Genomic DNA, 71257 nt, shown 5'->3' on the forward strand with positions numbered 1-71257 from the left:
CCATATCCATAATAGAGACTTCGTTGTACTGTCCGTCTTTTTTTTTTTTTTTTCTGCGTCTCAGGGTTATTATGGATGACACAAGAGGACGAAACAAACGACAGTCGTCTGTTTCGTCCTCTTGTGTGTTTTTTTTCGTTGGCTGTGTCTACAGTGCCGTCCGACGGCACTCCACTCGCGCCTACAAGTGCCGTCCAAAAGAGAGTCGGACAGCGCCTGTATCACTGGGGAGCAGTGTTGCGGAGTTGCCACTCCGGAGTCGGAATGATTCCGGAATCATTCCGCATTTTCGCGACCCCGGAATGGAATGGGAATGGAATGCGCGGCAACGGTGAGGGGAATGGAATGGGAATGGAATTAGATGCCTTTTGCCCGGAATGGAATGGGAATGGAATGGGCCAGGTTTTTTATATTTTATTTATTTATTTATTTATTTTTTACGTTCAGCTATACCGATCCAGTCAGGGAGTCGGTTGTTCAGAAATAAAATGAGCAAGAAACTGCGAACCCGCGTAAGGCCCTACCAGACTTATGCGCAAAAGAAAAAAATGCAATACAAAAAACAAGTGTCAAAGCAAAGAACAGAGGGGGGAGGGGAGGAGGGGGAGACGGCGGTGGCACCTTTCACCAGTGAAGTTCAACACATATCCGAATGTGTCTGCGCCTGTAATATTGCACGGCTGGTACGTCATCAGCCGACATGAACGTGACCTGCTGCTCTGGTGATCCGATACCGAGGAAGGAGGCCAGACGTGGCCTCGCTGAGCGGACCCAGACTTCGTGCACTTTCGACTCCTCCCGAGCGCGCTGTTTCTCGAAGAGCTCGCACCTGTGCCGGCAATATCAGGTCACAATCCACGAGGTCTCTGTTTGAATGATGCTAGGCGAAACTTGAAGAATGCCATTCATGCGTTGGAGGCGGAGAGTCGGCAGAAAGGACCGTCACAACAGGGATGCCACCGTATCGATTTTTGAACCGTAACAGAAGATAATACATGTGCTTCAGGATGCTTCAGGTGGTCCACTTTTCTCGAAAATTCCAAATGCAACTGCCTGCATGGTCTTCACGGAGGTCAGCTACAACGAAAGTATGTATTGTCCTTTCATACAGCAGCGTGGGTAAAGTTCCATGTTCAAGGCAACACCTACAGATTCAAGAATACTAGTTCATCCCACCGTGACGTCATGTGGTCAGTGCTGACAGGGGCGCCCTTATTGGACGGGTAGGTGGTGATGTTTTGATGGAATTTATTTTAGAGGTCGAAGTCTTTTCGCACCACTGGTCAGTCAGACAGGATGCCAGGGAAGGGACCGCGGTCAATCCTTGGTGAAACGTTTTATAAACCCATTTAGGACTCTTCGTCCGGAACCACTACCTTCAAGGCGAAATGCCAAGCCTGCGGAAAAGTAATTTCAAGACAAAAAAAAAAAAGAAACTTCCACTTTCAACTTTAAGCGAGTCTCAAAGAAATTTGAAAAATGTATTGTATTATCAGTATTTATATTTCTGCCTTCCCTAAAATATATTCTTGTATTTGTATTTCCAAATACTTTTTGCCTCTTTTTAAAATGTATTTCCGATAGGTATCACGATACATCTTTATAGATATATTTGAGACTTGAGTATCAGTACCTTAGCAACTATTTTCATCTATCCCAGTATTTGTATTTCCAAATACATTTCTGAGTATTTCTGCCCAACCCAGCAACATAATGCAGCTGTCAAGTGACACTTTTAACGTTTAGGAATTGGAGGAATGGAATGGAGCGACTCAGCCATTCCAGGAGTGGGAATGGGCTCAGTGTCCCCATTCCTAGGAGTTGAAAGGAATGGAATTATCAAAAACTCTAATTCCCCGGAATGGAATTCGAATGGAATGGGGGTGCCCATTCCGCAACACTGCTGGGGAGCTCGTTAACACAGGCCCCCGCCTGCGTTTACGCCGCTTCGCGGCGACAGTATGCGGCTGCTAATTACAAAGGTATTAACCCATTGGCCCCGTCGTACACGCCACTTCGCGGCGAACAGCCGGCAAACCAAGCCCCGCTGTACCCCGTGCACCTTCGGAAACCAAGTCACATACCATTTCGTTCAGCAAAATTTCGGCGACGACATTCGTTTTTCCTGTATTAATCGTAAAAAAATATACGTAAACATCGCCAAATGTGTCGGCAAAATAAAAAAAACGAAAAAGTAAGCCGCACTGGGGATCGAACCCGGGATCGCTTGCTTATGAAACACACATCTTACCACTAGGCTACACTCTTTTTTTTCTTCTTTATTACCTGATTATTTAAACCGAAAACACACACACACATATTTACATGACACACACATGGTTACATGTTAATTATATACAAATGAAAAGGAAGTATGAAACAATCATCCCTTCGATGGTTGACGTCACATCAAAAGTCTCTCAACGTTTCTTACGGTTCGATTCTGGATACCCAATCTGGTGCATCAGCTTCTGTAGATACATCCTGGCCGGTCTAGCATCGGAATCGTTATGGAGCCTCGCGGTGCGGGAGAGCCGTAGACTGTGGAGGCCCAGAGGCATTAGCAAATCAAATGGCACCCCTTCTTCATTATCTATTGCCAAAAATCGAATACCGCGTTGGTCTAAAGAAAAATATTCGTGTAGGGTTCTTTGGAGCACATCCCAGAAGAATACCCCCTCCCAACAATGTAAAAAAACATGTTCAATAGTCTCGGAGACTTTACAAGTGTAACAGTTTGTTCCCCAAGAAACAAAACTGTCCATTCTTTCTAAATATGTCCTAACTGATAACGTTCCGGTATGAAGTTTAAAAAACAAAGTCTTAACCCCCAGCAATTAACTCGCATCCTCTTCACTCTTTTCAAAACATCCTGCCCTGGGCCTTCACAGTATATGGATCAGTACCTCGGTACAGAAAATACGCTGCTTCTTAAATCTTCATATAGCTTTTTATGTGTAACGGTACTTAAATAATCCATAAAAAAATGTGTCTGCAAGAACCGAAAAGAGCTTAAAATTTCCCTGAAATAACCACGAACATGACCGGGTATACACTCTGTGGACGACACTATCAGCTGAGGCAGCGCTCGCGCCAACCTCAGCTGACACACAGTTCTTAGAAAAGGGTCGGAAGTGTCCCGAAAAAACAAAAATCTATTTACTACCGGACAGAGAAACAGGTGGGACAATCCGAGTCCCCCGTCCCGGACTTGCCTAAACAAATTGTCCCTCGCTCACCTTTCCCAGGATGACCCCCAAATAAGAAGAGCAAACACACTATGAAGTTTTTAAATGTTAAGTCGTGTGCAATACAGCACCTGCATCACATACCATATTGTTTATAGTAAAAATAAATTACACACCATCGCTCTGGCAAATATCGAGAGATGCTGTCCTTTCCATTGTTCCAGTTGAGATTTCATTTCTTGCGCTTGCGCATCCCAATGGAGTACCACTTGGTAGTACCGCTAGAATGCCCTTATAGCATTCTAGCGGTACTCCTAAGTACTTGACGGGGGTTGTTTACCATCTAACATTTGCAAAAAAACACGGTCTCGAAGTCCATTCCCCGTGCCAAAACCCAATACTTTTGTCCCAGTTTACATTACTACCCGTGGTTGCAGAATACTCCTTAATTCCCCTCACTACTCGTTCGACCCTTTCTTTGTAGGTGCAAAACACAGCAATGTCGTCGGCGGGAGGCACTCACTTGATCGAATGACGTTTTAGCGAACGCCCACGTTTCATCGAATGACACTTTAGCGAATAGTCGGACGCCGCGAAGCGGCGTTTTCGGGTGGGCCAAATGAGTTCATATTTTTGTAATGAGTTGCCGCAGACTGTCGCCGCGAAGCGGCGTAAAGCGCAGCGCGACGGATGGGTTAACGCGCGCCCCCGTTATTCGCTAAAACGATCATTCGCTCAAATGTCGCCGTTCGCTAAAATGTCATTCGCTCTTGTGATATGGACCCGTCGTCGGCATAGGCCAAAAGCTTAACTTCTGAGCAACCCAGTTGAAAATCCGTAATCCCCCCACAATACTGTATCCTTAAACATAACGTTTCGATATAAATACTGCACAAAAGAGGACTGAGGGGGCAGCCCTGGCGCACCGAACGTTGTACTTTAATGGGGGCCCCCAGACACTTGTTTATAATCAGCCTTGTAGTGCAATTTCGGTACGCCAGAGCCACGCCCCCGCGAATTACTTGCCCCACATTCACATGGTCCAAAATCGCAAAGAGAATTTCGTGCGCTACACAGTCGAATGTCTTCTTGAGGTCGAGCTGGAGGACCGCTACTCGAGCACCCAAGGACTAGGCTACACTCCGCTTCGAAAAACTCGTTTTGAGAACTCGTTTTATAAGAGACTTTCGGAAAGCACTTGAATGAGTGAGTGGAGTACCGTCGGACGGCACTTGAACGCTCTGCGAGAGTGCCGTCGGACGGGACTCTAGACAGTAAGCAGTGAGAGAGTGCAGGCGAGCTGGTAATCAATCAACATCTTGTAAACCCAGAGATGGGGATCGTCCGTTTTTTTATCGTTCCCCGTTTCAGGGTTTACAAGATGTCTCTAGACAGCTACGTTTTTCGTTTTAAGTCAACTGTCAGAACAGTTTTGAAAATGTGGCGCGTCAGTCTCACCTGGCCGCACGGTCGTACCAGCGACGGAACTGCGCCAGCTCTTCTTTACGAACCGTCATTACACAATACTTAGGACAACTGACGACCACCAGATGCCCAAATATACGCCGCAGAAACAATCACTACCGGGGCTGATGTATGCAGATGATATAGTGCTAATGGCCGACAACAAAGAAGATTTGCAGAAATTAATGGATATCTGTGGTACAGAGGGAGATAAACTAGGTCTTAAATTTAGTCAAGAAAAATCGGCAGTGTTCATTTTTAATGATAAAGATGGTGGCGAGCATAGGATACAAGAGGTCATGTTGGAGGTAGTGGATATCCCAGGCGAAAATTTCTAACTGGGACCAGTTGGCACCTCAACTGGTTTCAACTGGGACTAACTGGTCCCAACTGGGAAGCAACTGGGACTAACTGGTCCCAACTGGGAATCAACTGGGACCAATGGGAGTCCAACTGGGGCCAGCTGAGGGGTCAACTGGTTTGAACCATTCCCAGTTGGGAGTCAACTGGTTTGACTCCCAGTTGGGAATGGAGTGCACTGGAACCAGTTAGGAAAGTAACTGGTTGGAGCGATTCCCAGTCGAGCTTCAAATGCCTTTCCCGTTCCCAGTTAACATTGGGCAACAATTTGGACAAGTTGGGGGTGTATTGACCTTTGCTAATGAAGAAAACGAAAAAAACTAACATTTTTAGATTTATACAAATAGGGAATTTTTAATTACTGGGGTACATTTATATATTTATAAAAATAATATAAAAATTTTAATTAACTAAATATTTTTTTAATTTGAAAATATAATTAGTGACAAAATGTGTTCACCTAAATGAACATTTAGTGCATTATTAAAATATTTATTTAAATACCAACAGTATTTTTTTTTTCTTTTAATAAATAAATTTATCTTTTGACTAATCAGAGCTAGCCGGCCGCCGTGGCACGCGGGTGCGGATTAGTGGTACGCGCTGTCGACAGATGGCGCTGCCTATGCTGACGCCGGAGTCGGACGGACGCGGTAGGGAAGGGTCGCCATCGCCCAAGTTGGCGTCGTTATGAAAATGTCAAAACTACAGCTGCGCTTCTTTGGACCTAACCGTACACACGCCATGGTGGCGGCGGTGAACTTCGAGGATGGAACGATGCAGTTCAGCGATCGGAGGGCACCCAGGAAAGACCGGACGGAAGAGAACACGCCGCGGAGAGCACAATGGCGAAAATGGCGGGAGGTCTACCTCGAAAATGTTCGACTGTTGTGACAGAGATTGCAAGGTGGGAGCGCTACCGCATCTTATCAGGACTTCACCTGCGCAACGCAGGATCACGGGTGAGCACCTTTCTTCACGCGATGGGAAGAGAAGCTAAGGACGTCTTCACTAACAGACGCCAGCGGCCGATCTTCCTTCATCTCATGAATACCACCTCTGAAAAAGCGATTCAACCGTCGCAAGCAAGTGGCTAAACCCGGAGCGTGTACGTCACCGAACCTATTTAGTTTCATTCTCCAAGTTTTTGACAATAAAGTCTTGTCAACCTTCCATTTTGTGCCGTGTTTCATTGTTGCTGGAGTTGGTACCAACTCCAACTGGGACCAGTTGGACGACTCCAACTGGGACCAGTTGCAACTGGGAATTGTTCCATAAACCAGTTGCAACTGGGACCAACTGGTCCCAGTTGGACAACTCCAACTGGGACCAGTTGCAACTGGGAATTGTTCCATAAACCAGTTGCAACTGGGACCAACTGGTCCCAGTTGAAAATTTTCGCCTGGGATAAGTACAGGTATCTTGGGGTATGGATAAATAATGGTGTTGAGTATCTAACGGAGCATGAAAAACATGTAGCGATGAAAGGTAGCAGGAATGCAGCCGTCATGAAACATAGGGCTCTGTGGAATTACAGTAGGTATGAAGTGGTGAGGGGGATTTGGAAAGGGGTCATGGTTCCCGGCCTGACCTTCGGCAATGCGGTCCTGTGCATGAGACCAGATATTAAAGCAAAGTTAGAAATTAAACAGCGGGGCGTAGGTAGGCTTGCTTTGGGAGCTCATGGAAATACGCCGAATCAGGGGGTACAAGGCGACATGGGATGGACGTCATTCGAGGGCAGGGAAGCTAGCAGCAAGATAGAATTTGAGGAGCGTTTGAGGGAAATGGAGGAAGAGCAGTGGGCTAGGAAAGTTTTCAGTTATTTGTACATGAGGAATGTAGATACCAAATGGAGAAAGCGAACTAGAAAATTATCAAGCAAATATCTGGGCGGCAGTGGGGGCGCCAACCAGGAATTACGGGTTAAGAAAAGGATAAAAGAAACAGAGAAGGGTCTGTGGGAAACGGGTATGCAGACAAAACCAGCACTGGAGACGTACAGAATGTTCAAACAGGAAATTTGCAAAGAAAATATCTACGATAATTCTAGGGGAAGCTCTTTGTTGTTTGAGGCCAGGACAGGAGTATTGCGGACTAAGACGTACCGGGTTAAGTACCAGCGGTACCAGGAGATGGACACTTTATGTAGTGTGTGTGGGGAGCAGGAGGAAACGGCTGAACACTTAATACTTTTCTGTAAAGGGCTTCACCCAACAGTTAACAGTGACCGGGCGGATTTAATCAAAGCATTGGGTTTTAAAGACAGTGAAGGAAAAATAGACTTTACACGGGTAGAAATAACCAAGCGGTGCGGAGGTTATCAGACTGGTGGCTAAAATCGAGGCAGGGGTGAGAATTAATCTTGGAATTCAAAACATATAATTAGATTTATAATGTTGGCTAGGTGGCGCAAGCCACCGCCCGATTCACAGGGTTTAGCCAGATCCATCCATCCATCCATCCAGGCGGGCGATCGGGCGAAAGTCAAGCAAAGGCGCCGGTATCAACCCATAATAACTCTATGCATCAACCATCAACGCGACAGACGCGAAAAAGAGAGAAAGGAAAGGTACCAAACGGATTGGATTGATTTGATGAATGTGCATCAGCCAACGTTGGCATCAGCGTTGCGTTTCCGCTTTAGTAACGTTGGTTTCCGCAAGTCTTGTTCATCATCACACTTATTATACTTTCCTAAAGTAAAGAAAAGTTTTTAGCCTCCACCTGAAACTTTGAACATTATTTTTTTTTATTAAAACAAGTGTTCGGTAAATATTTACAACTGCAACTCACAACTTCTGCTACAAGTTTCGTGAAGAGCGTTTGCAGTTTAATGACGAACGCCTCAAGTGCGCATGCATTGCATTTTTGCTTGGCGAGGAGAGAAGCAAGTGGAGAGGCAAAGGCGTTTTGCAGACAATTAACACCTCTATCAAGTATTTGCTTTTGTCAGCTCGCAGCTCGGACAACTCGTATCTCAAACGTCTCAAACGCGTCCCATAACCCACGTGACACCATCAAGCGCTTAGAACTACTCTGAAATCTAGGCACACTAATTCGCTTCAAATGTCACTAACGGACCAATCCAATCCAAAATCCAGGTGTCTGGACTCTGGCGGGATTTTCGCCGATTGTGGCAGACGTAGTTGACGTAGCTACTGTCGTAGTCACGTTGTGACGCCGTGTCGCGCAGTGATGGCTTCACGCCGATACCAACCGGGGGACCGGCTGCTAGGCAGGGAACTGGGGGACGCCCGGAAGCGATGGGAGTCGGACGGGTATGAATACGACATCTTTCCCCAACTCCCTCCGCCAGAGGCCCACCCTCCGAAGCGATGGCGGTACCACGAGCAAGACAGTCCGTCGTTGTTGTCTGAGGCAGGCTGGGAAGCAGAAGACGCTTCGCGACGGCCTTCACAAGCCAAACAAGCATCTTTCTGGTAAGCCCCCCTCGTGGCGGACCTTTACGCAGCTTGCATATTCTACAGAAGTGGGTGCGGACATAAAACATAGGCAGTGTCTATTCTGCCGGGACCCGGGAGAATTACGAGTTTTCGTAGGTGAGTTTAACCCTCTCTCAACGCTCTGCGCAACCTGCTGCGATACGTACAAAATGATTTTTCTTGCTCTCGGAACATCGTCTATAATTGGTTCAGGGTACTTCTGTTCTTTTAATACTTCTCGTAGTTGGTTGGCGTTAAGCCGTCGTCGTTTGAACCGTGGTTTGAACGCACGCTTTTGAACCTGTGTGCCTGACGATAAGGTATGCATGGCCGGTAACACGACAACACAGATAGCTTCAATGGCAGAGCTAGTTCCCTGTCAATAACGTCGTACTCGAATAAAGGCTTCGAAAACGTTAGTATTAATCTAGCGGCGAAAATGACGTCACATGACTTTGTGTCAAGTGACCCATTAACAAATTTAGCGGGAGGAGGAGCAAAGGCACACCCTCCCCTCCTCTTCCTCAAGAGCTGCACTCTAAGATTTCTAAACGTTTTAAACGATTTGTGAACATGAACAAACAACTAATTTTTTTGTGTTCATGTTCCATCCACTGAAAAGCACAGCAAAAGAGCCGAAGTATGCGTCAAATCTAGCCACCCTGCTATCTCCTTCCACACAATAAAGTCCTACTCTGTCACCGTGGCAATGCAGTGTCTTCATTATGGAAGAATGCAGCGTCTGAAGCCAGCAATGGGAGACGCCATCTTCCACATGTTGTCTTCTAACGTGAATGCCGAAACGCTGGCCAAAGTCTTGACGCGCTGGTGCGGAGATCGATGCCGACTGCGTAAAGCGGTTGCCTCGCAAACTCTCGGCGGTTTCGACGAGGCTTGATGCCGGATCGGACCCTGCACACCACACGGTATATTTGTCCGCCTAGCTTGAAACCCAAGCTAGCATTGCCGCATTGGTAGCAGGCGGCATTCGGAAAATGGCGCAGCTGTAGCCAACTTCAGACGCTGCGTTCAAGCGCCCGTCTATTGACGTCCGGTGACTACAGCAGACGGATTTCATTATGTAGACGGTGGTGTGGCGATATATGGTGCATGCCTGGGCCCTCTAGCCATGCTTTTCAATGGACTGAACGTGAATGAAGAGAGTAAAACCAGGTCTTGCGGCAGATGGCCGATTTCCTCCAGCGCCTAACATTTCGACGAGCCCTATACTCTGTCTCACTAAAACCGTGCAATTCAGCCAAGGCTAAAAGGAAGAGAGTGTATGCCAACCTGTTCAAGAGGAGGGAAAGGAGGAACAGTACAGAAGGGCTGGGATTCCCCCTTTCCTCCTTTCCCTCTTCTCTGTAGCCTTGGCTGTACTGCACGGTTTTAGTCAGATGGAGTGTAGATGAAAAGCTTGTTGTGTTGGCCATCCGACAGCTCGCTTCATTCCCTGCACCTTAAAATATCAAACTGACGAAAAAAAAAAATTTTTGGATAACTGCAAAGTTTGTTACAAGTTACAAAGAATGCCACGGGAATGTGTTCTGTGTAAACCAACTTTGCCCTAAGATTCCCCGAACCGGAGCGATGACCATTTGTGTTCGACGCGCCGCGTGAAGTCCCAACCATCGTCTTCGATCCCCGTTTCCGCAGGAGCACGCCGAGCAGCCGCAAGCCCGCAACTCCGAGGGGCTCTGCTGCAAGGTCGTCCGCGGTGCATTCTGTCCACACAGAGCGCGAGCCCTCAGAATCTTCAAAGAGGGCAGACGTTCCCGAGGCGTCGACTTCGGGCGTCGGTCGCCGTCCCTCGACCCCGAGGAGTTTGATGGCTTCACGCCGATACCAACCGGGGGACCGGCTGCTAGGCAGGGAACCGGGGGACGCCCGGAAGCGATGGGAGTCGGACGGGTATGAATACGACATCTTTCCCCAACTCCCTCCGCGAGAGGCCCACCCTCCGAAGCGATGGCGGTACCAGGAGCAAGACAGTCCGTCGTCGTTGTCTGAGGCAGGCGGGGAAGCAGAAGACGCTTCGCGATGGCCTTCACAACCCAAACAAGCATCTTTCTGGTAAGCCCCCCTCATGGCGCACCTTTACGCAGCTTGCATATTCTACAGAAGTGGGTGCGGACATAAAACATAGGCAGTGTCTATTCTGCCGGGACCCGGGAGAATTCGGAGTTTTCGCAGGCGAGTTTAGCCGTCTCTCAACACTGTCCGCAATCCGCTGCGATACTTACAAAATGATTTTTCTTGCTCTCGGAACATCGTCTATAATATGTTCAGGGTACTTCTGTTCTCTTAATACTTCTCGTAGTTGGTTAGCGTTGGAGCCGTCGTTGTTTGAACCGTGGTTTGAACGCACGCTTTTGAACCTGTGTGCCTGACTATAGGTTATGCATGGCTTGCACTGACGTCACATCGCATACTTTTGACCACCATGTAAGGGGAGGAGAGGGAAGCTGCTTTTGTAAGAACTTTGAGTAACTGGTTAATTTTGGGAGGAAAATAGCGACGTCGGTGCAAATCCGGGAGGCACAAAAGAGGATCCTGCTAAGAGGGGAGCTCCTTCTTCCCCTCTTCTCTGGTGATCATCGAACCGCTTTTTGAATGATGTCACATGCAAGCCATGCATACTGGTTTTGCAAGGACATGGTTGGCCACTGTCGGAGTGCAAGTATTTTTGACGGTCAGTCGGCTTTTGATAGAGTCGAGCGACTAGCTTTGTGCCCTCAACTATTACCCTGACGTCTAGAAAACTAACTTCAGTTTTGGAATAATTGAGAAAAACTAATTAGAAGGGTCCACAAAATTAAAAACTTCGATGGAGCTAAGCAGCGTGTCCTCTTTGTGTGGCCAGATTATAAATATATCATTTATGTATCTCTTATAAAACATTGGTTGGAGGAGGCAGCTTGAAAGAAAATTAGATTCTAGATTGCCCATGAAGATATTCGCGAATGGCCCCAAACTACGCGAATATCTTAACTCCCAACAGTTGGGCAACTTGTTGCTCTCTCTCCGTGTTGTGTGACAAACCTGTCACATTTGGGCAACAGCAGGACAACATGGGCGGCAGAGAAAATGTTGCCTCGGTATCATAGCCACCCTGCTATCTCCTTCCGCACAATAAAGTCCTACTCTGTCACCGTGGCAACGCAGTGTCTTCATTACGGAAGAATCCTCGAATGCAGCGTCTGAAGCCAGCAATGGGAGACGCCATCTTCCACATGTTGTCTTCTAACGTGAATGCCGAAACGCTGGCCAAAGTCGGACGCGTTGGTGCGGAGATCGATGCCGACTGCGTAAAGCGGTTGCCTAGCGAACTCTGGGCGGTTTCGCCGAGGCTTGATGCAGGATCGGACCCTGCACACCACGCGGTATGTTTTTCCGCCTAGCTTGAAGCCCAAGCTAACATTGCTGCATTGGTAGCAGGCGGCATTCGGAAAATGGCGCAGCTGTAGCCAACTTCAGACGCTGCGTTCAAGCGCCCGTCTATTGACGTCCGGTGACTACAGCAGACGGACTTCATTGTCTAGACGGTGGTGTGGCGATACACGGTGCATACCTGGGCCCTCTAGCCATGCTTTTCAATGGACTGAACGTGAATGAAGAGAGTAAAGCCAGGACTTGCGGCAGATAGACGATTTTCTCCAGCGCCTAACATTTTGACGAGCCCTATACTCTGTCTCACTAAAGCCGTGCAGTACAGCCAAGGCTAAAAGGAAGAGAGTGTATGCCAACCTGTTCAAGAGGAGGGAAAGGAGGAACGGTAGAGAAGGGCTGGGATTCCCCCTTTCCTCCTTTCCCTCCTCTTCAACAGGTAGGGACATTCTCTTCTCTGTAGCCTTGGCTGTACTGCACGGTTTTAGTCAGATGGAGTATAGATAAAAAGCTTGTTGTGTTGGCCATCCGACAGCTGGCTTCATTCCCTGAAACTTAAAATATCGAACTGCCGAAAAAAAAATGTTTTTGAATAACTGCAAAGTTTGTTACAAGTTACAAAGAATGCCACAGGAATGTGTTCTGTGTAAACCAACTTTACCCTAAGATTCCCCGAACCGGAGCGATAACCATTTGTGTTCGACGCACCGCGTGCAAGTCCCAACCATCGTCTCCGATCCCCGTTTCCACAGGAGCACGCCGAGCAGCCGCAAGCTCGCAACTCCGAGGGGCTCTGCCGCAAGGTCGTCCGCGGGGCGTTCCGTCCACGCAGAGAACGAGCCCTCGGAATCTTCAAAGAGGGCAGACGTTCCCGAGGCGTCGACCTCGGGCGTCGGTCGCCGTCCCTCGGCCTCGAGGAGTTTCGGCACGAGGTCGTCCGCAGAACGACTTCGGCAGGCAGGACGGGAACCGTCTCCACAGTCTTCTGGGGACGACGAGGGGCCCGCGGTGTCTACATCCGGCGTCCAGCGCCGTTCCACAGGTGGGTCGTCGTGGGTTAGGACGGGTCAGCTTGCAGCCCGAAAGGCGGACACTAAGGTTTGTCTCGAAACACAAAAGTACAGCCGTGCGTGGCCTCTTTCTTCGTTGAAAACGCGAATGGGCATTGCGGCGCGCCCCTTTTCCAAGATGTCTCTTAAGAGGGGCGTTTCGGGACATTTGGTTGCTCTTTTAATGGTGAAAAAAGAATGTTTGCTCACAATGACATTTTTGGGTTTTGAACATGCCCATAGTGCGCATGTGTTGGTTTCGCAGCATTAAACGACAGTCTCGAAATCCACTTTAGTGGCTCCTTAAGGCTGGTCTGCACACTTGCATTTGCTTAAGAATGAGTTCTTGTGATCTCTTACGACAAGCAGGGCTGTACATAGAGAGAGTTTGGTCAATGGGAGGAGCTGACTGAAACCAGGGCGGAGTGGCGAAAGCGGCGCCCCGTGATGATTCTGCGAAGTAAAAAGAACCGGAGTTAACCTTGAAGGAGGCACGTATCGTGGCACAGGTATTTGTTAGTTTCCAGATGATGCTGAGAGTGCATGAATGAATAATGGTAAGAGATTGATGGAAATAGGGAGTTTCAGGGTGCTGAGTGCCGTTAAATAAGCCAGAAAAGGTGACATTGACGAGAAAAGTTTCCTGAAACACTAGGCGTAACTGCGAATGTGGGGTGCGCGTTCGGGGTTGGGTTCCAAATTGCCACGAAACCGTGTCTACAATCTTCCCTGTCCACTCGGCCACGGCTGTGTCTGCAACCAAAAGAAAGATGAAGTGCATTCTGAACGTCGCGTGCATTGCCTTTTCGGTTGCGTAGAGTCGCAAACTTCAACTCTAGCCTGCTGGAATGAAATACTCGAATACATCCTTACCCAGAAATTGTGATTGAAGGATATAGGCTAAGCTCGTTGCCTCCGCTAGAGGAATATTCGTGACTGGTGGTTGGTCACAAATGCTGTCAATCAACGCGTCCAAGGCCATTGAACTGATTTCAGCCAATGACGTGCTTTCATTTTCACCTTATTCTTACCAATGAATGCCCGAACTCTCAACATCATGGCTCTGACGACGACGTTCGTTCTACGCTCGCTTTGAAAAGTTTTGACTCCGTTATATGCGGCCATTTCTAATAGATAATCAGGGTTTGGCAAAGTACATCTAAAAAGTAATTTACACACAAAAGTAAATTGGATGTTATGTACTTCAAGTAAAGCAGGGTGTACACCAAGCACAACATGCTTGAAAGTACAGGGAGTTCCCTAGAAACAAGAACGACGTTTTTCGGCTTGGGTAAATAAACTAAGCATCGCAGAAAGCTCAAACTTCGTGACAATGTGACAGTGGCTTTTGGGATAGAATGCAAAAGTTTGACAACGTGACATCGCCTGGATCAAAAGATTATTGAAAAAACAAAAATTTCTCTAGGAGCCAAAGTCCAGCTAAGCTTAATATTGTCAAAAAAAGAAATGACACTGGGCACCTCTAGTATCTGTTAGCGAGTTCGTTTCACACGTACTGGCACCGTTCGAGTTCTCTCCCAGAATGCATCGCACTCGCAGAGTGTTGCACGGAGAACTGGACTCAAACGAACTCGCCAAATGCGCCGAGTGCAGAAGACTGATGCTGCCGCCATCTATGTTGTAGAAAAGGTACTGACTTCAAACCGAAACTAGCGCCTTTCTGTTCGGAGTGATGCGTGGGAGTGCGAGAATACTGTCGCTACCAACGTTTATCTACAAACGTTGGTCGCTCCAACCTGTAGTTTGTAGTTGCGATGACTTCAAGCAGCTCGGCTGCCGTAGAGATAGTTACAGACGGCGTAAATTTCCGCAACCAGCTGTCTACAAAACAGCTGGTTGCGATCTTTCAATTCTTATAACCGTTTACACTGAAGAAAACTGATGATGCTGTCCGAGCAGAAGCTTGATCCGTTTGAGCATGGTATTATGCGTGAACCACTCAAAGGGTACGGCTTAAAACTAGCCTGTTTGAATATCCAGCACTGGGACTTTCTGTTTGGATTGTCATTATAGGTGGATTAGATATCAGCCTTGGTGAGGGCGTCGAGAACGAGAGCTTTCTTAAAGAAAATACGACGGGGCAACTCAAGTTGGCTGACGTAGGTAAATGTTAAACATGATGATGTTGCCCAATCCTTGGGTAAATTCACCATCTTTAGCTTTCTCCGGTGCTTATTAGGGAGTCAGAGGTTTCTGCTGGGGGAGTTTTGTCAACAAATGTTACATGTTTCACCCGCACGCGGATGGCGATAGACATCTCGGGGGCCACGGTTGCGTTTCTTCTGAGCATTTATTTACACAGTGGTATATTTCAGCGTTTGAACGGCAACAGAGCGATTTAAAACCTGCAAATAAATCACGGATTGTCAATTGCTTCCTTCGTGAAATAGCAGACGCTCACAGTTTAAGCTCGCGTTTGATTTCGTTGCCCGCGGGACGCGATTTCTCTCAGTAAATCTACTTTTTTTTCCGTTCGGTTCCGCGACACATCGTAGCAGACAAACCTTCGTCATCTGCTCCCGCTCCTCGCCGGCCCTGCCGGAGCAAGGCATGACGGGATTGCATTTTGGCGCACTCCCGATTTTCTCGGGAGTGTCGGCACTGTACGCGATGCACGCGTAGAGTGCCGACCGAAACGAACCCAATCCACGCTGCGAGTGGGCACGCGTGGGCACAAGTGCCGTGAAACGAACTCGCTATATTTTAGTGAAAAAACTTGTCAGCAAGAAAGAAAATATCTTCTTCCTTGCTGAAAGGTTTTTTTTCTTTTTTTTTTCACTGAAATAGATGCTACATGAGTGTCATTTCTTGTTCTAACAACATTATGCTTACGTAGACGTTGGCTCAAAAAAATTTTGTTTCTCAATTATCTTTTGATGAAGGTAACGTCATGTTCTCAAGCTTTCACATTCTATCCCAACTGCCAGCATCATGTTCTCACTGAGTTTGAGCTTTCTCCGACGCATAGTTTAGTTACCCGGACCAAAAAACATGGTCCTCGTTTCTCGAAACCCCCTGTAATATAAATAAATTGTACTTTCAAAGTAGAACACAAGTACTTGTTAAAGGGATTGTCCGGTCGAAACCGGAAGTACTTAAGCTTTTGCGCTCGTTACATCGAGGAAGCTTTCATGTAGACAAACGTCATTTTTATTCTGATATATGATCTCTTTTTGTTAATTAAACCTTTCATGAGCGTAGGTACGAAACTGCACCTTGAATTTCGCCTGTGTCAATGGCTGACATCCGTAGGTGCTGCGTGACGTCACAAAACGCAAAGGTTTGTCGGATGGTCGGGATAACAAGCGTTGGTCGATGGATGTCTTGAATTTTGTTTCAAATTATATAGTCTTCTAGGCTGTACTGTACTGAAATACGGTTCTTTTAATGCATTTCCCAAGCATGTGCAAACAATGTCACGCCTTTTAGCAGGATATTACTCGCAAACAGCCATAGGTTTCGAGCAAACGTATGCCGTTTCGCGCGAACACAACTGCTACGGCCACCGATCGAACTAGGGGCGCTTGCAAAGCAAAGGATGCAGATTTCGCCTCTGAAGCGGCATCTGGGTACACATGTCGGCGGATCCGCTGGAGCGGTGATGAGGCTGCGGGATGTTCCTTCAGAGGCGATGTCCGCGGTTCGAAGGCAAACGGCGAATCGTTCAAATGCATGTCGTCACTTGACTTGGACGAGGCTTGGTGAATCATAGTCACGCTCCATTTTCACATGCGGGTCAAACAGAATCGGGCTGCACGCGTTCTAAATACCGTATTTGCACGAATATAACGCGAGTTTTTTTTTCAAAATTACTTGCTCCAAAACACACCTCGCGTTATATTCGGAATCGAGTTCAGCCATGAGGCACGCGAGTCTGGAGAAAGCCAGAGGAGAAAGCCATCCCTCCGGCTTAATGCAAAATATCTGGTGGGAAAAGAAGTGGGGGTGTGGAAGGGAACTTGTTAGCTATTGGGCCACGTGAAAAGACAAATAGAAATCACAAAAAAAAAAGTATTTTTATCGCTTTTGTGTTTGTACAACGCGCGCATGCCGCAGACACTCGGCGCGCACGCACGCGCTCGCCATGCGGGAATGCGGGTATTGGCCAGTTTGAGCCAAGCCAAGTCAAGTCAACACAAGCCAACCCAAAACCACCAACCGCGTTTACGCAATCGTGCAACACGAGGCGTAAACGCGGTTTATTCTGAGGGACCAGAACAAGAAGTGTGATCGTGTATCGCATTCAGCAGCCTTTTTTTCTGCCTGCGCATTGTTTAGTTTCTGCTCCAGAATGATCTGGTGTTTGTGTGTTGGTGCTTCTGCTTCGTGCCTTGTTTGGATTGTGGGCTGCCGACTGAGCTCGCACGGAAGAAAAAGGAACTACCAGACAAGCAGGTGCCGTGCTGCTGCTTATCTGCGTAGTCGCCAAGTAAATTGTAAACGGAAGGACTTGAGCAGTGAGGATGAGTGCAGTCAAGACATAAACTGATATTTCTTCTACTTCTATTGACTTTTCACATCTGCTATGTCCGCGAGTGCGAGAAATTGATGCGGCCTCGGTTATACTAGTAATAATTTTTTTTTTTCTTTTTGAGGGCATCAAGACCTGCCCTCGCGTTATACTTGTGGTCGCGTTTTATTCGTTCAAACACGGTACAACCTCTGGTATTGTTTCCAGATGGCCTAGCTGCTGCTTTCGGTTTCGCTGCATAATCAAATTGATTGATCCGATTTGGCCGAGGAGTGAACGGACGTAGTTCGATATCGTTGGCACAACGTCACACTTCAGCTTACGAGCCTTTTGTCCGCTCAGAGCTCAGCTGTCTTCTGCGAGATGATTGTTGCATAAACGGGATCTTGATTTTGACGGGAACCTAGTGCCTACGCACGGCGACGATCTACTTTGCTCATCACTGTACGTCTCGCGGAAAAGAGTGGAACGTCATGTCTTGGCTCGCAGGTGCTGCCCGGTGGTTGTGGCACCCAATTGCGCAACAAAAATTTCGCCCAACCACGAAACAAGTCGAGCACAACAACGAAAACGAAGCTCGTTGAGGCGTTCACTCGCAGGCAAACGACGACACAGAAATGCTCGCTTCGTGTTTTGTGACATCAGAGCTTCAATGTTGCCAATGAAAGCAGCGTTTGCGCTAGAATGCGATTGAAGCAGTATAAATTCAATTACTCACGCAGAGGGGCATATAAAATTCAGATATTGCACGTACGATGCATCTCGAGGCAGTAACAACGATCGATATTCAATTGTTTTCTCGAATACAAAATTTGACCGGCAATCCCTTTAACCTTTCACGGTGCCTTTACATTCCCTTATTTTTAAACTGGTATGCATTGCCCCAGGGGTAATCAGAGGTGCATCAGTTTTTTTCAGCGGTGGTGGCGAACATTGGATGAAGTCGAGCAGCCACAGAGTAGTTATTTTACTCTCGCTGACAAACTATTTAACAGAATCAACTTGTAAGGCACTTACACTTGTATCTGTCTTCAAGCTGCCATTACTTTACTTAGAGAAATGACCAAATGGTGTCACAAAAGGGGCTTTCACACAATAAAGTGCCTTTTTCCTTTTTTTTCCAAATTTGGGGATTGTATTTTGATGTAGAGAGTTGTGCTTTCCTCGGAAAGTACCATGAAAAAACCAATACTCCAAGTAAAATACAAGTACATATACGAAGAATGTACTTCAAGTACAAGTTTTTGCAAACCTACTTGAAGTGCTAGTGCTTTCAGTACAATGTAGTCAAAGTGCTTCCCAACGCTGAAGATAATATGTACATTTGATGTCGCAGAATATTTTTTTAGCGCAAAAGTCACTCAAGGTCAACTGTCCCTCGAGAGTGACCATATCAGAAAAGGATACCTGGCAGAAGTCGGTAGCATTATTTTTACAAGCAAGGCTAGACCACCCAACACTCAACAATCCTTTTTTGCTGATCTCGCAATCCCTGCAAAACCTGCAAAACCTTTGCTCTAGTGAAAGAAAGTTCCATGGCCACCTTGTAGATGTCGCCAAGGTATCTATTAGTCGTAAGTTATCACAAGTACTCTTCATAAGAAAATGCAAGCGCGTGAACCAGGCTTTAGTTCGTTCAGATTGTTGCAGAGTCTTAGGACCATTTTTACGGCGACAGCCACCGTTTGCAAAGTTTCGTGGCGGACCTCACGTGTGTTCCCCGCACGTATGGCTCGCTTAATTTAGCGGGAAATCTTTTTCGCTTATTAGTTTGGTGGGGATTCGGTGCGTCGCGAGCGATTGCCATAGAGTTATTCCCTTTTCATTGTTCCCATTCCATTCCATAGTTCCCGAGGCGTCGGCTTCGGGCGCCGGTCGCCGTCTTGGGACCTTGAGGAGTTTCAGCTTGAGGTCGTCGGAGGAACAACCTCGGCAGATGGAACGGGAGCCATCTCCACAGTCTTCCATGGACGACGAGGGGCCCCCAGTGTCTGCGTCCAGAGTCCAGCGCCGTTCCGCAGGTTGGTGGTCGCGGGTTACGACGGGTCGGCTTGCAGCCCGAAAGGGGGGCACTAAGGTTTGTCTCGAAACACAAAAGTACAGCCGCACTGTGGCCTTTTTTTTTTTTTTTTTTTCATTGAAAACACGACCAGGCATTGCGGCCGAATTGAGTCACACGATGCCCAACTCCTACGGAGAGGCCGACGCAGTCGGCACACCTTCCAGTTCTAGTACGTCCTAACGACGTGCGGAGCTTTTCTGTTGTCATTCGTCGCCCCTTGGAGACCGCTTTCGGTGCATGGGCGGGACGGGACGCCAAATACACCGGCGCGGTACGCATTCGAAATGCGTCGTCACGGTGCCGCGTGAAGTCGCAGTAGCTTCGTTCGATTTTCCCGCACCGGCGCAAAAAAGTGCAGGGCAGTGTAATTCCGGCATGTGTGTCAAGATACGACCGGAAGTGCGCTCCCTCACGTTTCTGCACCAGTGAAGAAGGTGCAAGTAGATTGAACAAAGCAACTGTCACACGCGTCCCGCCCACTAAATTCTGCGTAAGCCAAATCTACCCTGTGAGATCAAATTATATCGAGGTTTTTTGCTTCTTATCTTTTTTATAGGGTTAAAGATGTAAATATGTACCGGCCAGGAAGATTTCCTTCGTAGCCTTCGGCGACTGCATCTGACTTTCCGCAGCCACCGAGCCACGGGCGAGGTCGGAGCGAGTGTGCATCAACAGTGCGTTGTCACGTGCCTCGGTCCGACATTCCAGGGGCCCTGATCTGGACACTTAGCGAAAAAGTCGGCGAGAAATCTGGCGGCTGTGATTGGACGGTCCCAAGGTCAAGCGCGACGTTGACCAATAACGGCCGCAGGATTTCTCGCCGACTCTCTCTCCAAGTGTCCAGGTTAAGGCCCCAGTTGGCTCGCTGGGCCTTAGCTTATGTCGTTTGTCAATTCATGCCGAAACAGTTCCCAAACGTGGGTTTGCGAGACCGCCTTACCTAAAAAAAAACACTAAAAGAAAAAACTATCTATTTTTTATTTTTTTTTTTATTGTTTTTGTTTTTAGGTTTTTTGGGTTTTTCTTACTTACCTTAACCTCTCTTTAGGGGCCAAACCCACGCCAGAAAGACGTCCGCCGACCCCGGCGCGCCAAGCTCCTGCACAGCCATCGGCGGCGACACGCCGAGCTCCAGAGCCACCGGCACCGGAGCCTTCGGCATCAAAGGGACCCGGCAGGAGGCGAAAGTCTACCTCTCCCAGGAGGGTAATTGGCCCTTTCCTCGCAGCCTTCGCGTGGGTGCCGCCATCTTGAAAAATATGGCCACTAAAGCCGCTCAGCTAGATGTGCCAAGAGTAGGAGGAAAAGGTCCCACGCATCCCGGCCGCTTCAGTACGGCGGGGCGGCGCAGACGCGGACGTTGGAGGTACCGGAGGAAGGTGCCGACAAGCCCATGTAGCCGGCAGCTCCTTAATGTACGCGGAGAAGCGGCAGAACGTCGCCCGTGAGGTCGGAGCTGCCTTCTTTTCAAACCTGCCATGCAAAAAACAAAAGTCAGCGTTGTTTATGCCACGGAAACAAAGTCGACCAGAGCTCCAACGACCTTCCGTCGCTGCAGAGAAAAGCGCACGGCTAACCCTCTGTCTGCTTTCTCTCCCCTCTTTTCTGCCGCCGTCTTTATCGTCCCTTTTCTCGGGACCAACAAAGTCGGCGCTCACGATTTTTCGTGCTGTGCTCCCTTCTTTACCCACCCGGTTGCACGGGTGCCGCCATCTTGAAACCGTCAGACGCGGGCGCCGAAGCCGCCGAAGGAGCGTCGCTCATGAGTAGCGACGTTTCCCCGGCTGTCTCGCGGGCATCATTAATGGCACCCAGCAACAGCGGTTGTAATGGTTACAATGGAGAGATGCAACTTCCTGTAATTTTTGTACGGTGTGTGGGGCACCGTGCTATCAAACGCGTCGTTGCGTAGGTGTAAGTGAACGCCATTTGAAAGTATTTAGTGCGTGGATTGTAAACAGGTTAAAAGATATATATTTCAGGCATCTGGGATGACTTGCACCATATCGTAAAAAAAAAAGAAATGGAGCGCTTTCCAATTCACAACTCGCCCCTTAAAGGAATAACTGAAGTTTGCTAATTGGTCTTGATCGACCAAATTATTTGGCAGATTGAGAAAAATGTGGCAACTATGTTGCAACTATGCAACTAGGTTTGATAAGGTGGATTGGTATCCTTTGTTGCCGGGTTGTTTCGGGATTGTGGGCCGGGGAGGAGAGGAGGAGGGTGTGCTATGTACGCGAAGGTCGATCGTCTTCCGGGAGAGAGGAGATAGGTTGTGTTGGTGAGGGGGCTTTGTAGGATTGTCAAGGTCGTTTGATTATTGTGGTGGAAAGAGATGAGTTCTTTGTTATCTTTTGGCTTTGGAGGTCGCGAAGGTTCTGTGGTGAAGATTGTGGAGTGTATATAAGAGGGTGACCGAATAAACTTGTCTTTAGCTGTGTTAGAGAGGTATCCTCGACTGTTCCTTTTCCTTCTACTGTGAAACTTCCTCTTTTCCTGCCTCAGTCTCAGGCTAACATCAGAATGAATATGTTAAGACGCTTGCTAACGACGTACAATTTGTTTTACTTCCCTGGAGGACTCCGTTTGCTTTTTTAAAAGTTTGATGCAAGTAATCTGGGGCACCCCATAGACATTGTCTCAATGTTCTCTAAAAATCATTAAATGTAAGGGTTTTTAAGAATCCCCTTTTCCTAAAGAAGTTAATTTTATTATCTCGGAACTGTTTTCAGCTACGGCCCGCCACGGACCATAAATACTGCTCAAACAAACGAGAAATCGCATAATTTTAAGAGATTGTAGCAGACGGGTAACTTTTAGTTGTCGATTGCGTGCACAAACTTCGCATTTTACTGCCCCCAGGGCGTCCAAAACAGTTCCCCGATCGGCGCATTTACCGCGTCACAAGAAAAATGGTTCCTCGATTTCCGCCCGATGGCATCGGAGAAGGGCGGTGTCCCAGCGGCGGTGCGTTTATTGCCACTTCAAGACCACTTTCGGTGTGCAGGCAGAGCTTACTCCGCTTTTGGCGGGGCTTTTTTGCAGAGACGTGGCGTACGACAACATTCGTGCCGTCGAGGCGCAAGACACGTGCAGAGTTCCTCCCAGCAGTGGCAGTGCGAAGCAGTATGCAGTGCATTCTGTGTTAAGTCTGCCTTTGGCACAACAATGCAAAAAGAGTTTTTTTAGTGTGTTTATTTGGTATTGATTTGCCTAACTGCAGGAATTGCTAGAGTTCTTTTTTTGGAGGTGCGAAATGCTTTTCAACGGAGCTCCACCAATCGCAAGATTTCGCCCATCTGTCTGCCCGTCGGTGCATTTCCCGCCAGGTTTAGCGGTAAAATTAATAAAAGTATAGCTTCTTTTTGAGACGACCGTTAATTGTCTTCTAAGCAAATTTAGACGACCGCTCCTGAAATACCGCATTTCATGCAGCGTAAGACTTTAGAAGAAAAGAAAGTTGCCATCAGCTTTCTTTTAAAAAATGGCGCTTGACACTTTAGCCCGGTGGAGGCCAATCGGCGGGAGCTAATCAGCGCGGTTTCCTCTCCTCTTCTGCCCAGGGCAATGGGAGGCCGAAGCTTCGTGCCCCACCCTGGCTGAAGAACATCCGTCACCTCCAGAGGACCACGCGGCTCCTCATTCCGCGGCTGTCGTTTGCGCGAGTGGTGAGGGAGATACTGCAGGGTTTGGCCCCCAGTCGCTCCGACTGCTACTACATGCAGGGGCTCGCCTTGCAGGCGCTACAGGTGGGCCTGCCTCGTCTTTCGGTCCTCGTCGTGGCGCCCCGTCGGCAACGACCCGCGTCGTCTGTCCGTCGACGTTGGCCCACATACCGTAAAGTCCTGAGAGATAGCCCACCTAATATAGTTAGAAAATTGGGTGAAATTGAAGGGTGGGCTAACTTTTGGTGTGCAGTCGAGGCAAGTTGAAAAAATGCTATTTTTAGATTGTGTGTCTCTGTCAAAGTTGTTATCGCGGCAAGGGGCAATAAAGCAAAGATGACTGTACTTTCCAGTCAGCAGTGTTTGCTTATATCTCGCCATAGCTAACTAGACGCATTTACGCCACGGTCATCATTGATCCGAAACTATGATTACTGGGAGTGGGCCATCTTTCGGTGTTTCAAATGAAATAGCACCTCGAGCCAGAAATGGGGATGGGTTACCTTTCTCGGGTGGGGCATCTCTTTCATTCATATTCATATAACCGATATCAGAATATCGGTGATATGAATCTCGAGGGATTGCAGGAAATATATGTATCATCCAAAATTCATACTAACAAAAAACAAGTCGCCTAACTACGTGAAAGCAAAGGGGCAGTTATTTGTGCAATTCATTGGTCACATTCCCATCTAAGGAAGTCGGTAATATTCTTCCGAGTCTTCTTTTGTTCAATGTCACCCAAACGGCACTTTTGGAACACGGAAGAACGAGCGTACCTGTCGTTGCTGACGTTGATCTCGGCCTCACTATGCGGCGAAGCACATCGAGGGCATGCAGTGTTTCAGCAGTCGTCAGTGGCTGCTTGTCATTAGTTTACGTCGCCGTCATCATCTCCGCTACTTGACCGTCCTTGCAATGCCGTCACTTCGTCAGCGATTGCCTCAGCAAGCGAGCCTGTCATCTGCGGTAATGAAGTCAAAGTCCGATTTCTCAGCACAAAGCAGGTCTCAGTCCTCAATTCTCAAGTTTTCCTCTGGTTCCGGAGGAGCACCCACTGTAGGATTTGTGAATTCACACTTGCGAAAGCCGTTAGATAAGCGTTGATTCCACGATCAACGTCAATTCTGAACGTCATTTCTCACGTTCACTCAAGTCAGTCAGAGTTGCTGAAACCCATTTATCGCGTGACAATAAATATAAAGCAGCAACCCTGGAGTAAACAAACGCAAGTTACTCCAGCAAGCCAAATTCTCATCGCGCGACAACACAGAGCAGCGCTGGACGTGGTTATGTTTTCAAGTTTTGGTATGCACCTACGGTTATCGGGATTGCACGGCGCGTATGTAGAAAGAATGGCGAGAGAAGTGACTCAAAAAGCCTGCTAAAGTCGTAGGAGCCAAGTGATGCCACCCAACAGGATGTGTAAACGTTGATGATCGTTCACATGATCCACCACGGCCGAGAAAGCATTCGGAGACTATCCCGAAACGTAATAGGTTAGCCTTAACAAACTTCGGCCGGGAATTTCGAAAAATTCGTATCGTACTGAAATTTGGACGAACCGTCGTCGTATCATCAAGATTCTACCGTATGCAGCAAATTTGCAGCATTTTGAACGAAGGTGGCACATTTTCTCCTCGTGTGTCACTAGAAACGATGTAAAAAATGCGGGCCGTAAATTTTTCGACATTAAAATTGTGGGACTGTCTCAGTTCCAACTTGTCGCCTCGATTCGTCGGCGTTTGACGGGCGTCACCTTTTTTCCAGGACGCGTCGGAGGACTTCGTGACGAACTTCCTGTCGGCGAGTTACCTGTGCTCCCTTCACGCCAAGAGAAAGACTTTGATGAGGCCAGACATGATTTTCCTCCAGACCCTCCTCAAGGCCTTTGGCGCCAGCATCGCCACATCCTTCTGAAGCCGCCCTCTTCCTCCAGACGCGGACTGTGCTCTGTACATAGCTTCATTTCACCGACATTGTATATAGTTTGCTTTTCATCGTTGCATTTCCAACACTCCGTTCGCCCCCAAGCTGACAGTGCGGTGGAAGCTTGTCGCCGCACTGTCGGCTCTGGGACGAATGTGCGGTCGCGGGCCCAAGAGGCAGGAAAGCACCACCTTGCAGGTTCGATCGCATTTCAGTTTTTTGCGTCCGCAGCCATGTGCGGACGAATTCATTCACTCGTCGACAATCTCTCTCTTCCTCCTGTCTTTTTAGTGTTTTAACTGTCAACTCGTGCTTTTTGCTTTTCAACGACAAAGTTGCGTTTGCGATGTTACCGGACACTCGACCCGCATTCGCCAACGCGTCAGGTTCCTCTGCGGAGGACGAGCGTTCAGAAGCGTCGCCTCGCAGGTTCGATCGCGTTCCAGTTTCTTGCGTCCACGGTTGTGTGTGGACAAAGTCGTTCACTCGTCGACATTCTCACTCTCTTCCTCGCGCCTTTTTAGTGTTTTAACTGTCAACTCGTGCTTTTTGTTTTTCGACGACAAAAACAAATCATGGCACTCAAATGCCGAGGCACAATATTCCTAATTTACTAAATCTTTATGAATCGAAAAACTTGGACTGGAATAAAATGTCAATAGGGGAAATCCGTTCATTATATATTATAGGTAGTCATGATAACTAGTTAAAATCTTTGTTTTCGTATTTGATAATATTGCTTTATCTGCCATGAATTTTTGCGTATTGCATCCTCTGTGTGTGTGTGTGTGTTTTTTTTTTTCTCTTTTTGTTTTTTGTTTTTCCTGTTGTGTTTTGTCGCCGTGCACTGTAGGCGATCAAGAGCTCGTCAAGCTGTGTATGCAGCTTTTTCCCTTGGTCGCCGCCATCGAGTGAGATGGAAATAAAATATATTATTATTATTATTATAATTATTTGTCCGTTTTCGTATTGCGACTAAAGTTCAAGCACTTTTCCCTCTTTTTTTTCTTTTTTTTTTTTTCTCGTGTCTTTCAGCATATCACTTTTAATGTTTGTTTGTTTTTATTTTCAATAAAGTTTGTCATTTTAGAGATTAGGGCAAAGGCGTTTGAATCGGCATCCCGATTTCAAACGGAGGTTACGGTATCAGGAATGGGAGGAGTTTTAGGCCTTGTCATTTGGTGAACTGCTTTCATGAGACAGTAGGTTGCGTGCAAGCACTGTGATCGAGCAATTGGACCAGATGAGACATGTTTGCGTAGCTTTTGGGGTTTTTTTCTAGTGTATCTGAAGAACACTCGGCACGTCTCTGCTTTAGTTAAAGGGTCATGATGCAAAATCTTGAAAATTTTTAAGTTATTCGCAATATGAAGTCATTCCAAGTGGCTCAGTGCTCAACCTTTAAGGGTTTCAAGTTACTTGAAAATGACTGCTTTTTTTTTGTTTGTTTGCTTTTGCTTTTAGTTGAATTGGATAATGATCAGGAAGTTTGACGTCTGATAGCAGTGAACTGAATGCCTAAGTATACTAGGATTCTGTGTTTTAGAATAAACCCAGAAAAACGCCCATTGATAATATTTTTGTCAATTTGAATTTCATCCCTAAACAATATTTCAATCTCCCAATGCAAAAAATATAAAAAGATGATAATATACAGCTATAAGTTTGGTAAGTGTTGAAGGTCAATAGTCCTAAAAAAAGTGGCCACATCTCTACGTGATGAATGATGTTGATTGGGGCGAAGCTCTGGTGGTGCTGATGATACTGATTTTATTCTTCATAGGTACTGCTGATGGTGCTGATTTTTTTTTTATTGCTCATAGGTAGTGCCGAGCTCCGGGTAGCGTTTCGACTTCATTATTGCTGCTTTATGGTCGGTGACATGCAGAGCCAGCGGCTCTAGCGGATCAGCTTGGATCTGCTAGAAGCTTTGGGAACGCATCTCCACCGCTTAAGTCAACGGTGCATGTCAAAGAGAATGTGTGGTATGGATCGTGGTTATATATGCAGTTGAGCATTTGACCGCAGTGCAGCGGCTACATGCAACGTTGGAGTGTAGCGTAGTGGTTAAGATGTCTGCCTCTTAAACAAGCGGTCCTGAGTTGGAACCCCCGTGCGGGCGTACGTTTTTTTTCTTAAAGTGGGCCGATCCCAGAGGCAGTGCAATCGATGTGAGCACGGACGCCTGACAAGGTTAGACCCTAAGGAGCTTCGCCCCTAAAATGCCATCCCAGTTTCCTTGCAAATCTCGGGTGGTTCACAATCAATGTCTTGCCGTTTAACTCATCAGCATTCAAAGTCATTGTACTTCTGAGTCGGGATAAAAAATACTTCAGGTTTCTAGTCTGGACCGTATTATTTGTACTTGGAGTTGGAGTTGGATTTGTACTATTATTTGTAACTGAAAGCTATGGGCCTCTCTTTCATTGTCCACGAGGGCAATGACAGCGAGGCAGCTAGAGGAATTCCCCCCGAATGGATGGATGGGTGTAAATGGCTGGACCCTTTGTAACAAGTGGTAGCTTGCGCCACCTAGCCTAATAGCCACGTCCCACTAGAGCAGGGGTGGCCAAACCGCGGCTCTTTGCTGGTCCAAGCGCGGCTCGCGGATCCCTCATAAGAAGACCCCCCCCCCCCCCCCCCGCGCACTTTCTGCGTTTCCCCAGAAAAAGAAAAAAAGAAGAAAGGATTTCAGAATAAAGCACACTGCAGCTTGCAGTTTGACAGCCTTGTACTCCCATACGTACAGTCGTACAGCCTTGTGCCCCCATACGTACAGTCAGACTCTGAACAAAAGTTAAGTTCCCCCCCTCCCCCCCTGCGGCTCTTAGAAGTTCCGTGGCTTTGTTTGCGGCTCTCAGGCCAGGCCAGCCTGGCCACCCCTGCACTAGAGCGACAAAGCAGCAACAAACGACAGCGACACTTGACAACGAGAGACAGCCTGTTTGTCAGAGTCCGCCGTCCCACTTGGCGGACACGACGCAGAACATGGGGACAAGGAACCTTGTTTCCTAGTGGCACTGGAGTTGTCAACGAAACACTTTTCGTGCTTTGCTCTTTGAGCGTAAAACGTGGAGACAAACACTGTGAAAGTGGAGACGATTGCTTTATTTCTTGATTAAAGCTTCATCTAGTCTTCATTTGCCATTGGCAACTTTCCGCAAACAGTCATGACAATAAAAATTAAACATTTTCCGAACTTAGAATCTCAAATCGTTCCTTTCTTTTGGGTCGTTCGAGGAATTCTAGGTGAGCACCACGAAATTTTATGCCGATTTTGAGGATGTTTATAACTTTGTATCCAAGGCGTCTTTTGGGGAACAATACGGCATCCCGATTATCGCAAAACGTGATGACAAGTTTCCTGCCTGCCGGAATGGTTTGCCGAAACGTCATGTCCTACTTCGTGGCAAGCAGTCTTACATTGGTCAGTCCTCAAACCTCAGTGTATCCATCCTGATGCAGTGGCGTAGACCTCGGTGTTTCGAAGCATCACCTTGCACACCAGGTTTTCGCGAGCAAAACCAGTCGCAGCAAATTCTCTTTCGCAACAAGGCCGCCAGCAAGCAAGCCAGGACCCCCACGAGCAATCAAGGAACGGGAACTGCGGAAACAATCGGTGACCGCCAAAATCTTCTCTGAAGGTCAAGTGGTGGAGCGAGCTACGGGAGGAAGGGTAGAAGGGAGGGAAGAGAGGCAGCCGAGGTTACAAGCGGTTAAGAGGATAAGTTTGTCTTTAAGAGATGTTCCTCGGTGGGACTGCTTGCGGCGCTTCAAGTTCAAGGACAAGCATGAACCTGTCCGTCGATTGTTTGTCGTGAGTATTGGCCGTTACAGTGGGACAGCATCCGCAACACGTAACTTTGTGGTGTTTCCAGACAAAAATCTGTGTTTACTGCTCTAGGGGGACGAGGCTATAAGTCTAAAAAGACAAACATGATTCCTCCCTCCCGTCTAGGCCAATTTTCTCCTCCTAACTATCACCAGGATTACTTTTGGGGGATCGGGCAAACAAAATAGAGAAACATCACCCCCCTGCCTCTCTCCCCCCCCCCCCCTTTTCTGTGAGGGAGTCGCCAATTTCCCTCTGGTCAAACATTGTCACCGTTAGATGGGTAGTGCAACGATATTAATGTTCAAAGAGTTGGCAGTTTGTATCTTTTATATTGTTCATTCAGGCACAAGTGACCAAAAACGTGTCACCTTGCTTCAATAAACTGTTATTCTGCTGCGTAGTTGCAAAGAAAAAAAGCTAACTATTTGCTGATCTGAAGCCGCGTGTGGCTGTTGCGGGAACTACAGTGACAGCGCCACTGGGGGATATGCGGAAGTCAACAAAAACCTGTCCCCCTCTGCTGCGGCATTCGCCGTCGGCCACGTGACGAACCGTCCTTTGTGTCAATCGCTCGCCGTGACCTTTGACATTGCTAATCCTTTAAAAGTCGACAATTGCGGAGGAAGCGGCTGGGGTATCTGAAGAGGGAGCCCAATGGGAAACCAGGTGGTCCCCCAAACATGGTCACTCGAAAGGCGACGTGGAGAGTTGAGAGGCACTTTGACCTTTGGTTTGTTTCATTCTTTTTTTTTCTTTTTTTAATAAAAACTAGCGCTCTAAAGAAATTATGCTTTTCTGTTCTTTGTTTTATAGGTGACACAGACGATTTCCGCAGTCAATTGGCCAAAGTCCGAAAATCGTTGCACCGCCCTTTTAAGGCCCGTTCACAAATTTGCGTTTGACTACAACCGACAGCGACAAGATCAGTTTTTAAGCCTCTTGAGATGGCTTGCAACCAGCCCCGCAGCAGCGCATCCGGTCGTAAGATGCTTAAAAAACGACAAGATCAGTTTTTAAGCCTCTTGAGACGGCTTACAACCAGCCCCGCAGCAGCATATCCGGTCATACTCGATCGCAAGTGTGTGAACGGGCCTCTACCCCCCCACCGGACCCACAGGGGTACAGGGTTGAGACTTTGGCCCGGAGCAATGTGGGAGTGAGTCCCTCTCCCGGCATTTTTCTCCTTTCTGATGGCAATCCTCCTCGCCGTGGTGCCATGATTTAGAGCGCAGGGCACCCGTTTCCGGGTTAGAGGGTAAAATTTTCTCTCCAAATTCGGTAGGAAATTTTTCCACTAAAATTAGCGGGAAAATTTTCAAGGTAAATAAAATAATAAAAAATAAATGTTCCCCTGTTGTGCGTACAAGACAGATGAACGCCGAAATGACTGCGAGCTCACTAGGGGTGTCGCGAACCGGCCGAGGTTCGAGTTCGACCAGGTCGATTTTTTCGAACTTGTAGTAGAAAGTTCGACGAACCTTGTATTGAGGTTCGACTCGTGTGCGCATGCGCGGCAGGCTGGCCAGTTGGTTTCGGATTGGATGGTCATGACTAAGTGATGCATTAAGGGCAGTGCTGACTGGTTATTTCAGTTAATACAGTACAAAAAAAAATAAGTTATTAACTTCTTCAGTGATTAGAGTTAGTTTCTTTTAATTGCAGCTGTTCACAAAATTCAAATAACTCTTTGCATAAAAGAAAAAAATTCTCCAAACCTAGACATGTTTCTATCAAGGTCTGGCCACACTGTCCACAAAGTCGAACCGGTCGAATTTGGTGGAAAGTGCGGAAAGTGCGAGAGTCGAACCCAAAAGTTCGACCTAAAAATCCGGTTCGACAAAAGTTTGCGACAGCCCTAAAGCTCACAACATCGGCGCCGGGCGTGTCACGTTCGAAAGAATCAACTGTCCGGCCAGTCCCACACACGCTGAATAATGGTTTATTCGGTTCACACGCACTGGCACCGTTCGAGTTCCCCGAGTGCAGATGACTCATGCTGCTGCAATCTATGTTGTATAAAAAGGACTAACCTCAAATCGGAACTAGCGCCTTTCTGTTCGACGTGATGATTGAGAATGCAGTCGCTAGCAACTACTATCTATAAACGGCCGCTGCAAGAGGTAGTTTTTATTTGCGATGACTTCAAGCAACTCTGCTGTCATAGAGATATTTACAGAAGACGTAAATTTTTACAACTTCTTACAACTACAATGCCGCTGGTGTTTACACAGAAAACTGATGATGCTGTCCCATCAGAAGCTTGATCCGTTTGAGCATGGTAGAGATCAGTGGGTATTATGCATGAACCACTGAAAGGGTACGGCTTAAAACTAGTCTGTTCGAATATCCAGCAAAACGTTTCCTAAAACTTTCGATTTCGATCGTATTTACAGACGCATCAAATTTTAACCTTGGTGAGGGCGTCGAGAATGAAAGCTTTCTCAACGAAGATATGACTGGGCAAGATAGCTGACATAGCTAATTGTTAAACATAATGATGTTATGTTTAGCTTTCTCGGATGCTTATTTCCTCGAAAATAAGTGCTCTCCCGCACACTTATTTCCCGCACACTTTTTTCACCGCGCACAATTTTTCACCCGCACACTTACGTGTGCGGGTGAAGATAAAGACCTCGGGGGCCTCTCATGCGTTTGTTCTGATCATTTCTTTACACACTGGTATATTTGAGCGCCTGTACCCGTCTGTACCATAGAGTTATTATAATAAACGCTAGAGGCTCAGCTGGCGCTAGTGTCTACGGGACTTCCTGTTGCAAATTGAAGCAGACAGCATGCAGTCTACATTTCCAGCCTCCCTGTGTATTCCAAAGGGAAAACGCGCGTGAATTGTGTCTCGTCGCCGGAAAATAACATTAATAACTTTTGTTATTTCGGTTGTACCGGATAGTATGTACCTTCATTAATATTGTGAAAGTGTAATTGCTTTCGTTACAGCATTTTTTCTTTACCACTGAACGATGCTAAACTTCGCTATATTTCAGGCCCAAACCTCTGTTTCATGGCAGGTATGTAGAAACGAGCAACGATTCCAAGCAAAATAACAATCGAAAGGAATGTAGAGTGTTCAAAGTTCGCCAGCGTTCCGTTGGTGGTTATATATTGCTAATATGCCTGTCCTCTCACTATATGAAAATGCCCCCGTCGTGCATCTTTACGAGTGGTTAAAAAAACATTCGAAACGTACAGAATAAAGTACGTGGGCTACGAAAGGTGCATTTTCTTATTATTTCCTATGTTGGGCAGCTTTTATCGCGCACCTGTTCTCTGGCTTCCCCCTATTTGCAAAGATTTGGAGCGCGGGCGATGATTTGAACACAGAACAAGCATCTTCGCATGTATTCATGAGCAGAAAGAATAAAGAAGTATTTATTTATTAATCGGACTATATTACGTGACTTTCAATTAATTTTGATCGTCTGCAAGCACAAGGAATTACTTATTCAGTGTTACTGCGTAGTTCTTGCAGTCTCTCTTGGTTTTCCACATGTCCTTCGTTCGTTCCCCACGCTAGAGAGCGCCGGCGCCGTGTTCGCGCTAACAGTGTCCGACAGTGCACATAAATACATGTACGAAGCGGTTTTAGCCCCGTTTTTCATGCCACGATTTTAAAATAAAAACGCCGTAACTGACCAATTATTTCATCTGCGTGTATGGGAAATGTTCCAATGTGCCTAGTAGGTACGAATTATTCGTAATATTTGCTCTTATAATCGAGCGCAGAGAGAAAATGCATTCGCTTTTTCCCGTAGAAATGCATTACCGGAAGTCAATTTCGGACTGCTTGCTGTCTGCTTCAATTTGCAACAGCACACTAGCGCCAGTTGAACCTCTAGCGTACATTATAATAACTCTATGGTCTGTACGGCCAAAGCCGTGTGAACGGCAACAGAGCGACTAAAAACTTTCAAATAAAGCACGGGTTGAAGCGCCCCATCGCGGCGAAATGCCACGCAGTGCACTCTGGGAACTAGTTGGCCACTCAGTTTCGGTTTCCATCGAGGAGCTTCAATTCATGCTATCACGCCGTGACCGAATGCGGCGCTTGCGTTTTTGATTGTCCGACTTCCAACGAATCCAGAATACTCTAAGCATTCTCGAGCGATATAAAAGGAAGACCGGGGCACTTTTCTTGGTTCCCGACGTGCCGGATATTGTGCCTGCGTATGCAAACGTATTTAGACCGCCAAACGCGCTTGGATTACGTTGGTTCATTTGGCGCACCGCATAGGGGTTCACGGCGTGTACGTGCTGTCCGCCGAACTGTGCGACATTCTTCACGCAAGTGCTCCACTGTTGCTTTCTTCAGAAAGGTTTGTATGTGTGAATGTTCCTATATGATTGCAAGATAACTTCATGCGATATTGAATTTATCAAATCCAAGCGTGTAGGGACTTCACTTCGTGCAGTGCTGCGGGTCAGTAAATATGAAGGGATATATTGTTCGATTTCAGCTTTTCATGGCGTCTCCCAGTTTTACCTCGCGTACTCGGGCGTATTAAGAAAAAGAAACAGTAACTAAAAAAGGTAATTTCGTGAATGGACACATAAATCAAGTAACAAACTTGCTGACCAGAAACACTAATGTAAAGTTGCGAGCTCGGTGCATGCGAACTTATGGAATTGTTACAGCGTGTTGGCTCGTACACAATCAAGATCCACTAGCTTCGCAGCGTCGAGATTCCCAGCACTGGCTCGTCTACAGACCTCGAAATGCTAACAGGAAGGCTCGAGTACAAAAATAAACAATTTGTGTCAAGACAAGCTTTGCGTGTGGTTCGGGCTTATGCTGAAGGTTTGAGGTCTGGCCATTTAGGTTAGTTTAGAGACCCAAAACGATGCGCTCGGGAGCAGGAAACAATCCACGCTTTGTGTATAATCTCTTCTCGAGGCTCGACGTGTCAATCGAAACCGAAACCATGCCGCTCTCCTCCCTCAGAGTCCAATGCGCGCAGTGTTGCTCGCAGGGATTTATGGAAGTAGTTTATTCAAGCTCGCGTTTGATTTCGTTGCCCGCGAGACACAATTTCTATCAGAAATTCTACTTTTTTTTTTCTTTCGGTTCTGGTGTACAAATGACACGTAGCAAAACAACCGCTCGTCGTCTGCTACCGCTACTCGCCGGAGCGAGGCATTATGGGATTGCATTTTGGCGCACGCTCCATTTTCTCGGTGCAGCGGGTGCATGCACGCTTAGGGTGCCAGCAAATACCATGTGAGCCAATACTGGCAACTCCCGCGGATCGCGGGCGAAAAGTGATCGCAGCGTCCCTGGCGAGCTCGGAGTCTCCGCTAGCAGATGAATTCTCCACAACGCACTGGTTTTGCCTATCTCCGGGCGAGGTGAGCAGTGAAAAAAAATTGCCACGGACATTCGCTGCTTCGAATGTTAAAAAATAGGTGCCACCTCATGAGTGAAGGACATTTTTTCGCGTGGGAAAGATGTTACAGCTCGTAGGGTGCAATGGACCTTTTCCAAATACTGACGGCACCAGGCGGTGGCTGCACGAACTAAAAATCGAGGAAGTGACCTACCTGCGCTACCAATCGTTACTGGGAGCTACGCTACCAGTTGCTTCGCTCTCCGAGCTGCGTCGCGTGCCCAACGCGACTTTAAAGGGGCACTGACACCCGAAAGGTCGTATTTTTTTTTTATTGTCAAAACGATGCAAGTTGCAGTCATAGACACGCAAAAAAAAAAAACCGCATCGCGAAAAAAAATTTTTCCGCGCGCGCGCTCCTTTTTATTTTTGGCGTTTGATTCTCCCGCCTCTCGCCTCCTCGCTTCTTTTGATTCGTGACGTCAAGAATCGTGAAATTTAGAAGCTTTGTAGGTGACATCTCAATAATATTTAAAAACGGCAGTCGTAAAACATGTTTTTTAACGCAATTGCGAATGCACTACGGCCCTTCTTTTTGAAATACCCAAAATCGGGAGTTCGTTGTGTGCCGTCTCCTGGATTTGTATCCTCCCCAGGGAAACAGGCGACACCACTCAAAACCGGTCCGCCGGCGGCCCGGCGCTCGCTCCTTTCCTCCTCGCTTTGGGTCGCCATGCAACAGCAGGGAGTCGTGAAAGAAAGTGAACTCTCAGGACTCCGCAATATTTGACGTCAACGCACTGGCGCGGATCGCGCGGGAACTTCGAATTCGGCATTTGGAAATTGTTTTTTTACTTCACAAATACTGAATTCCCAAATTTCAAATTTTGAGGGTAATGTCCCGGCATCGTTTTCAATCGTTTCGGATAATAAAAAGAAATAGATTTTGATGTGTCAGTGCCCCTTTAAAGAGGGAAATCCGTAGCGTCCACCCAAACGTCGTGTTTTTCTTTCTGTCCACTTTCTTTTTTTGTGTAACATATGCTGCAATTGCGTGTTCTACTCGTCGATCTACAGCCTCAGTTAAGTATTTAGGAGTCATGCTTATTAATTAAGGTGTTTTCTTTTGGTTAGGAAAGTTTATCTTTCCAGAGTTGCGTCGGCATTGTGTTTTTTTAGCTTTCTACGTTTGGGTCGGCGGGGCCAGAGCGGCCGCGACGCGGGAGCGGTCCCCCCCGCCGGTCGTTAAGAAGCGTCTCGGGTTTCGGGGGTCTGCTCGGACCGGGACCGAAAGAGCCCGCGCTGGAAGATGCTTGTGCCTTATAATCGAATGTGCGTGTAAGCAGAGGGTTTTGCCGCTTAGTGTAAAATTGTCCTTTTTGCCCGATGCAATAACTTAGCGGTTGGCGCCAGTCAGGCTGGGAAAATTGCAGAGAACAACTCTACAAGGAGTTTGGGTTTGGCGATTGGGACGCTAAAATGACAGCTGGCCGACCATTGGAGAACAGTGTACCACGTGTGAGTGGCGGAATTTGAAGAGATTGGTCGGTTCCTGAGGGGAAAGGAGGCCCCTACGGGCCTACAAAAGGAGCGCGGAGAGGATTTTGAGGGATTCGGACTTTGGATTTGATGGAGAGAAATTGGGGACGGGGGTCGAGACTTTAGACGAGGCAGGATGGTTTCCCAAGTTAGGACTTGTAACTAGGGTGTAAATAAATGCACATAGTTCTATTCAAGCAGTGAGTCGACCCGTCACTCAGCGACGTTCGTGCCACCACGCTCCAGACCATCGAAGCGGAACCTACCTCCCACACCACCGGGAGGAACAACTTTAACTGGCGCAGTCGACAGGATGGTGGCGCGATTTCCGGTGAGACGACGTGGCGGCGACCTGCGGGCAAGTACGTGAGCTTCGGCTCAACGGTGGACGAGGCAGCATCCCTGTGAGAGGCCTCGTGGGCTCCGGCCCGAAGTGACCAAGACGGCATCTACGTGAGAGGTCTTGGGGGTTTCGACCCGACGTGAACGGTGGACGAGGCAACATCCACGTGAGAAGCCTCGTGGGCTCCGGCCCGAAGTGACCAGGACAACATCCCCGTGAGAGGTCTTGGCGGGTTTTGACCCGAAGTGGACGAGGCGACATCCCTGTGAGAGGCCTCGTGGGTTTCGACCCGAAGAGAACAAGGCGACATCCTCGTGAGAGGCCTTGTGGGTTTCGACCCGAAGGGGACGGGTTGACATCCCTGTGAGAGGCCTCGTGGGTTTCGACCCGAAGAGAAGGAGCGGACGGAGCAACATCCACGCGAGAAGCTTCGTGGGTTACGGCCCAAAATACAGCGACGACGCAGCATCGTCTTCGTGAGAGGTTGAGTGGTGTTGCGACCCGAAGAGCGGATCAGCCGGGCCCGAACCCAAGACCGACTCCGGTGTGTGACGTCCAGCGACACCGGAGAGGCATCGCCTCAGGAGCGGCGCACTGACACAGGTGGGACTCATTTCTGTTTCCTCGGGGTTTCGCATGTCAGTGGTGTCGCGGTCGACGACTAAAGGAGCTCGAGTTATAATGAGCGAGAACGGGGATTAGAGCCCGGCGATGTTGGACGACGTATTAAAAGGGGGAGGGAGTGAAAGAGAAAACGCTCTCCAGCGAAAAATTGCATCTTTAAGACTCAAACTCGAGATAGCCAAATTTTACGCTAATCAGGACGAGGAGAATTGGCGCCGCGGTGGGAAAGATAAGGGCCAGGTTGGAGCGAATGGGAAACTCGAGGTGGTCGTCAAGACGGGCGAACAACACCTAGTGGAGTGGGAAAGTATCCTGCTGCCGTGGACGACATGCCCGGAACAGGTGAACATCGAGGCCCGCTGCAAAAGCGTGAGCGATGGTGACAGCGGCGAAGGGAGTGAGGGCGATAACGCGTTTGAGCTAAAAATTGCAGCTCTAAAAGCCAGGCTCGAGATCGCCCAATTTAATCTGAAGCAGGCAGAAGAGAAGTCGCGCCGCGGTAGGAAAGACGAGGGCCGGGTCGGAGCGGGCGGCGCATCCGATGCGGTTGTCAAAACGGACAACGGACACTCCAAACCCACCGAGAAGATAGACGCGGACAGCGATGACTGCGGCGACATCGAGGTCGAGCCGGCGGTCCGGACGGGCAAGGGGCACCAGAAGCCCACCGGGAAAACGGACGACGACGACGGGTTACCCGAAATCTTGAACGAGCGGCAGAAGCTTGAAAATCCGGAAGAAGACCGCGAGGAGAACGCATACGGCGATGACTGCGGCGGCCGCGAGGTGAAGCCCGTTAATAGGAGAGCTGACGAGGACGAGGCAGATGCACCCGCCAGTGATCCGGTGACGCAAGGAGGCGAGAGCGAGAGCGGGAGCGATGGTGACGGCGGCGACGTGGGGACGAACCCGGTTGGCGACATCGAGCGCCGGGATCCAGGGAACCCCGGCGCACCGGTCACCGCAACACTGGGCAGGCAAGGGCCGTCCCAGGCTGGGAGGAAACGGCTGCGCAAGAAGCGCATCGCCAGGTCGGAGTCGGCGGTCAACAAGGACTCCGGGTCCAACCCTGCATCGGCTCCGGGCTACGACAAGGACGGTCATGCAGAGGATGTGAACGACGTCGAGAGGACGGCGAAGAGAGCCTTGATTCCTCCGATTCAGGCGTCGAGACGGAAGCTCCGACTGCGGAGAGGCGCCGACTTCGGGACCAGGGCCGTGTCGTCGCCGAAGGTCAGGCCGGTGGTGCATCGCAGGTCGACGCCCAGGGACAATGTTGCGTCGCGCTACTTCAGAAGGGGGAGTCTGGACGCAAAGTGCTGCGGGGGCGGCAAACGCCAAATGAACACGGAGGAGACGAGGAAGCCACACCGGTCGGTGCCCAGAGCTCGCACGCGTGAACAGCAGACTTCAGGTTTGGGCTCGGGATCGGCGGGTGTTGCGGAAGCGACTGACTACGAGCCGCCCCAGGTAGTCCTCAGAACGTCTTTAACGGAGACGAGATGGACGACCAAACGGCCACGTTTAGGGGGGTAGCTAGCCAGGCTACTAGGTTTTTGTTTCACCTTTAGTCTACATTTATGTCACGGCCCCCCTGATTCATTGTTCTTTTGGCCTTCGGTTGGCCCCTCGGTATATTATATTCTACTAAATGTATACTTTTTAGAGCGCAGCTCTTAGGGGCCCGTTCCCGGCTTGAGCGGCGTCGCCGTCGGCGTCGGCGTCGCCGTCGGCGTAACCAAGGTCATCCCAAGGTCACGTGACCCCCAAGGCCACGTGACCCCTCCCAAGGTCATCTCAAGGTCACGTGACCCCCTGAAGGTCACGTGACCCCTTCCAAGGTCATCTCAAGGTCACGTGACCCCAAGATGACCCCACGTGACCCCCAAATCACGTGACCCCTCTGAGGTCACGTGACCCCCGAGGTCACGTGGTCGCCTCCCCAAGGTCACGTGACCCCCGAGGTCACGTGACCCCTTCCAAGGTTATCTCAAGGTCACGTGACCCCACGTGACCCCCAGGTCACGTGACCCCTCTGAGGTCACGTGACCCCTCTGAGGTCACGTGACCCCCCGAGGTCACGTGACCCCTCCAGGTCACGTGACCCCCAAGGTCACGTGGGGGTCACCTTTGGGGTCACGTGGCCTTGAGGTCACCCCCAGGTCACGCCTCCCCGAGGTCACGTGACCCCCTCCCCGAAGTCACGTGACACCCCCCCCCCCCCGGAGCATATTAAAGAATGAGGGGAGGAGGAGAAGGGGGAGGGGTCTACCCTCCCCTCAGTACCCTTCACTCCTCCTCCTCAAGAGCTGCGCTCCAATTCGGAGTTACAGGGATTTGTAAACGGCTTTCACTTTTTGTATTCGTTTTTTATTCTCTGCGGGAGAAGTTTGAGTGTCCCCACGTAATTGAAACGTGTTTGGTAGCTTTAGCGTTGGTAAGCATGTTGCGGCTAGACCTGCAAGCATGATTAGGGCGTGGTCATTATGCCACAGTTTTGAGAGCTCCCAGCACTGATTTTGCGGGACCCTGGAATGTACAGGAGTGGGTCCAACTTGTGTGTGATCGTGAGTGGCAGTTTGACTTTGAACATTACAGCTATCACGGCAATTTTTCTTTTGTGTGCCCATTCTGGTGTGTGTTGGACGTTTTGCCTGCGGCAGCCGTTTTAGTATTTTTGGTTTGGATTTGTAATCCTCTTCTTTTTTTGTTCTTTTTTTTTTATCGTTGCCGTTTGATTGTGTTGACATTTACGAATGAGCAGTTGGTGAACTTTTAGAGCGTAATGTCGACGTTGTTGCTTTTGGTTAACTTTGGGACAAGCGGTCAGTTCGAATATTTGCCAGTGCGATATTCGGGGAAGGAATTTATGTTGCGCTTACATCAAGTGTCAACGCAACAGTCTTGGTGGGGAGGAGTTAAGTATTTAGGAGTCATGCTTATTAATTAAGGTGTTTTCTTTTGGTTAGGAAAGTTTATCTTTCCAGAGTTGCGTCGGCATTGTGTTTTTTTAGCTTTCTACGTTTGGGTCGGCGGGGCCAGAGCGGCCGCGACGCGGGAGCGGTCCCCCCCGCCGGTCGTTAAGAAGCGTCTCGGGTTTCGGGGGTCTGCTCGGACCGGGACCGAAAGAGCCCGCGCTGGAAGATGCTTGTGCCTTATAATCGAATGTGCGTGTAAGCATAGGGTTTTGCCGCTTAGTGTAAAATTGTCCTTTTTGCCAGATGCAATAACTTAGCGGTTGGCGCCAGTCAGGCTGGGAAAATTGCAGAGAACAACTCTACAAGGAGTTTGGGTTTGGCGATTGGGACGCTAAAATGACAGCTGGCCGACCATTGGAGAACAGTGTACCACGTGTGAGTGGCGGAATTTGAAGAGATTGGTCGGTTCCTGAGGGGAAAGGAGGCCCCTACGGGCCTACAGAAGGAGCGCGGAGAGGATTTTGAGGGATTCGGACTTTGGATTTGATGGAGAGAAATTGGGGACGGGGGTCGAGACTTTAGACGAGGCAGGATGGTTTCCCAAGTTAGGACTTGTAACTAGAGTGTAAATAAATGCACATAGTTCTATTCAAGCAGTGAGTCGACCCGTCACTCAGCGACGTTCGTGCCACCACGCTCCAGACCATCGAAGCGGAACCTGCCTCCCACACCACCGGGAGGAACAACTTTAACTGCCTCATTCCGAATTTCCTCGATTTTTCGTTCCGACTTCCACCGCTTGGCATAAGGCGCTCGCGCGTGCGCAGAACGCTTCTCGGAAAAGGTCCATTTTCGGCTCTCCTGGAGAAAACACTCTGTCAGAACTGTAAGCCAGCCGAAACACGAATGTGCCTTCGCCCTGTTTCTTGAAAAAGGGCAATGTGAAAAAAAATCTTCTGAACATAGCTACGTTTCAACTTTACTTTTCTTATCGATCAATTCGTTTTGTTTGTGCAATTACAATTTCTCATTACTGTATTACTTAAAACCGTTTCGTCGAATAGGCGAGCTGGCTAATTAGACGGCAGTCGCCTACGTCATCGGACGCAAGATCATACCAGCCACACTGATTCATATCGGCAAGCAAAGTGGCTGCCAGTATAGACAGACCCGGAGCCATAGCGGTGCCGGTATCTCCAGTTATGCAGAACGCCAAACCAAACTAGCTGCATGCACAACACAAAGAAATTATTGTGGTGTCATACCAGAACTGTACAAGCAGCAGGTTTGTTTCTTGTACGTTTTTCCAATAGGGAATCCCAATCGTCTCCGGATCAAAAAGCAAAAGGCAATTTCGAACCACCTACGTTTCTGCGATGTCAGTATGGTTTGGAAGAAGTTGATTGTGCGCATGCAAATCTGACGCTATTACTGAAACTAATAAAAACCGGAGTTAGAAAAACAAAACAAAAAACACCCGTTGGGCAGTCGTGCATCTCCTTCCATTTTTCAAAGTATACTTTGTCGCTGCGGTCTTTCTTCCTTCTGCGTTTATGTTTTTTTGTTTGTTTTCTTCTTTCTTGTGTTTATTCAACGTTCGAACCATCGCGTATTTTGTTTTGCCGGCTTAGTTTTTACTTTGTTTCCTTCGCTACTCCCGCCGGTTCGTCTAGGGTGACCACCCGTCCCGGGACTCGCGGGACTGTCCCGCATTCAGGGCTCGTGTCCCGCGTCCCGCAAGACATTCCAAAAATGTTCAAAATGTCCCGCATTCCACGCTGTCGAAAAATTTGGAATTTATCTCATGGCACTGCCGAACAAAGGGGCGCGGGGAAGAGCGGAGGCCGCTGGTAATCATGTGAATTGCGATGGTGCGCTATTTACTATCCTAGCATTGCGGGAAGCGACCGTCGTTCTTGCAGGAGAGGGACGCGCATGTGCTGTTCTACTCCTCCCCAGAAGTATCCAAAATATGAAATATAAATTATTGTAATTATTTTCAAATCAAACTGTGTCAATGCGAAAGGGTTGATGTGAACTATTTTTTAGTGAAGAGGTAGCGCCTGCCCTGTAGTCTTTGCGTCTTTATTGTCCTCGCTATGTTCAGGCTTTTAACTTTTTAATTCAGTGTGAGCCAACTCGCCCAAACCCAAGTAAAAAAAAAAAACAAAAAAAACAAACATCGGGTTCTAAAATTGAGTAAGAGTATGTTGGTAAGAGTATATCGACAGGAAACAATAAGCCGAAAGAAGGTTTACTGTTTCTTCTTTACTTTTGATGCATTGAGCTTTGTTGCAGTCAATTTTGATGCCTTAAACTTAGACACATTCAATACCTTACTTGTCAATAAAATTTATATATATATATATATATATATATATATATATATATATATATATATATATATATATATATATATATATATATATATATATATATATACATCACTGGGTGTGAAAATTATTTGAGCTTAATGGCCGCAATACAGTGTGCAGGTGTGTAATATGCTTTCAGCCACATTTCGTGGTGTGCGTGGCAATACATGCCCTCTAACTTATCCTCCTTAGATGCCGCAGTTGTAATGACACTAACCCCCCCCCCCCCCCCCCCTTCCCCCTTTGGTCAGCGTGTCCTGCAATATCACTATCAGGAAGGTGGTCACCCTAGGTTCGTCTGCCACTCTATCCCCGGACATCTGGAGGGCCGTCTGCAACTTTGTTGTGATTGTTTTTGTTTGTTTCTTCCACTGTCGTCTGTGATAACCTCCTATGTTCGCCTACGATTGAGTTTCTGATCCGAAGTCTTCAGATATACTTTTTGATTCTTAATAAACATATTAAAAAGTGTAAGCTCGTTAAACATTTCTATGCATATTTTATTTGAGTACGCGGTCACGTCTGCTATGGGTCATCGTTGGTTGATCAACCGGCCGCCTGTAAGCAGCACATGGCATGGCAGGCATCCCATGTACTGCTTACCCCTGAAAAAAAAAAAGTTTTGGTGATGTGGTGGAAAATCCTTTTTCCGCTTCCCGAAGACCGAACAAACGTGATTAATTAAGTTACTTCAAATTAAACTGGAAGAGGTATTCAAATCTGGCTTCAAAATCGCCACTGACGCCTCAACGGACGATTATGACAACTCCACGGAGGTCGCTGAGAACTTCACAGACGACAGACCAGATGCACTACTGAACACCCAGTCCTATGCAGCAGCCGGCTGGGCAGCCAGTCAGATCTGTCATCATGCTTTCTATCAGAAACATGAAACAGCTCGAAAGACATTCTGTTGAAGAACAAGAAATACTCGCATGCGAAAATGACACTAGCTTAATCAACTAGCCGGTAACATCAGCCGTGCCTTCGACACACATTTCACTGATATATTTCACCAAACAAGACTCCAACTGAAAACGCACTTGAGGCTGCTGATCGACACTCAAAACAAAGGCACGGTGTGCAAGGATTGCCTCGACACGTACGGCAACAAGTTGTTGAATGCACTTTTCAACTGCTTCGCTAAGCGAGCAAACGAACAACCTGCCAAAGTCACTAAGAAAGAAATGCGAAAGCAAAAAAAGGTCACACACTGCTAGCACGAAGCAGAATGCAGCGTGTGACTTTTATTTACCGGGCAATTATGAGCTATAGACTATGTTATTCCTTTCCCTATGTTTTGTTCTTAGTTCCTACCCACGCCGCGAAAGCAAATAAACAAACGTGTAACGTGCAGCTAAAAAAAAAGACGGATTTTTTTTTTTAATAGTTTTGTCGTGTTGCTTTGGCTTTGTTTGTTGTACACTCAACACCAACCGCGAGCACTACCTGCTGATTTTCAATGCTCCTACCCACGCCCCGTGCGATCGTCGTTGTTGAAGGAGGTCTTTGCTGGGTGATTTGTGTCTTTGTATCATCTGCTAACTTTTTTGTTTCATTCGCCGTTGTTCATGACTGTTTCCTATTTCTTTTTATTTTCGTCTGAGATGGGGACCCCATCTTTTCTGCAAAGTTCGGAAAGTGTTTGCGCAGTCATTTTTTATCGTTACCTTTTGTTTTTTGTAATTATGCAGAGGCTGTTGCGCTTACGTTTTAAGAATCATCTATTCAGGTGAGAAATTGTGACAACGCAGTTGGTAACGGATAAACAGTAATTTCTCACGATGTAGTTCGAGTAGCTAAACGTCATTTTTCCGCTTCCCAGATGCGCTTTAGACGTAGGGTGACCACCTTCCTTCTAGCGAAATGCGGGACTCGCTGACCCAAGGGGGGGGGGGGGGGGGGGGGGGGGGAGGGAGGGGGAGGGGGGAGGGAGCGAGGGAGGGAAGAGAGAGAAGAACGGTATTATATTTCGACTGTGTTAACTGCAAAAAAGAACTTAGTGCGCTGTCGAGCTGGTGAAGTTTATCATGATGCTTTTTAATCCGAAACTGGGGCAAAAGGAGGAAACTTTTTTTTTCTCATTTTGTCTCAGTTCCAGGTTTAAAAAAAACATAATAGAAATAATAACTATTCGAAAAAATTTATCAATACACGCCACGAAAAATGGCTCTGCTTACACACTTCATATCTTGTCTTGTACGAAAGCATAGTATAGAGCTGCACATTGTATTGCGGTAATTAGGCTCAAATAAGTTTCACTCTCAGTGATATATTTTACGTTGTAATGCCAAATATGTTAATAAATGTGTCTAAGTTGAAAGCATAGTAAAATCGACTGCAGCAGAATTCACTGCATCAAAAGGATAGAAGAAGCAGTAAATCTTTTACGGCTTGTTTCCTGTCGATTCTTATTTTTACCAACATGTTCCTACAGAAATTTCGAACCTTTTGTTGTTGTTTTGACCGTTGTGAGCTGCACTCTTTTTGCCTTGTGCGATCGTCTTCACTGGCAAACAAATAAGAATAAAAATCTTATCACAGCAATTTTTTTTTTTTTTGACGCAGCGCGATTTGAAAATAATTAAAATAATTTATTTTCAACTTTTGGCGAGCAATTGTTTCTCGCGATATTTTGCCTATCGGCTATCAATCGATATTTTGTCACCAAAGAAAGAGAGGCACAACGGCGCAAGTGCGTCAATCTCCTGCAAGAACGGCAGTCGCTTCCCGCAATGCTTGGATAGAAAAAATATGTACCATCGCGAATCGTACGTTTACCAGCGACCTCCGCGCTTCCCCGTGCCCGGCTGCTCGGCAGCCCAATGAGATGCGCAGTGAATTTTACGGCAGCGTGGAGTACGGGACATTTTGAAGATTTGGGAACTTCTCGCGGGACGCGGGGCACGAGCCCTCAATGCGGAACAGTCCCGCGAGTCGCGGGACGGGTGGTCACCCTATTCAGACGCGTGCGATCCTCCTGAGTGGCGTTTGAAACCTCTAAGTAAACTGCTCTATCTTGGTTTCTGCGCGCGTTGTTATTTGATTGTCGTCGCGGTTGCGATCACTGGATTCCGCGTATTTGGTGCCAGCGATGAAACGAACTCGGAGAGTGCAACCACTCATGGAGTGCCGGCCGAAACGAACCCGCTCCATGCTGCGAGTAGGCACGCGTAGGCACGAGTGCCGTGAACGATAACACCGTAAGAAACTAACTTATGAACTGGCCCACCCGCTGCATCAAAATAAAAACGAACTTTGCGCTGGGCTGGGGGGCACGTAGGTAGTCACGTGATCCTGTTGTCACGTGACTGCGCTCTGACGACGTGCTAAAACGGCATCTCGGGACAGGCCCCCCGCAACTCTCTCCCCCCCCCCCCCCCCCCCCCTTTTTTTCCGCTACGCCATTGTGTAACGTTGGCGTTGCATTGGCCACTAATCCCGACAAAAGAAACACTTGCAAGTTTTTCCATTTTGATTCTACCTCAGTTGGCAAGGCTCCCTTTTTTTTGGCCACCTAAGTTCCCTAGATGCCTCTGGCGCTGCGATATGGCTGCTTTGACCTCCTTATCCCACCAGCTATTTGGTTTGTGTCTTCGTTTTTGCTGTCCTATTTGTTTAATTCGGTGCTTCTCTAATTCGCTTTTAAAGATTCCTATTAGATCCGCATATGCCCATTCCCTTTCTGGTTGTTTTGATACTATGCTCTCAATGCTTTTAACTACTTTTTGTATTTGAGCTTCACTCAGTTTAGGTTTACCCGCTCGTTCCTAGGCTTGCTGTTCTGGTTTGGATGCGCCAAATTCAATCTTAATACGTTTGTGGTCACTCCCTAAGCTTTTTGTTCCTTCCGCATCTATTTCCATACTTCCTAACCTATCATACAGCTTGTGGGACATGAGGCAGTAGTCGTCACCGTCAGCGCGGTGTGACAGGGTTGTCCAACAACAAATCGGACAACACGGTGGCCGGGCGGCAGCAACATGTTGCCGGACTGTTGTTGTTGCCGCGATGTGACAGGGTCGCCGGCAACACAATTTCTTCGTGTTGCCGGATAAAGTTGTCCAACTGCTGCCTCAGTGTGACAGGGACTTAATGGCTGGCTAAAGGCTTCTGTATGGCTTACCCTTCGGCTCTCCTAAGCCGGCATGCAATACCTGTCTTTAGCTTTTCCTTTGATTGCTTTAGCCATCTATAGCTTCTTACGTGTCCTTCTAAAGAAAGCTCTGTTGCTCATCCTACCGGTTGCTATAGCTGCCTATGGCTTTTCCTTTTGTCTTTAGCAATTTATGTGGTATGTTAAAGAAGGCTGTATGGACTTTCTTAAGGCTCTCTTTAACCAGCACAGTCTAAAAAACAATGTAAAAAAAAGATTTTTAATTTTGGCTGCGCACTGATAATTAAAAACGAGCGTCTTGGTGAATAGATAGGAATACTTGAAAGGATAAAACATCGAGGACGGGGACAGAAACAGAACTTCTTTCATTGAGCAACAACATAGAATGTTGTTACTCAATGAGAAGTCCTGTTTCTGTTTCCGTCCTAAATGTTTTATCATTTCAGGTATTCCTATCTACGCACTGCTCTCCACTGAGGACGAATCTTTCCTTGTAATTGCGCTTTTGAGTCGATCCACTTGCTCATGTCGCCGTTAGAGGACTTCCGTCTTTCAGTCAAATAACAAAATCTGTTTTAGCACGTTTTCGACATGTGAGCACGCAAAGCAAGTACAGCGAGGAGCATCGCACTTCTGCGTAGTCCTGCGCAACGAAAACATCGGGAAATTTAAAATACGCTGTTGCCAGTGTTGTCCGGCGCTCTCTCCGTCTAAACAAAACCAAAACAACAAAAACAAACACTCGGAGCGCAGCGAAAAGCAGCGACCGCCATTAAAAAGACGCGCATGTGGCTAGACCTTTCCGTCAACTTAAACTTGAAAAGCTATAGCAACATTTGTTTCCGTCTTTATCACGGCCGCCCCCACGGAGCTCCGCAAATTGGGAAGGGAATGCATTAGAACGCATAAGATAAAGCGGCAAGTCCCCCGCCCCTCTGGTCTGGACTCTGGGACCACGGAGAAGAGAGTTAGCGCGACTCAAACCGAACAGCTCTCGATAGGCGGTTTTCGGGTGGAAAGAAAACGAATTTTCAGCCGCCATATGTCCTGGTAGTTTGGCTCTCATATGTCATGTACAAATTAAAACTCTATAGCGAGCATCAATACCCTGCAAATACCCGTTTAATCAGCGCATGCATGAGCAGGGGTGATACCTTGGTGTTTTCAATATTTTTCATCTGTACTTTCGTCGGATAGGGTTGACTTATACTATGTTAACGTTTTTGTACTGAGCATGGGAATTCATTTCTGTTTGCTCAGCGGGGACTTTGAACATTTGTATTTCCTTTTAATGAAAAGTGTAGAGAGTGAGGATTAGGTTTTATTTGAAACCATACTATTGCAACTTGAAGTGATTTCCTTTTGAGTAGACTTTTGGAACTTGCGATTTGGGTCGTTAAATAGGCGCATAGTTCTGTCCACGTCAGACTTAAGTTATGCTTCTTTTGTAGGCTGTGCCTTCCATTGCAAATCCATAGGACCCAACCTAGCTGCTATCAGGACAGTTCTCAATACCTGTCATTCACATACATTGCAATTACGCTGTTTGCTTTTATGTTATGGGTTCGATTAGTTTTAGATTAAAGGACATCTTTGAGAACAGCTGTGGAACGTCACGTGGACATGCTTTTTCGTCGTGCTATTTTTGTATCTAAAGAAACAAGTCTGCACTTGTAGCCCCATTGAGTTACCAGCTCCAAGATTCACTTCAACTGCTACAAAACCCTGGTTTTGCTATGTGCTACGAAAAGTTAAAGCTCGTTTGCACCCCTGATAAAAGTGTCGTCACATCAAATGACTTTTGGAATATTGTTTTATTTTATTGATTAGCAGATGCCGAGTGGTGCACGATCCATTCCTCTTCCGTCCTCTGTAAGAGTTCTTCCGCTTGCTTGTTGCCTGCAAGTACGTGTTGCCAGAGATGTGTGCCTTTATTCTTCATAACAATACCCTTTTATTTATTTATAATTGCAGCATTATGCGGGAATTATCCAAGGGTAACTAGGGTACATTTTCTCGATTTTAAGGTTACGACGGTTTTTAGTGAACTAAGTGTCTCTAAGTTACAAAGTGTCCGTTTTTTTAATGTTTTGTGTAGTTTTGCAGATATCCTGCCTCAAAGTTTTGCTTAAGGGTATACAGCGAAACGGAAACTATACCGGCTCGAGTGTGATGGCAACCCTTGTGATCAGCTGCATGGCGCAAAACTGCATGTATGACGCAAAGTTCGAGTTGCGGTACCAGAAAACGAACAACAGTCCTAGTCGCAAGAGCAGGTCCGATCAGTCAGGTAAGGGCTGTTTTACTGCTTTGGTTCGCACCATATCAAACAACTCTAGTAAATATTAATACAAATTCCTAAAGTTGCCGGCCAAAAAGCGAGTTTGTCGCGATGAAGGCAGGCTCAGAACGAGCCCCCACTTATCTTCTGCGAAGATCTACCATATTGGTGGTGTGCAATACAAGCTGCAGAAGCGTTGTGGGCGCTAATCGTAAGTTCACGCTGAGCAGGATATCAAATTAAACTGGCCGCTGGTGAATGCCACCTTCGGCACCGCGACGCGCTTGAGATAGCAGGGAGTCAATAACCTCCATGCGCGATCGCCGACGAGCACTTACATACATGTAAGTGCTCCCGACACACAAACACACTCAAAAGAGTGTTGGGACCTACAGTCTTGGGTGTTTTTGAATCATGTTTAACGTACACCAGATCGTTGCGCCTTTACATTTATTTCACTTCCAAACTACGCGCACTAATATATGATATAAGCAGAAATTGTTTGCCGCTAGGGGGGGCTAAAAGCGCCATAGAAAGACGTAACAAAGGAAGTAACAGTACAAACAAGGAACACTGACTACGAAGAGGACACCAGGGGGGATATTTTGCACGTTTTGGACTCCCAGGAGACTAGGGAGAAGGAAGTGACGTAGGTGTGAATGAACCAACGAGGTATCTTCTGCAGATACCGTCATCAGCGACTCCACCAATCAACATGCAAAGAGCGTTGTTGACGTCACTTCCTTCTCCCTAGTCTCCTGGGAGTCCAAAACGTGCAACATAGCCCCCCAGGGCACAAGGTTGCTTGACAAACAGCCAAGTTGCTGAATGCCCGCTGAGAAGCTGATGATAACATTTTTAATACAAGTTGAAGAGGGGATCGCGGTTTCCCATTAGTATAAGATTTCGGCAGTGCTGGTATTTACTCCCAGTAAATCGATATCAGTCATTTACTTTAATTCGACTTTAATCGAAGTTGCCGTTTTAAAGGGGGAGGGGGGAGTTCACAGCGATTGGAGACAGGGGCGGATTTATGGGTCAGACCCGGTGGGGGGGGGGGGGGGGGGGGGGGAGAGAGAGACTCTGCAGAGATATGACGTTACGGTCGAAACGTTGCCCGGTCCACTTGTTGACCCAATATTTGCTATGTGACCAAAAACTAAACTTTTGACTGGTGTATCAATGATTGTAATTTTTAAAAAAAGTTGATCTGGGGACCTTAGGAGGGAGCATTCGTCGTCGCCTCCCCCCCTTTCCTCTAAATCCGCCCCTGACTGGAGTTGAAGAACATGAATACATGAATAGCAAGTGCCGCTGCCCAGGATTTCTCCACAAAAAAGAAATTACGAAAAGCAGTCTGCTCCACAAATGTATTCAAAATCATGTTTGAAATTAATGAAACGAGCAAAGGCGCACGCTGGCTGAAATGATAAGGCACCATTATCCGTTTTCAGTATTATAGGGAGCAAAATAATATTTAAAAAATCTTAACTCTTGTAGGTAAAACACGAATTAAGAACGTAGTTTGAGGTTGAAGTATTTTTAGTTTAGTCAAATCGGCTACGTGATTTGAATCCCAAATTGCATCCGTCTTCTAACGGCTTCGCCTTCCTCTCCCTCTCGACCCATGTACCTGCCCCCCTTTGTGTGATGCGTGTGACCCTTATTTGTTTCTTGCCGTTTATTTATTATTATTTTTTTTATCACTTGAAGAAGGGCGTCCGCCCGAAACGTTGTGTATTCCTTTCCGTCCACGTTATTGTTTTTTAGAGTAGCACAATCAGACATCTTTTGCGATTTCGTGTTCAGGATCATGGTGCTCGGCAGCGCCCAAAATTTCTTGGATATGGTAAAAAAAAAGCAAAAAAAACAACAACAAAAAACGACACCATAACAGAAAAAACGAAATCTATATAAAATATGCATTTGTGGCACAAGTAGTTGGGGTAAACTCCTCATAACGCAAATATCATTCTTATAAAGCTCTGGTCTCGCATTCGAGGCACTTAACATAACCTGCCTCATTTCTTCATCCGAAACGAATTCACATTTAACTCGAATTCTGCTCGCTTGCCTCCATTCAGTCAGCTACTCTGATATTGTTAGTTTGTTTTGTCTTTGCAACATAGTACAATTGTAATAAACATATTAAAAAAATCTAAAGACTTCTTCTGTTCTCTTTTTAAGATCTTCTTTTTTTATGGGTAACTCTGAAGGGTGCGATAATTGTTTGATGTCTTGAATGCTCTTTTTATTATTGCAGTCTCTCTACTTTTTTATCTTTATGATGGCACCATTGATTACCTTGTAAGCGTGCCAAGCTTGCGGGTGTTGCTCCTTGGCGGTTCCGAACGCAAGGATCGGCTCCTAAAATCGAACAGAACAGTGCGTGTATGCATTTGTTCAATGACAGCACACATTCGAGGGCCGTTCGAGAATTCATGAGGCTGCCTCTGTTACTCTTTACAAGGGCAAAGACGGGCTACGCTGTGCCAGTGTTTGCGAAAGTCGCACGTCCACGTGTCTGAACCTGCAGTTGGACCGCCGTAGTCTTCAGCGTTCTGTCAAAGCGAGTGAAACAACTTCATACACGTCGTCATGGCAAATGAAGACCAGCTGCCTGTGTGCGGTAGAAGTGTACAACTGAATTTCGTGTGAAGCATAGAAAAAGCTGTTTAAATAAAAACAAAAATGCACGGAATGAAGTTTTTTGTCACGCTGATGTGAAAATGTCGTGGTTGCAACGCTAGAAATACTGTCACAAAATGTACTTTTACTTTTATTTTGGACTTTTCTAAATATTTTAGTATGTTTATAACAGGAGAAAACTGTGCAAAAACCACACACAAGGACAATTAGACAAAATTCACAAACACCGCGCTGATTTACGACTTCGTTTTATTTCTCATTTCCAATACTAGAAGCTCTTATAAAAGTTTCAAACAGGCAGACAGGACAGCGCCTGTCCTGCCTGTTTGTCTCTACCGTGTCCTTGTCTAGCTTCGGTGCGCTGTTTATCACCATGTTCCCAAAGGATGTGATAGTAGGAATAGCAAAATCGCTTTTAACTTTCTTCAGAAAAATGCTTGGTATGTGTAGCAACGCTAGGCGGAAAGTAGTGGTAATACCCTATCTTCATAACATTTCCTATAAGATCAAGAATGTGGCAGCTAGGCATAAAGTTCTGTAGTCTGCTTGGCCCATTCTAATCTGTCTCGCTTGTGTGCTGCGATTGAGAGAGCAAGAAGTAAACGTGTAATGTGTGCAATCAAATATTGTTTCTAATACGTCGCACGCAGGGTCAGAATCCTGTACTAAATCTTTTTTTTTGTTTGTTTTGTTTCTTAGTTGATGCGTCAATGTTGGAGCTAGGGAACACGTTCCGGCTGTCTTTGAGGTGTGCGCTATCGGCACACCTGGCAGTTCATAGCACCAGATGTGTTTGTATACCTTTGTTTGAACGCATTGAAATCTTGGCAAGACATCCCCAAGAACTGCCTAGGGAAATTCATAAGGCATATTACATTGGCCTATGCGGTCCCGATCTTTGCGTTAGTGTACAGTCAGCTACGATGTGCAATGAAGAGTTTCAATTAATTCGTAGAATGGAAACGTATGACAGTTGAGTTTCAGTTTTTTTTTTTTTAGATATTTTGGAACACTTTGTTTTTATATATTCGAATGGTGGACTGAAGAAGTTTCCTGCTATGAACACGTATTTTTCAACATTGTAAAACAACATTGGTGAACTTTCAACATTTTGTCCTACGTCTCGTAGGACAAAATTATGAAAGTTCACCAGCTCGCTTGCATCGTCTCTGCAATTTCTATCATGTATTTCTCTTTTTCTTTTTTTCCGCCCCACTGCTTCAGTGTATTGAAGAAGACGGGAAAGAAAGCGAAGTCTTGAGTCAACGCTGTTTGTCTTTCTCCCACTGGTCCTTTTTGTTTTTCCACAGCATACCCCTATTATCAATATGCACCGACTAGCCCAGCTTCAAACGGTACTACAGTTATAAAAATATATTGAACGTAAAAAATATGCCACTTCAAAAAAGAAAAATATCCAGAGCCTGTAGAGTCATCTGATTCTTAATACAAAAGACAGTCTCAATGCTTTTTAATAAGCCCTCGTATTTCGTGGAACGAATGGAATATACAGAACCCGATGTACCGGGTAAGATCGAAGAAATGAAACCCAGTTCTCCGGCCGGCAAATGCCTCGAAAGGGGAATTGACGTCATTCGAAGCCCTCGTGTGAAGTGCAAACCGCTTAATGGATGATAACGGCGCCTGCGAACAATGCGATGAACGTTCCTTCTCCCCGCATTGCAGAAAGCTACAACTCAAAGAGTGTCACGATAAAAATGAGAAAGTTTGAGCAGATAACGTTACCTGAATCAAACGATACAAAAGAAAAAAAAATGTGTTCATGAGCCGACGTCAACCTGAACCTAATATTCATCAAACCGTAATCTGAGATTGTGGGCACCCGTGGCTTTGATTAATAAAAAAAAAAAAAAAAACTGTGGCTCCAATGCACGCTGTGAAGGTGGTTAGACAGCGAAGCTGTAAACGACACCCACAACGATTACCCATTGCGACGTCACTTGAAAAGCGTGGTGACTTCAATACGTGATTTCTATGCTGTTGGGTACTTTTCCACTCGGAGTAGGTTACGCAACCGTAATCTTTACCGGGAAACACGCAGTGAGAAGGAACGTTCTTCGCATTGTTCGCAGGCGCCGTTATCATCCATTATGCGGTTCGCACTTCACACGAGGGCTTCGAATGACGTCAATTCCCCTTTCGAAGCAGCTGCAAACCTAATCTTTACCGGAACACGTGGGAGGCTGTTCCTATTCTTCGCACGCGCCTTATCATCCATCATGTGGTTTTGATGCTTGTTTTTTTTTTTTTTATTGAAACGAATACTGAGCTGTATGCTGTATGCCTGATTTCAAAGGAGATATGCTGCTTGCCTTCAATTGTTCGCCGGAAGTTGTTCGCTTACAACGCCAACGACACGAAAATTTCCTTGGATGGTAGAGGTATACAGCTTCGCTGTAAAAAAAAACTGCCCACTTAGGAATACCACACTTTTCTTACGGAATAAGTCTTTTACCAGTGAGATAATTGCTACAGGCACTCACACACTCATATTTTGGTGTGATAAAAATTAGTCTTAAGTGGACGTCGGCTCATAGATAATTTTTTTTTGTATCTTTTGATTCAGGTAACGGCATGTGCTCGAAGTTTCGCATTTTATCATCACCACGAGTGTCCTATTCTCGCGGAGTTTCGGCTTTCTCCGTGGCGTAGCTTATTTCTGCGGGAACAAAAAAAAAAAAAAAGATTTTACTTTCTCGATCGAACCCTATGTATTTGGTGGCCGTTTTCACGCACCGTGTGAAAGTAAGAAGGAAATCAGGTGCGGGTTCCCCTTCCAGGCGCAGAGATGGAGAGGGGTGAGCCCCGCTTCGTTTTGTTCGTTCACGCCGCAGCCTGCGTGAATGGGAAACGATAAACTTTTTATCTGCCACAAAAAATTAGAGGACAAAAATTTACATAGCGTTTGGGAACTGATCAGAATGTTACTGAACAGAATGTTACAAAAAAACGTTAAAAGGACCCTCAAAAAAAAAAAAAAAAGTCAGATACATTTAGTGTTTTGAGATTGTTGTCCCTTTAACAAAAATACGTGTACCGTATTGCCTGGGGACAAACATAAAAAGATTTGCTCAGATAGTCCGTATCTGATGCGTGATTCGCTCGCAGTGCCTAATTGGAACGTAAAAATTATAGCACACCTTGGCGACTGCCTGCTGTATTGGCTTACAGAGACGCTCGTGTCATACATAAATAAACCATATTATGCTTTTCATTAAACCCTTCACGTCGTATCGCAGTTAACGATCTAGAAAAAAAAAATCATTGCACATTCCGCAGCAGTAGATAGTGCGGACCGAGTAAAGTTTCAACTTTTAAACATGTACAGTCCGAAAAACGACACTCGATATGCTAAGAAAAAAAAAAAAAGTGCCTATTCTGTATTAGAAAACAAACAAACTTAGTGTTTTTTTTTTGTTTTTTTTTTTATTTATTTGGCCTCCGGGATAACGAATGACATTTTTCTTCTTCTCTTTTTGTGACTTTGACGCGGCGTAGTTATAAAAGCACTTTGAGAATAGCGCCGAAGCAACACCGTAGATAGAAAAACGTGAATTTTCTATGTCGCCTAATGAGGGCCGGCGAGGGTCAGATTGAAGACGAGAACGGGGCTAGAACCCGGGTCCTATCCAACTGGACAGGAGTTCCGGCACCACGCTGACGCAAACACACGTGTCTAATTTGCGCCTCGCGCTGGCCCTCACTAGTTGACATAGAAAATGCAGTACTGCGGCCTCGCAATCCAGGAGGCTCGAGCCACCTATACTCGCGCTGTCACCTTAAGATAAGGGATGCTGAACCGATATTTGAAATCTCATAATTATTGCCCGAGCAGGCTTCACGGGATGGTACTGTACCTAAAAACGATATTCAATCCGACGGATGGGGCCCGAATTATTGTATTTCTTGGAATTAAGAGCGAATCCTCGGCCGGAAACCGCCGGCGCGAGCGAGTCCTTCTGAGAGCAGGCGTAGCGGAACTGACGTGCGCATTCTCGGCGCCCCCAGCGCCCCTGGTGCCTTCGCGCATTCTCCTCGTTCGTTGGCCTTGATTCTTCGCTCGGCGGCTGTCTTCAAAGCGGCTGGTACTAGTATCACGCGGGAAGAGCCCGCGTGGTACTAACAATAACAAACGCCACCCGGCTTAGCGCCTGGCTTGGCTTGGCTCCGCCTGTCTTTTGAGGCGAATGAGAATGCGCACGTCACGAAGCGAGCTTTCCACGACGCTCCCCAGGGGTCGCGTAAAATTGTATTTTTCGTGTTTATTCAATTTTGTACGCCTTCTCGCTCAAAACAACGTCATTTAGAAGTAAAGGACATGCTATGTATGCCATTGCGACCAAGAATTTTCACCCAAAATTTCGTTTCAGCATCCCTTTAAGATACTGAAAGCAAGTTTTGCGCATTGTTCGTGCGCCACGAGAATTTAGTTAGATAGCAACTTTGTTCAAACATATGGTGGTGGGGTGCATCAGCCGCCTCGGTCCTATACACCTTTCCAAAAAACGCTCCTAGGCCGCCGCCATCTTGCTGATGCTGATGCGGCTGGTGCGACTCTCGCGCCCTCTATGAGCTAGAAATTTTCTGCCACTCTCTGGGACTGTGAAGACCCGTTCAGCGCGGTTCTCTACGTACGTTTTTGCGGTTTTTCATTCGACGTTTTCTCGCCTCTCTTGAAAGTTTCCACTTATTTTTTTATGCGTGCTGCGTACCGTTTTTGTGTTGTCTTCCATTGTGAGAAATAAGGCTGGTAAATACCAGAGCCTTTTATACTGGGAGAGTTCGGCGGTTCTTTGATCCAGCCGCCAGTCTGGCAGCACTGATCAAACAGTCTGGCAACTGTGCGCATCCGCCATGATGTGCCTTGCCGTCTAGCTTGATTGCACCTTTGCATTTAATTGCATTATAATTATAACCTTAAATTGCAAGCTTCACCCTTGTTTGGTGTAAGGCTGGTGGCGGCTGATAAAACCCGTTTGCCCTACTGGCTCGAGCCGGCAGTCGGCTCGCTAGAGTCCATCGAGCAAGAGACGACGATGAAAATGATCGTTCTGCGCTGCGCTCTGCCAGACATAAAAAAGAAATGGGGGGCTGCAGTGCCGTTGGGTGCTCGAACAACGCGAAAAAGGGGTTCAGGATGTACCGGATCCCGCAAGGAAAAGAAAACCGCGCAAGGCACAAGATCTGGGAAACCAAGAAGGGCTGACTGGAAGCCGAGTTCTCGATTGTGCGAGGTAAGTTTATGATTAACGCATGATTAACGTAACAAAATGCTTGATTTTTCGACTTTCTCCTTACGCCAACAAAAGCGCAAACGGCAAAACCTACACGCGTATACATCGCATGTCAATGGGGACCCACTCGCCGGGAGGCACATCATGGCGGAAGCGGCGCCAGCTGAGTCCGCTAGACCTAGCGGGCCGTAAGCCCCTCCCACTGGTAAATACCTGCCACTCAAAATTTGCTGCTCGACATTCACGGGAAAGGTGAAGGACGTTGAACGGCCCTCGACGCGATTTTGCGAACATTGTTCTCCCCCCTCCCAGAGATAATCCGCGTAGAATCCTCAGTTATCTCCAAAAATAGTTGTCCGGGTTGGGGTGAGAAATGGGTCAGTCGCGTTTGTTTCTTTGCCTTGGTGCGGTTGTGAAAAAAGGAAGCTCTCCCCGAAACGTGCCCCAAAACGAAGTCACCTCGGATTCCGTGCGATCGTCAAGATGTGACTGTCGTCGACTGTGACTGTGTTATTTGAGATCGTTCTCAAATAAATTATTTTCGAATAACGCTGCGTCGTGTGGTAGGTACGATATATTGTTCGAATATGAACACTTCCTCAATTGTATGTCCGTGTCCTGTCCATAGGTAAACATGTTATTTGTGAGTGTGAAAAATGCATGCGTTTCGGCCCTCTTCAGTTGCAATTTATTTTTCACAGCAAAACGCTTTGTCGTTTCACATGCGGCGAATCCCGCTGCGCCGTCAAAACTTATCATAAGAAAAAAAAAATAACTGGAACTATACATTCCAGTCGCATTCGTTCTGTCGCGCGCATACCCAACAAAAATAGTTAACATTTTTTTGTTGCTTTTTTGTTTTTTCAAATGTGGTACAATGCTTTCTCAATGTCCTCGGCAAAATACATGTACCATGAGACACAAAATATAGCGGGAAAAGGCGATAATTTAGCCGCCAGCAGCGTTTGAAAATGCGCCTACGCAAGCTGCGCCTATTGAAATCACAGTCCACTCGGTTAGGGTTAGGAGGGACACCGGTGAGAGTCTAGCCTCAAACTCAGTGACTGGGCTCGAAAACGGTTGGTTGCCCCTGGGGTCGAGTGTTTTTTGGAAAGGTGTATAGGAAGTATTCACTGGCGGCCGTAGCTGTGTGCGCGACTGCTGAGCGCGTGCTGATGGCTAGCTTCCAGGGTTCTTTTGCAACGTGCTTTCCACACCGTCAAAATGGCCGGTTTTAGCAGCCTAATAATAAGGGCTCGTTCTGAGCATGCGCTCTAGACAGCACCCACAAATATGGCGCCCAGTGAATACTCCTTATACTCCGTTTCACCTTATGTTGTACCGCAGCGAAGGTTAGAAGCGCGAGCTCATGGCGTTGGCAGCAGCCCTTAGTGCACGAGAGCTTGTGCCACCGACACGTGCCCTAAAGCAAGGAGCTCGCGCTTGTAGCCTTTCCTGCGGTGCATCATAAGGTGATATAGAGTATAGCATCCGCTGAGGGCCCTGTACATGTAGGTTGCCAGTTCCTCTCGATGTCTGAGGCTGACCGCAAGAGTCAGCCACTCGCAGGTGTAATGGTATGGTTGTTCCGGGTTATGAGGGCAGTCCCACTGAAGGTGCTCCTGGTCGAAAGGGGTAAGGCGGTGGGAGAGAAGAGGGAGAGGGGCATCTGAGGTGCGGCAGAGTAAGTGGAGTCAGCCGCAGGTAGGCTGAGGATGGGGAGGAGGGAAAACACAGCAGGAGGCAAGCAGGTCGTCTAGGGTAGAGAGAGGAGGGGGTTGGGTTTGAGCCGCAGGCGTCAGCAGGGGCCCGGAGGAGCGTTTCGCGGGAAAGCTGATGAGCGTGTTCGTTCTCGGCAACGCCAGTGTCACCAAATATCCAATGTAGGTGAATAGGCCCTCTAACATTGCATGTGCAGAGGAGAATGCGACGCCCTGAGCGAGGTGAAAGCATGCCGACGTCGAGTCCGTGTAGATGTCAGCGGTGCAGCCGGGGGAAGAGTTTTGAGCGGCAGCTAGTGCGAGAAGTTCGGTTCGACGGGGGAAGCGCGGTGCTGTGTAATAAAATGGTTCCTGCCGTGTAAAGTGGTTGGATGGATGAATGAATGCTAATGGTTGTACCCTTTATAACGGTCGGTAGCTTGCGCCCCCTAGCGTAGACACCAAACGTATGATTCATCCCCTCGCCCTTCTAAACCAATTTGTTCCCCCTCTACACTTCTCAAAATATCACTAGGCAGTGTGGTATATCGCCAGGATGACCTTTGGGGGATCGGGCAGAAAAAAAACTAAAAACATCGCTCCCACCCCTTCCCCCGACTTCCTTCCCCCGGCGAGGGAATCGCCAATTTTCGTCTTGTCAAACCTAGTCAGCAACAGTTGAACACCGGACCCAATGGGAGACAGAATTGAGACTTGAGGTCGGAGCCACGCGGGTGGGAACTCGAGTGCACCAAGGTTGCCTTGAAAGGCTGCGTCGGTGAAAACATGATAGTTTTCGGGTTCTTGAGCAATTTTCTTGGTGTAGTTTGCAGCGCGAAGGAGACGGCGGGTGGGATTGCGTTCCCACGGTGACGTGTTGAAGGATTCTGTTGTCTTGGGGAACTGGGTGAGGCCGTGGAGGACGAGGTGGCCCGCAACGGTTAGCGAGAGGCGTTGATGTTGATGAACGCGATGAGTATGTCAGTGATGTCGGAGACTGTGAGTAGAACGCCGAGTTGGACCAGTCGGACGGTACTAGTGGCGATGGGGAGATCCAGGGCGATCTTCGCCTTACGAAGTGTGTGTGAGGGATACATATGGGGCTTGATAGCAAATGCTAGATATTACGAGGGCGTCGCGAAGTCTAAGGAGGTCTTGTTCTTTGAGACCCCTAGTACGTGTTGCGAAGCGGCGCATCATGTTGAGGATGGGTGCAGCCTGGCGGAAAATGTGCTGTACGGCGACTGCGCCTCCCCCGTCGGGTTGTAAAGGCCCAGGACGACCTTCGAGGGTCTTCTGAGGGCGAATGTGTGAGCGAGATGCTGGAGGGTGCCAGTGGCGGGAGTGGATGAGGGACAGGGAAGTTTTTTCGAGAGGCGAGACCAATAGTGTGGGCTGCTTGTTCGACAGCTTTGAGGGCAGCGTGAAAAAAGTCTTTTGTCCAGAGGCCCTAAGCTGGACACTTGGCGAAAACGTCGGCGAGAAATCTGGCGGCCGCAGATGGCCAACGACACACTTGACCTTGGCGTCGGCCAATCATAGCCGCCGGTTTTCTCGCCGACTTTTTCGCCAAGCGTCCAGATTAGGGGCCCGGGCTGCCATTGATTAAAGCAGATAGTGACATCACAGCATAAATGAGTACCGGTTGTCAGGAAGGGTTCGAAGGGCACGGTGGATACTGCGCATGGCGAGACTCAATGATGTTGGGGACAGGACACCCCCTAAGGGATGCCTCTCTGTGGGTGAAAAACTGCATAGAGCTAATGTTGGCCGATTTGTGGGGTAAGGGTTTAAGCGATGCAGTTCTTATAAGATTTTGTTTTCGGACGAAGAAGTGATACTTTTGGCAATTGAAACGTGTGCGTCTTGAGAGGGTAACGTACCGTGATATTTCAAAAGATTCCCCACCCAACAAAGATAACCCACCCTATATTTAACATGATCTGCTACTTTTGTTTTTTCAAGAACACCGAGAAATAGTTTGCTTCTAGTAATTGCAGTGCCCTGCCATTGGTGACTTTGGCCGACAGTTAGTTAGCTACGGCAAAAGATAAGAAAACGTTGCTGACTTGCGCGATTGCCCCCTCCATGTGAAAATAACTTTGGCAGGTGGACAGAATACAGAAATGTCATTTTTTATTTTATTTTCCTCCATCGTTGTTTTGTGGGACGCGTCAAGATGCACTCGCGGCGATGCTGACTCAGGTTATAGGCGGCGCTGAAAAGTTAGGCGCATTATTCGTGCGTTGCACGAAGTAGTTATTACAAGATTTTGTTCTCGAAAGAAGACTCGGTGTTCTTTTGGCTTTGACTGATTGAGAGATATTTATTTGATTGAGGAGAGCCGCGGCGCCGCAGAAATGCACGTTGCCTTCTACCAACGTTACTAGAACAACTCAGTTGGGAAACTGCCCTAGAGCCTACTCTGAAAAGTGGCACCGACCCTTACTCGAGAACCCAATTAATGGCGACCGCAACGCCGCCATTTCTCTCGCAGCGGCCAGACGGGAAACCGCACGTCTACTTGCATTGTTTCGAGAGTATCGCATTCGATAGCGTCCGCTATGACTGTTTTCAATTTGGCTTTAAGCGGCCATTTTGGCGCCGAAACATATAAGGTGGAAGTGGTTTCAGGGATGGCGGACGCGCCGCGAATTACTACCGAAGTAAGGACGCGCCCAGGTTGGGACGCTCTACCTGAAATCATCGGTGGGACATGGTTCTATAAAAACATTATTAATTGTGCCGTAAAACTTTGTAAAATAAGGATAAACAGCACGCGCCTGTTATTTTGTAGTGATCTTCCATAAACGTTCCTACAAAACGAGTTTTTTCCCGTTTTTTCTTACGTACAAAACATGCTTTTTAAAAGCTTATGGTGACCACAGTAAAGAAAGATTGAGCCGCCGTCTTGAAACCTCGAGCCTGGCAGTTCCGGTATTCTGGGAACATTCAGCGACTGTAGCAACAGCCATATAAAACAACTTTAGTGTTTCAACTCGTCGCTAAAGGGTGGGGCTGTAATCGTATTTAGCTTGATTTCGGTGGACGCCAGCGGGCCAGGCTTCAAAGGTGGGTTTCCCAACTGAGTGTTCTTACCGTGAAGCCCTGAGGGCCCTCTATTATGTGGATGATGATGATGGTGTGTGGGAAGGATGATGACGATGATGGCGTTTGAAAACTTGTACGCCTTGGTCAAATAACGGTAAGCTAATCTAAAATTCACCCACATATATACCTTAATTCGCCACATATACAGGGAGTAAATAAATAATAACCCGCGAGAAGACGAACTTTTTTTTTGACTACGGTTAGTGGGTTGAGCACGAGATAACAATGTATTTTGGGGAGAGAAAGGAGGGGGAGGGGGAAGGCGCAGCCATGGTATTCGAGGGTGTATTGGCTGAGCAGGCGCTTCTCACCCAGTTCTATCAAGTGCTTCAGTAAACCGGTGTCGTCGCAGTCGTCCGTCGTCAGTTTCCGGTACGTTGCCAGGTACAGGGGCGAGTCTCCGCTTCGGGACCTGGCTTTAACGTCGGCACCTTAAAAAACAAACAAAAAAAAAAAAAAACAAAAAAAAAAAAAAACGCAGTTTTTTTTCAGGATAGGAGCATTTGCTTAATTTTTACAGTCACTGATTCTGAATTAGTAACCCAAATTACATGTCCCAACAACTTTGTAATGCGTTAGCATCAGAATTAACGCTCATCTTGACAGAAACCCGGCGGTGTCTTTCGTTTGTCAGCGCCGGGGAGAGAGGGAAGAGGAGGACGAGAGGGTAACGCGTGCGATGCTATCATTGGTCCGAAGAGCTGACGTCGGCACGCGTCAACCTCTCCCTCTCTCCCCGGCGCTGACAAACTGACGGACACCACCGGGTTCTCGTCAAAACGAGCCCATTCGTTTTCGGCGGTCACGCTCACAGCCGGCGTGGAGCCAGAGAGGAGGACGCGCCGCGGCGCGGTGGAATGCGGGCGTGCTCAGTTGCCGCTCGGCCGTCGCCGGTTGTTGTTCTTAGCTCTGGGTTTCCGTAGTAGCGGTGTATGGGCTGTGATGTGTGAGTATTGTTAAAACGATGGATGCTGTTCCCTCTCCGAGTGTTATGGATGCGGTTCCTTCCGCCAGTGGCCGACCGTATCCAAGGGCGTCGACGTACTCTGACAGGCAGAGTACAGAAAGAGCGTGAAAGAAATCACAGGAAGATCCATTGGTGGATTCTTAGGGAATTCATTAGCATGACCCTTGGGAAACGCCACACACGTCCCGCTTTAAGAAACTCTGACACTGACCCCGTAACGAGGCCAAATGAGGCTAAAAAAAATAGAGGAAGCAAAAGAAAAAGCCACAACAAAAAAGTGAAGTGGTCAGCGTTAGCGATTCCCAGAGGGGCACGTGTGTGAAGTTTCGCAAGAATCATGCTAACGGATTCCCCAAGAATCCACCGACGGACATTCTTGTATTTAATTGCGAAGTTATTGCATTTTCATATTTGTTCCGGGAGGCTCTTGTGGCAAACGATAATGTTGATAAACATGCAAGCTGGTTTAGGTTACACATCGTTCGAACCGGAAGCGACGGAAATGAAGGTACGAAAGAGGCGTCTTGTTTGTCCTGTCCCTTCTGTCTTTTCCGGTTTCGACTACATCTACTGGCAGCACAGAAAACACAACGTCAATGTTTTCATATGGGTGCAGCTTGTTCCCAAAGGGTTACAGCAAGTTTGATGGTGTCAAATGGTGGGGGAGCTCACGCCAGCAAAACAAAAAGACACGCACTGTTTCTTTAGACTCCCTGCTCGACCTGCTAGACATGTGACGTCACCCCACCGGGGGCGCGGGAAAGTTGGAATTCTGGGCGTAACCGACGCGAGTCTCAGCCAGACACTGCGCAACCTGTGCCCTTGCCTCGGGCAGGCGTCATAGAACCTCCAACGGCCTTGTTCTGAGCATGAACTCTTGGATGTGGGCTAGTTGGTACATATTAATTAAAAAGATTAAAAAAAGCGCGACCGAAACGAGGAGAGAAAGACGCGAAGGCAACAGGACAGATAACTCTGGACCGATTTTTATTCAAGGTCGTCGTCAGATATATACACACTCTTCTGCCCGACCCGCCATCACAACCAATCACCACTTCCACGTACAGCCATCCAGAAGGGTCACTTCTTTTTATTAAGTGAATACATTTGATGGTGCGCTAACACAATTGTCATGGCTTTTTTTTTTATCAAAAAACGACTCAATAATCTGTCTCGGTTTTATTTTTTGCTTTCTTTAAAAACTTCGTCGATTCCAAGCAAGGTTTACAGCCACGTCGCCTATAATGGTCAGCAAAATGCCCCCCCCCCCCCCCCCCCCCCCCGGTCCGCATAGTCGCGCACATGGAAATTATGTTCTCGTGTTAAGATAAAATCGGGGAAGAAATTTTTTCGGCGCTTTTATCAGAAAAGATGGATGACAATTGTGCTAGCTAGGGCACCATCTAATTATTTATTTAAAAAAAAAGTGTGAGTTTCTGGATGGCTGTTTGTGGGATTGTCATCGGTTGTGATGCGGGTCGGGCAGAACAGAGCGTATATGTGTGATGATGACTTCAAATAAAAATCAGTTGAGAGTTACCGCCTGTCCTGTTGTCTTCGTGTCTTCTACAACGTGTCTAGAACATAGCCGCCAATGGCAAACCGACAACGCTGGAAGCTTGGACACACCCAAGAGGCGAAGAAGCACACCGAAAGGCGATTCAGGATTCCCTGGTTGAGCTCATCGGAAAGTTCAGCCCCCCCCCCCCCCCATCCCCTCGTCTCAGGGCATGAAGTGAAGACGTATTTGTTATGATCCCTGGTAATTATTTTTTTCATAAGCGTTCCACCGGACTTGAACCCATAAACGAGAATATTCATTTTTATTAAAAAAAAGTAATGTCTGCAATTGATCAATGTTTGTCCTCGTTTTGTTCGCGCTTTTTTAACAGTGTAATTAACTTGTTATGAGGTGTTTCTCTGGCAGCGTTAGAGCACCCGGGGAAAAGCGAGTGAAACACCGGACCCCAACGAAATTGAGACCGCATATGTGCTCGAATTCCAAGTAAAATATATCGGTGTTTACCCGGCATAAGGCCCGCTGACCCGACTCTTCGCGCACTAAAAAAACAAAAAAAAAAAAAAAAAAGCGCCGACAATAAACGGCGAAACGAATTGGCGGGACACGACAAGCCGAATCCCTCCCGAAAGCATTCGTCAGAAGATACGAGCTCGATCCACTTGGGCCTTTGTGCTGAGCAGGTGCTGCGTTGTTCACGCAGGTCGGATTGGCTGGGTTAGGATTGGCTAGGCTAGAATTGCCTAGGATTGGCAGGAGAACGCGAGCCGTGTCCGTACGCTGACGCAATGTTCGGCTGCAGCAGCCGAGCGCTGCGTCATCGGTGTTGTTATCATCCCCATGGGTGTAGTTTTAAAGTTAACCGCTGGAGGCGCAGCGGCTGAATCTTCTAAGCTGGCAGTGCAGTGGAAGCTAAGTCTCCGTTGGGCCAGTCGAACGCCTACCTTTCGCCATGCGACCACGCTCCCATTCCCCCGCGCAGGGGGCGGCCTCAATTGATAGAGGCGACTGATTGGTTTGGCGAGTGCGTGACCTTAGCGTTGTATACACTCCGTGCGACGCGACTGGCGCGCCGCCGCGCGGCCGGTACCGAAGGTAGGCAGCGAGAACCCCAGAGAAAACGAAACCGAAACCACGCCGCGTACGTTGGTACGCATTGAAGTCGGAGTGATGCGGTTGCGCTGGGTTTACAGCATGAAGGGCTGCCTGTGCTGCGTCATTAAGTGCTTCAATAGTTATGCGTCGTATGTCGTGGAGACAAAGTTTCACAGTTTTTCACCTCGCCGATGTTTCGTGGGAAAGCGACAACGATGGAGCCGTGCCGTACGACGCGAGAAATTTGGTCTCCCGATCATGTCTGCCACTGTGTCGGCAGGGCTAACATATTGTACACTGCCGCTTTGCGCTCTGCGTTTGTTTTCGTACCAGTAACGCCTACATGTGTCAGCGCCGATGGGACGAACTGAAATGCCATCCGACACTCGTGGGTATGCAGTGCCAGTTTCGTTGGAGGAGTGCCCTCCAAAGAAGTTTCGTCCCTATCGTCCGTGTCGATGATATTTCGGGACAAGTATGGCACGCAATCTGTACTTCATGAAGAAAGATTCGAACGGTAAAAAAAGTGACAAATGTAAATCTAAAGGAAACAACAATGAAACTCGGAATCACTGGAGAATCGACGTTTGAGTATGGAAGTTTATGTGGTGTGCTTTCTTTCTTGATCAGCCTCCTTTTGGATGTGGAAACGCTGACACATCGAGTTCTGTAGACAACAATTTTTTTTCTCGGCTTTAGAGCCACCTATTGCAAAGTGGTTCGAACTGGAATTACCATCCACTGGTCCCTTCCTACCTGTAAAGTGTGCACCTCTCACGATGAGTGGTATTATCTGACAGCCTTTGACGGTCAAAGACAGTTCCCATTTAGTTACGCCGCCCAAACTAAATTTCCACCTGGTTTCGCTATGCCAACTCTTTTTGTTATAATAAGTGTTGTGCCAAGTGACGGTCATGTCAAAGTACCTGTGCGCCCAAAATCAGCACCTCGCACAACAGGTTATTACCCAACAGCAGACCGCAAAAGCCCTTGGCGGCAAAACCGTGTTTTGGCCGACAACTTTGTTTTCTCGGCTTTGGAACCACCTTTCGTAAAGCTGTTTCAATTGGAAGTACAGTCCACCCTAGACCCTTCCTACCTCTAAAGTCTCCACCTCCCCCGACCAGTGGTATTCTCTTGACAGCCTTTTCATGGTCAAAACCGGTTCCCATTGAGTTACGCCGCCCAAACAATTTTCACCTGGTTTCCCTATGCCACCTTTTTTTTTGTATAATAAGTGCTGTGTCATGTTACTGTCCAGACCAAGCACCTGTGTGCCCAAATCTGCGCTTTACACAGCCCGCTATAACACAACATTTTGGGTCGAATATTGGATATCCCGTACAGCTTTATTTTTTTATTCGTTAGAAACATAACTGTCACACCTGCTGTCTTAAAGAAACTTGGCACTCTTCGTGCACAAACTTAGTGAACATCTCACTCGCCTCCAAATATCATCGTTCCAGCAGTCCTAGGTTTACAGCGACGAGCGAAATAAAGTTCCCACCCAGAGCAATCAAGGTGGCGGCCGTCTTGTTTTTCGGAATTCGGCCGCAACTAGAGAAATTACCCCTAATAACGACTCAAAATCAATATATAAGAAGTGGAGAACAGCTAGATGCCCTTCTTAGGTCTACCCCAGTACTCATGCAACATCACCCTCAACTTATCGGCTCAAAAAGCAAAAGTTCCGTCCGTGCGCGCTTCCGCCGCCACAGCTTGGCATGCGAAAAGGCGCCGCAGGCTGCTGAACGCGCCTCACAGTCGAACGCCAGCTCCTCCGCTAGCGGCGCTGCGCGCGTTTTTCAAAGCGCCCCCTATAGTTCCCGCACGGAGTGTATACGCGTAACCCTGTACAACATTGTGAGTCACACACGCTGTCACGAAAGCGAGGTGGTGGTCGACACTCACCGTTTTGGAGCATCCTTCTCACCACCGCTTCCTTCTTGCTCAGACAGGCGGCCTAGTGCAGTGAGGTTAAAAGAGTTGCAACGTGATTACGCAATCACTAAATGCGACAGCGTTCCTTTTGGCAGTTCATATTAGAAAGCTCTGCTCTTACACGAGACGGGCGCGCGAAGGGTCGGTGAGAGGATAAATCGACATTTCAGGAAATATGCGGCGCCCCCACCGCGCGTGCTTCGCGCATTGTGACATTCCAATTTAGGGCAGGTGAGATTATCCAGGAATCGAAGACGAAGTTGACGTTGGTTTAAAGGAAAGCTTAGCAAAAGATGTGATCTCCCTTTCTGTTCACTTTATTTTTGTGCGTTTTGCGCTCCTAATAGACAGAAAAAAAAAAAAATATTCATGGCTCTTTTTGGATATACGAAGCGTTCGAGTCGGCACGAGCAAGGTATCGTAAAATTTTTAAAAAAAATAAAAAAATAAATAAAAAAAAACTTTTTGAATGCGACTTTTGAACACACACACAAACAAATACAAAGATTTCTTTCGGTCCACCTTCTGCATGGGCGCGAGCAATATAGCGAAACCCGGCGAGTGGCGACCTTCATCGCGTGAAAATCATTGGGAATTAATTGTCCGAATAACTTTTTGGAAGCACTAAGGCTTCGCAAATGTAGGCTAGCCCCTGAAGAAAAATTGTGGTCATGTTTTGCTTCGTTTTTTTAGCGTTTACGAATTTTATGAAGGCCCCTCGTACTTGAACAGCAGCAGCAGGACCGCTCCCTCACCATAAAAATGCTCAGCCCCAGACCATCGATGTTGGAGTTGACGTCAAGGTGGTTTTTCTCGACCAGCTTCAGGCACTCCTCATGCTCCCGAATGTCTGGACTCTGGAGCAGAAGAGATTAAGATGGAGTCAGGATTTCGCCTTGATTTCGCGCACACCGGTTACACCCCGTTCATTACTATGCCGGGTGTAACAACGAAAGTTTCCGAAAATCCCCCAAAAATAAGATACAAAAAAAAAAAAAGAACCTTCGAAAAACAATTGCGGACATCAAAAACTGCAAAATAAAAAACACATTTTTTTATAGTCTTCTGTATGGCTGGAAATTGGCAGACCGCATCAATAACCCTGGTTTAACCGCTAGCCAAAATACCCGCTTTTTTGTTTACGTGGAGTTATTGAGTTTTTATTTGACGCCGGCCGCGTAAGTTCCAGGAGGCGGCTCTCCACTGGCAACATTGAGAAATGTCTACTTTTCTACATTCAACGAGATGGAGCCCATCACAGCATATCAATAGAAAAGGGAGTAAAGGAAACTGAGAGGAAAATGTGGGAAGAGAAAATGCAGGGGAAATCAGCTTTAACAATATACAGGGCACATAAACAAGAAATAAAGAAGGAACAGCTGTATGATAATTCAGTGGGGAGCTCTTTGCTGTTCGAAGCTAGAACGGGCGTGCTAAGAACGAAAACATATAGGGCTACATTCCAGGAAATAGACAATCTGTGCGACGTATGCAACCGCGAGAGGGAAACTATAGAACACTAAATTTAAGGTCTACTTGGCTTCGGGTATTTCACGGGGCACGGGTATTTCAAAAACTCATTTTTGAAATACCCGGGAATGCCAGAGTAATCTGGTCTGTACAGCTGAGTTATGCGGGAAAGGGGGGGGGGGGGGGGGGGGCATAGCGTATTCGGCTAATTGTCAGGGTCAGTCAAATCATTAACTAAACTTTTATCAATCCCTTTTGAATTTGTCAAGATAAACATAGCGTTTGAAATAGAAACTTGCTGATCGTCATGGAAAACCACTAGATCAGTCAATTGTAGAAATATTTTTTTTATTTATAGAATTGATTGATATTGTGGTTTTCAATGACGCGCAGATTGTCTTTATTTGCAACCGTGTTTTTTTTTTGCTAATCAAATAATTTAAAAAATCGATTAATTACCTGGCGTATCGTAACGATTAGCTCCCGATACCACATCCCCCTGGCCGTTTAACGCTCACACCGTAGTAGTTTTATTTTAATATAAATCTCTTCTAAATAAAATAAAGCGCCCTGTATGCAATCTGGAGACGTGAGCCCTGGCCACGATATGTTTAATTCTAACAGGTGCGAAGCGTGGCGAGACTCCAACATTCTATAATCCCAGCCAGTGAAATTCTGGCACGGATTCATAAGAACGGTAAATCAGGAAACAGAAGCGCCACCATTGCCGATCTTGAAAGGGGCCATAAAACAATTTTTTCTCCTTTCACTAAATACTATTTAGAATCACCCTCTAACGTGGATAACCGAATAAACTTGTCGTACTTCTTCTTTCATTGGCCATCGCCAAAATAATTCGAGAAATATGAGCATCCTTCATCCCCTGAACACGGAGCCAGAACAAGCCGCCACGTGGCCTGGTGGCTATCCTATGACGCCAACGTTAATCATAGCCACGCGCTGCGGTCGGCAAAGCAGAAAACGGGTGCTGAGCTCGAGCCATTGTTAGAGTTCGGTTATTCTCATCACCGCAGTGGTTGGACACGAGCCACTATCCGAGTGTCCGCCGAGGCTTTAACCATTACGAGCTGAAGTTGACTGCTCCCGCAGTTCTCGTGTTCAATCCATGAGCCACACTCGACTGTCGTCAGGCGGCTGGTTTGGATTCCACAATCACTTCATGAAGCTTCGCGAAGGCAAGACTGAAAGAAATAGTCCCCGTTTATCCTCGCAATTCCACCGCGACAAAGAAGCTCTTGAATCAGGAGCTTCTTTTCTCCTGATTCAGGTTATACCTGTGCCAGACTAGGACCAGTATGCCTCCGCAAAATCACGAACATTCCAACCCGACATCGTTTCAAGACCTCTTTTATATTTGATCCAGCGCCTGCTCTTCCAGCCTACACGAGTCATTGTGCGAAAGGCGACTGCAATGGGAGGCGTAAGCCGCGTCCAGGGGGCGAGGCGTGCTCAGCGGCAGCTTGTCAAAACCGCACAGCCGTTCTGTTCACCCCTAAGACGACAGTGTGGTGGAAGCTACACGCTCGCTGAACCAGTCATAGGTCCTTCTCTCGCCACTTGATCTCGCTCCCGGCAATATAAACAGGCGCAGAGCGTGGGGTCAGGTGATGAAGGGGAGGCTGCTGATTGGTCCGGCAAACCAAGACGGGTCCTCTCTCTCCTGCTGGCTGATGAGCAGTGGCATTGCGCCGAAGGGCATCCCTATCTACCATTTAGTTCCAGCTCCACTGTTTCAGCTCATAAAAGCCCGTTCACACACTTGCAACCGAGTAGGTCCGACTGAGACAAGACCGGTTTTTAGGTCTCTCGTGACGGCGTAGGATAGGATGCACTACTGCGGAGCAGGGCCTAAGCCGTCGTGAGAGGCCTAGAAACCGGTCTTTTCTCAGCCGGTCCTACTCGGTTGCAAGTGTGTGAACGGGCCTTAAGCCTTCTAGAATACAGTTCAAAATAGGAATAAAGAAAAACACCCCGGGAAGTAAAGAATTTATATTCATTGGAGATAACGTTATCTATCGCGGCGGACGGCAGGTAGAGGATGTGAGGTGATAATTACTTAAAATCCACTAACCTTCGCGGTTAAAAAGGAAAATCAACACTTACGCAGGCGAGTGCGAATGCCTCGTTTTCCTTCGTAAGCTGCTCCGATTTTTGCTTTTTGCGCTTGTTTGCTGAAGAGAAATGTATACGCAGACGCCATGAACACAATGTAAGTTCACGCGATGATATCCCATGTTCCTAGATATCAGAATCGTGTCAATAACTTTTTTTCTTTTTTTCAGAAAGAGAGGCATAACCATCCTGTGCATGTTTTTAATTTACCTCCCGAACTCATCGCTATGCTTTTTGGTCGGATCAATTTTTTTTTTATTTGCGTTATGACCTTGTTTTTTTTTTTTTATTTCGCCCTAGGACCAAGTTAATGGCTATGGCGGCCACTAGAAACAAGTCGAAATGGGATAATTAGTTGGCTAATTACTACAGCGTTTACATTCATTTTAACACTTTTGCATTTTGGGGGCGTCATCTAGCTGGAGAATCGACGTGCCGTTAAATATTTATCTGGAAAATTTGATCTTTTGCAAACGTGGCAAAGGCAGTGGTAACAAGGAATGTGATGCACTGGACGTCGCGAATCACGCGAATGGTTGCTGGGTGCCATCTATTACGATGACAATGTCAATGCGACTTCCGCAAAGCCTGAGAGGCAGTAGACGGAGCGCGCGGAAAACAGAACAATGAAAACGCGGCAGCGTGATCTAAAGCCCCTTCATGTTTCAAAAGTGGAGCAAGGTGCGTCGATGCACCAGGCACGTGCAACGTGCAGCCCTTGGGAAGATATAGAGCCACTAAATGAGCTGCGCTTAGAGTATCGGCACCCCGTTGCTCGACATTGTTGTGGGCGCCGCCATTTTAGGACTTGTGCAGTGCAGACGCAACTGCCGATCGTCATGAATCCAAAGGGCGACTTCCTCAGCATTAGATTCGGTGTTAGGAAGCTGCATTGCTCTGTCGCGAATTGTTGAAACATTCGTGGAGGACCGAAAAGCGTTTCCTGTGATTTCAGATAAAGTTTCAGATAACTGGCAACTATGATTTTAAGCCACAATATG

The 71257-nt window shown here is 47.4% G+C and overlaps 2 protein-coding genes across 2 annotated transcripts; one reads left to right on the top strand and one right to left on the bottom strand.

Annotated features, from left to right (window-relative positions):
- Positions 1–8039: 8039 nt before the first annotated feature.
- Positions 8040–25990, top strand: LOC115329916 (serine/arginine repetitive matrix protein 1-like). The gene is made up of 7 exons (XM_040211977.2): positions 8040–8455; positions 10115–10531; positions 12598–12887; positions 19234–19407; positions 20497–20654; positions 23015–23200; positions 24887–25990. Exons 1-7 carry the CDS (start codon positions 8211–8213, stop codon positions 25034–25036), a joined length of 1620 nt encoding a protein of 539 aa, XP_040067911.1. The 5' UTR covers positions 8040–8210; the 3' UTR covers positions 25037–25990.
- A 21949-nt stretch (positions 25991–47939) lies between these two features.
- LOC115331288 (ankyrin repeat and protein kinase domain-containing protein 1-like) lies at positions 47940–70294 on the bottom strand. The gene is made up of 6 exons (XM_040211984.1): positions 70248–70294; positions 67409–67510; positions 66624–66675; positions 61443–61562; positions 50721–50783; positions 47940–48034 (listed from the first exon to the last, which is right to left on the bottom strand). Exons 2-6 carry the CDS (start codon positions 67409–67411, stop codon positions 47955–47957), a joined length of 318 nt encoding a protein of 105 aa, XP_040067918.1. The 5' UTR covers positions 67412–67510; positions 70248–70294; the 3' UTR covers positions 47940–47954.
- Between the last annotated feature and the right edge of the window lie 963 nt (positions 70295–71257).

Source organism: Ixodes scapularis, unplaced genomic scaffold (assembly GCF_016920785.2).
Source record: "Ixodes scapularis isolate PalLabHiFi unplaced genomic scaffold, ASM1692078v2 PGA_scaffold13__105_contigs__length_92229423, whole genome shotgun sequence".
Taxonomy (NCBI): domain Eukaryota; kingdom Metazoa; phylum Arthropoda; class Arachnida; order Ixodida; family Ixodidae; genus Ixodes; species Ixodes scapularis.

Coding starts and splice junctions, on each gene's coding strand:
- LOC115329916 (XM_040211977.2), top strand. CDS start 8,211: ATGGCTTCACGCCGATACCAACCGGGGGACCGGCTGCTAGGCAGGGAA. Junction 8,456..10,114: donor GCCAAACAAGCATCTTTCTG/GTAAGCCCCCCT, acceptor CCGTTTCCGCAG/GAGCACGCCGAGCAGCCGCA. Junction 20,655..23,014: donor AGTCTACCTCTCCCAGGAGG/GTAATTGGCCCT, acceptor TCTTCTGCCCAG/GGCAATGGGAGGCCGAAGCT.
- LOC115331288 (XM_040211984.1), bottom strand. Junction 50,784..61,442: donor GAAGCACTTGATAGAACTGG/GTGAGAAGCGCC, acceptor GTTCGATTTTAG/GAGCCGATCCTTGCGTTCGG. Junction 48,035..50,720: donor AAGCTTGGCACGCTTACAAG/GTAATCAATGGT, acceptor ACGTACTTGCAG/GCAACAAGCAAGCGGAAGAA.